General features: G+C 38.1%; 6 protein-coding genes and 2 long non-coding RNA genes across 8 annotated transcripts in view; 1 reads left to right on the forward strand and 7 right to left on the reverse strand.

Moving 5' to 3' along the window:
* Positions 1–3,146: 3,146 nt before the first annotated feature.
* Positions 3,147–5,282, reverse strand: LOC125478626 (L-type lectin-domain containing receptor kinase IX.1-like). Its single transcript, XM_048586990.1, has one exon. The coding sequence runs from the start codon at positions 5,280–5,282 to the stop codon at positions 3,162–3,164; it is 2,121 nt and encodes a 706-aa protein (XP_048442947.1). The 3' UTR covers positions 3,147–3,161.
* A 9,493-nt stretch (positions 5,283–14,775) lies between these two features.
* Positions 14,776–16,326, reverse strand: LOC103933343 (L-type lectin-domain containing receptor kinase IX.1-like). Its single transcript, XM_009343035.3, has one exon. It carries the CDS (start codon positions 16,324–16,326, stop codon positions 14,776–14,778), a length of 1,551 nt encoding a protein of 516 aa, XP_009341310.2.
* Positions 16,327–27,889: 11,563 nt separating this feature from the next.
* Positions 27,890–29,253, reverse strand: LOC103960017. Its single transcript, XR_007259418.1, has 4 exons — positions 29,146–29,253; positions 28,323–28,492; positions 28,046–28,107; positions 27,890–27,965 (listed from the first exon to the last, which is right to left on the reverse strand). It is a non-coding gene; the product is annotated as an uncharacterized LOC103960017 (long non-coding RNA).
* Positions 29,254–39,334: 10,081 nt separating this feature from the next.
* LOC103932717 (L-type lectin-domain containing receptor kinase IX.1-like) lies at positions 39,335–41,870 on the reverse strand. The gene has a single exon (XM_009342355.3). The coding sequence runs from the start codon at positions 41,598–41,600 to the stop codon at positions 39,489–39,491; it is 2,112 nt and encodes a 703-aa protein (XP_009340630.2). The 5' UTR covers positions 41,601–41,870; the 3' UTR covers positions 39,335–39,488.
* Positions 41,871–45,603: 3,733 nt separating this feature from the next.
* Positions 45,604–50,239, forward strand: LOC125478628. Its single transcript, XR_007259421.1, has 3 exons — positions 45,604–45,754; positions 49,067–49,158; positions 49,409–50,239. It is a non-coding gene; the product is annotated as an uncharacterized LOC125478628 (long non-coding RNA).
* Positions 50,240–52,194: 1,955 nt separating this feature from the next.
* On the reverse strand, positions 52,195–55,711 carry LOC125478477 (L-type lectin-domain containing receptor kinase IX.1-like). Its single transcript, XM_048586658.1, has 2 exons — positions 55,571–55,711; positions 52,195–54,564 (listed from the first exon to the last, which is right to left on the reverse strand). Exons 1-2 carry the CDS (start codon positions 55,709–55,711, stop codon positions 52,195–52,197), a joined length of 2,511 nt encoding a protein of 836 aa, XP_048442615.1.
* Positions 55,712–56,218: 507 nt separating this feature from the next.
* On the reverse strand, positions 56,219–59,093 carry LOC125478478 (L-type lectin-domain containing receptor kinase IX.1-like). The gene is made up of 2 exons (XM_048586659.1): positions 59,013–59,093; positions 56,219–58,729 (listed from the first exon to the last, which is right to left on the reverse strand). The coding sequence occupies exons 1-2, from the start codon at positions 59,091–59,093 to the stop codon at positions 56,219–56,221; spliced, it is 2,592 nt and encodes an 863-aa protein (XP_048442616.1).
* Positions 59,094–70,531: 11,438 nt separating this feature from the next.
* Positions 70,532–72,089, reverse strand: part of LOC103932707 (L-type lectin-domain containing receptor kinase IX.1-like) — a 2,249-nt gene continuing 691 nt past the window's right edge. Inside the window, 1 exon segment of the mRNA XM_018643809.2 lies at positions 70,532–72,089. This exon segment is cut by the window's right edge and continues 47 nt beyond it. Within this exon segment, the coding sequence (XP_018499325.2) occupies positions 70,613–72,089 (1,477 nt within the window). The 3' untranslated portion in view covers positions 70,532–70,612.

Here is a 72,089-nt window from a genome sequence, read left to right on the forward strand (position 1 = left end):
GATGCATTATTTGCATGTAACGAAATTTACATGTCTACACACGTTAAGCATGAAGATTACAGAAAACTCAAGAAGATGATACCAACTCCACTGGTAATGGAATATCACCACTCAACTCGAGCAGCAGGTCACCACATAATGTTGAAGACTTTTTAGAGAATCAAGAGAGGATTCTATTGGTTTAGCATGACGGCTAATATAAAGAACTTTGTGGTTGAATGCAATGTGTGTCAGTTAAACAAATATGAGACTATAGCCCTTCCTGGATTGCTGAAACAAATATGAACATAGTTAAGTATGGACTTTATTGTTTGATTGCCTCTATGTACGGAAAGTCAATCATCCACCATTATGAGTGATAGGGTCCCCATCTTTGTTAGTACCTTTTGGAAAGAGTTCTTCAAGCTACAAGTTTCAAAATTGTGCATGAGCTCAGTTCATCACCCTAAAGTGATGGAAAAACCGAAGTGGTGAACAAGTGCTTGGAAACCTATTTAAGGTGTTTTGATGGGTGCCAATCCAAAAAATGGGTGCAATGGTTAATTTCGGTTTAGTGGATCTACAATACTTCCTATCATACGTCATCAAAATTCACTCCAACTAAACAAATCTCTAATTAGCAAACTGAATGAAAAAAAAAAAAAAGCACAAACACAAATCCCTGCCATCTTCTCCGGGGAGACAAACTCGTCCATGTCTTCCTCCTAACCATCTCTTATGCATCCTCTTGCTACCTCCATCTCTATCTCTCTCTATCATTTTTTTTTTGCCTATGAACAAGGAGAGGCAAACTGCCTCAGATTTCGCGCTATCGCCGGAGAATTAAAATTATATTTCAATATTTTCACACGACTTTCCCTTGTGGATCAATTCTTTGGATTGTTTTTAGATTTATTTTTCTTTAAACAAGGTAATTAGTATTACGAATTTGTTTTTTCCAGACACATTGGAAAAATTGTATTTTTCGATTGCGGGAATTTCGTTGCTCTCATTCATTTTGAGAAGTGAATACAGTAGCTGACAAATTAGCCAATTTAGGGCTTCTCTCGTCTTCACTTGTTTGACATGCCGCTCATCTTGTAAAGATTCTTCCTCTTTTGCACTTAGGCCATCTCCAACTGAAACCGTCTCCAACCGAGGGCCAGGCCAAAGGGCTCGTGGGCCCCACTGGACAAAAAAGGGCCAAAGGGCCAACCGGCCTGCCCAAAGCAGCTAGCCAGTCGACCCTGGGCTGAGCTCTCATTCAAACCCCAATGGCTAGCTGACGTTAGTTATTGTTGGTTTTTGAATTTTTTTTTTTTGGGCCAAAATATTTTTAAAAATTTCTAAAAAATTCTCATTTTTTCTGATAAATACATAAGTCATTCCTACACCATTCCTCACAAATTTTTCACCATTCCTACACCATTTCAATTCTCATATTTTCTTACCTCTTCCAATAATATTTCCTTCAATTTTTTCAATAATTTTCAGCTGGCCTCATATGCAATGAAAGGTAGGATTGGACCCAAAAAGAAGATGAAGCTCTTTGCAGGACTTATAGATGGGTGTCAGAAGATAGTTTGAGGGGGAGTTCTCAAACAAGTGAAGATGTTTGAATTCATGTATCCAAAAAATACTTAGAGTTCTACGAAGGCACCGCTCCACCGAATACCCCAAACCACGAGAGTTGTTCTTCAAGATTGAAGAAACATCTTCAGTCAAGTTTGAACAAATGGCATCAAGCACTGTTAGCAGCCGCAAGTAGACATGAAAGCGGTGCTAATTACTACGACGAAATAAGTGTTTTCACAATTTATTTTAAATATTTAATTATATTATATTTGATTTCATAAATTAATTTCCTTTAATTTTTGTAATTATATTTTCTAGGTACGCCAAGCGGATGAATTGTATATGGAGGATAGCTTGAAACCCTTTCAGTATCAAACGATTTGAGTTTTTTTCCCCGAATAAGAGAGACAGGAGGAGGTACAGACGAGGACGACATAAGAGTAAACATGTTGTTTACCCTTTCATAGAGAATTGATTGGGTGAAACAATTTTATAAATCAAGGATTTAAGCTTATAACTCTATCTACCTTGAATTAATATGATAATTTTAATTAAAATGATCCTCACAGAACCTCTTATTTACGTTCTTAGATGAGCATTACTGAGGAGAGAAGACCACGATATCTTGAAGTTGACAAGGTGACTATATTAATATGTTGTACATTTCAGGTTTAATTTTTTATCTATATATTTATTGCTTTGTTTTGTTTGTGTGGTCAACGGCAGTGGCGGAGGGGCCAGTGCAGGCTGTCACGCCTACTCCATCGTCCTCTTCTTCTCCCATTTAATTGCTCAATTGAATTGATCTTTTCCTTCAACTTGGAGAAAGTCTGCAACTTGTTCCATTAAATGCCTCGAAGAGGAGGTTGAGACGAGGACAACTACTGGTACGAAGGCATTAAAATTGCCCCTTTTAATTAGCAGCCCCGACATTAATTTGGAAAGCTTAATCCTTATTTGAGAGCTTCTTTCATCTTAAACAAAAATATGATGCTAATGAAAAAGACTAGAGTCATTTCCTTTAATACTTAACTAAAACTCCAAAACTTCTTTTAGTTACAACAATATATTTGGCTTAGGGTTTAAGCGCATTTCACTTTGCACGCGAGGTTTTGAGTTTGAACCTACCTTCCCTCGGCATTGCTTGTATAAAAAAATATATATTTGAGAGTTTCTACATCACCATAAGGAAGCATATATCTGGATATCTGCTACTGATCGACGGGGCCAAAGTTAACGAATTAATAGCCCGGGCAAATTTATTTTGGAAAGAAAATTTGTACAATATGGAAAATGAATTGAATTCATTGGAGTGCTTGAAAAATGGAAATGGTCAGCAATTAGCATTCAGAAGTCAGAATTGAAAGTTGGGTTTTTCTGCTAATCTTTTTGTTCTAATTTTCTTTCTTTCTAGAATTTGATAAAGACCTCTTTAAATACTTTGAGTACAGAAACGGGTAGAGAACAGTCAGCTTGGAGAACAGAGTCGAGCTTGTCCACTCTGAACTTCTTGTTTTTCCAGTTCCAGTGCATATACAATATAATCAAACATATAAAAAAAAAAAATTACTAAATAAATTCTATATATGTAAAACAGAATCATTAAATTAAAATTTATTTTGTGTACTAATGTGTGCTGATAAAGAAGAATTTGATGCAGATGATTTAGTGAACAGTGGGGAATTCATGTTGTAACGATAACCTGAAGAATATGTTTCACCTCTTTCCAAATCTGTAGTATCAGTAGACGAAATTGACAATGTTAGCGGAGGTGAAAAGTAGCTAGCCACCGGCATCTTTGACGGCAGAGTAGGCAATGGGACTTCGAAATTAAGCATTTGAATTATTTGTCGTATCGAAGGCCTGATCGTGTAATCCGGATGAGCACACCACAAACCAACAATCAACAAACACTCCATTTGTTTCTCATCAAACTCTCCACACAATTTAGCGTCAGCCGCTTCAATGACTTTCCCTTCTCCATAAAGCGACCAAACCCACCCCACCATATTCATTTTACTCCTTCCCGACATGGGATCAATGGGTTTTCGCCCACAAGCTATCTCCAAAGCTACAACTCCAAAGCTGTAGACATCTGTTTCCTTGCTAGCCTGTCCTGTGGTAAGACATTCAGGAGCCATGTAGCCCATAGTTCCGGCCAAAACTGTTGTTTGTGATTGCTTTCCATGGTCCACAAGCCGAGCTAACCCGAAATCCCCAAGTTTTGCGTTGAAATTTGAGTCCAACATGATATTGCTGGATTTGATATCACTGTGCAGCACACATTGTTCCCATTCTTCGTGTAGATACAACAACCCGGATGCCAGGCCTTGAACAATTTTGTTTCTTGCCTCCCAAGCTAACAAGCTTTTCCCTTTGAACAAATGGGAATCTAAGCTGCCGTTGGACATGAACTCAGAGACAAGTAAGAGCTCTCTTTTTTCATGGCACCAACCAATGAGTTGCACCAGATTCCGATGCCTTAGCCGACTGATGATCATTACTTCTGCCGCATACTCCTTCATCCCCTGTCTAGACTTGCTTGACATCCTCTTAACAGCAACGTACGTGTTTAAGTCTTTTATGAAGCCTCTATAAACCCCACCAAATCCTCCCTCTCCAAGCTTCCCTCTTTCGTCAAAATTACTCGTGGATGCTGCCAATGTTCTGTACGAAAACTTCTTCGGGCCTGTCCCCTTTTGGAATTCCTTATCGATCCAGTCATTAACCATTCCATCTTCTGAACTACTTCCCCTCTTCTTCCAGATCAAAAACCAAACCAAACCCAACCCACCAACTAATAAAACAATCCCACCGGCACCCAACCCAAAAATTAGTCCTATATCGGTCCCATTTCCTAACTTGGGGTCAAAAATGGGGCTCGGCTCAGGAACCACCGAAGTGTTCTTCGTTGCATTCTCTTCATGCAGTTGAATTGAATTAAAACTCCATGATTTGATCTTGTCCACAGCAGTCAGAGAACCTGTTGCAGCGGAGAACCCAACAATGACCCAACCCTGGAGAATCTCATTCAAATCAACCCTGCAATCTATATGCTTCATCACTTGAACATCATTCACATAACTTGTGAAAACAATACCAACATGGTTTGATGCAGAATCATAACTAATGCCAACACTATTGACTTGTCCGTTTGTAATACTACCATTCCACGATTCGGTCATCTTAGACTTCACAGAGTTGATGTCTACACCGACGTGATCTCCGGCAGGATCTTCCACGGACGTCACTTCATTCCGGTAGATATCAAACTCCACCGCCCAAAAAGGATACTGACTTTTTGACACGTTGTGGGGAAGGTTGTCGACGGGGAGTCCTAGACTGCCGCCTCTGCCTATTGTGCGGTTGAGTGAGGACCCGTTTGGCGCCAAAAAGAAGGCTAGTCCGTCCGAGTAGGGTGTCTTGCCTTGGGAATCGATGACAAACGTGAAGTTTGTTGTGAAATCGGCAAGCTTTCCTGTGGCCTTGTCGCGGAGGAGGAAGGGTTGCCTGTAGGTGGCTCGACCGACACTTTGGTCATTTACGTCGTCAACAGCGCGTTTGGTGAGTTGAAGGAAGTTTTCATCAATGCGAGCATCTCCCTCAAGAGATAAGGTGTTGATGCCTTTTGGAAAGGTGGAGAAGTTGAAGGATAATGGAGATGCACAAGAAAATAATTGAGACAACAGAAGAAGGAAAAATTTGAGATGCCTTGGTGAGACAATCATTTCTAAGAAATTTTTTTTTTTTTTGGCAAGCTTTACAGATCAAATTGTGATCATCTAAAATACAGAAGCGAAAGTAGATCAGTTCGATTTTTGAAGGTACTTTTATCAGCAGCACTTTGCTTAACTGTTCAAATCGAGATACTTGTTTCGAGACAGACTTCATCAGAACGACCAAATTGACATTTTAGTTGGACTTGTTTCATAATTTACTTTGGGTAGATGCAGATGCCAGCCATCCTTGTGCATCTGTTCCTACTTATTCAAGAGGGCGGGACCGGTAAAGATCATAGGCGGGCGAGTCCTGTGGTGTGGGGACTGAGGACTAATAAGTTTTGTCTTGGATTCCTGGTGGATTAAGCGCCAAACTTGAACGACTTGATACATAAAAGAGTAGGTCAATAATCATATATCAAAGTCGCCATTTATCTGCTAGCTAGAATGATAATAAAGGCCACCATTTTGCAAGTGTTATCCAAAGAAACACTAGGATTTTAATACAATCATTGGTTATGCAATTAATAAACCGTTTCTAGCCAGTGAAAACTCTTGTAAACAGAAGTGCTTCCCAAACATGTCATTCCTTTACCCATCGAAAAATAATAGGACTTAAATGAGCGTTGGGTAGTCAGCCAGGAACACCTAAAAGGAAATCAAGAGTTGGAGAGAATTGAATTGAAGGTTTAAATGTGTGTATATTGTTTCTTTTCGCGTGGTTGACGAGCCAAAGTTATGGAATAGATGAGTTCAATTAGGGTTCGAAATAGAATGACAATTGATAACTCGACTCTTTAGAATGAATTCCATATTAATGGGAGGAGGAACCAATTGCAAGGAAGGACTTGTAAAATAAATTGGGCTACTCAGCATAATTACCTATTGGTTTTACTCAACTTTCTTCATTGACTGCCTGCCGAGGAAAATTTCGGGATTATGCAGAGGTGGCCACATAAATAGCTTTTCCAGTATTACTCTCATTGTTGTCTAGTTCTACTGCTGGTCCTGAAGAAGACCAAACTGAGTCTTTAGGCAACTCTTATAGCATTAGTTCTTCATAGTACATAGCATCTTGTTCAATAACTTCTTATAAGTTCCATCACTTTGGTAAGCGAACAAGTGTAATTTAATAAGTGTTATATACCCATTTAGAGATGTTTTTTTAAGTAAGGATGTCCTTAGAGCAATTCCACCCCTAAAAACTTTACGCCAGCATCCAGCTCATTTATCCACTCAGTGAACAGTGATAGACCCCAATTAACAGTAATAGGCCAAATGCATCTCCACCCATAACAAAAAATAGCCGAGTCCATTTTATTAAAATATGATTAAATAAAATGAATCTCCAATTGGACCTTTAAAATAATGATTTTAATAGGTTTTAAAAACCTATTTCCTTACCTAATCATTTGACCGATTCTCTCTCTTCTCTCTCTCTCTTTCTCTCTTCCAGCTATCTCTCTCTTTTCCAGCTCACTTCCGTGAGCTCTCCTTTTCCTTCCTCTTAAAAACCTTCAACAAATCAACATACAAAATATTATTTTTGTAATCCCATAAGCTCAAGGAACCCAATCATGGCCTTGTATGCAGCATCAGTGCATGGTGCGAGGTCCTACCATTGAAGCCGAGAGCTTGAGCTCTCCTCATATCTCTCTCCCTTTGTTCGCTTTTGTTGGTCCAAGGGTTTCGATGCTGCTAGATCTCTCTCAATGATTCGAATCCTTCTCCGGGTTCGAACGCTCTCTCTCTCTCTCTATCTCTCCCTCTCCCCATGGTGGACTCACACTTCACGACTGCATCACATCTATAGATCCAAGTCGTCGATTCCATCCCTGATGTCAGCATGGCGTCATACGGGGCCGGTCCAAAGGTCTGTCAATTTTGGGCTGGCCTAGAGCTTGGGCTGGGTGCCAGGCAATCTCGTGGGCTGGAGAGACTTCCCTAGGTGCCGGGCCATTTTTTTGGCTGTGTGCCGGCCTATCCCACCCCCGTTGGAAGTGCTCTTACTAAACTTCTTATTTTTGGTGTGCAAGTCAAGAATCGCATACGTTCAGTTCTCGTTTAATTTATAGGTTTTCTTCAAGAATTATCCATGTAAAAAACGGTTCAATTAGTAATTATTCAGCCAATTGATTATTCACCTATTCGTTTCAATTTTATCAAACGTTGGCTATTGAGGGTAAAATGCCCATAGATTAGTAGTGGCCTTAGGCCAGTTTTTTACTAGTGAAGTAAACAGTGTTTTTGTCTCATTTAAATTACCAAACAATTTCGAAAATCTATGGGGTCAATGTTGTACACATCAACATATAACGATCTAGATAGTGTCTTAGGCCTCCCATTGTCGACGGTCTAGTGGTGGCAATTTTGTGTACACAAGTCGAGTTACGGGCACGGTTAAGGCTAACATCGATACGATAGAATTATTAGGCGGGTGATTTATTTTTTCAAACCTAACACTGCTAGAAATTTTGCCAATGGGCACTGATTTAGCCTGATTGAGGTGTGGCTATTGATGACAATGGCCACAGAACCGCTGAGAGTACGCCATGGATTGGCCATAGAAACCCTCCAGCGATAATTGAAGGGTGTTGCTAGGAATATTGGTCACAGCTTAGCTTGTTATTGGGACAATTTTATATAGAGTCCCACTGATTTTCCTTCATGCAACTTTTTACCAATAACACGAATGATAATATATAAATATACACACACATCATTACTTTACTTTAGTCTAAAGAAGGCTTTTCAATTGCACTGTACAAATGAATAGTTTTTGGATCCGGATTTCACTTTATTTACGGACATGCCATTGCTCTAAGGATTTTGTATGGGCTTTGCGGGTTTGGGCTGTCACTGGGTTGGTGGGATTTGTTTGTGGTTGGGTTTTTCGGATGGATGGCCGACACGGGCAGGCCTAGCCTGCAACAATGCCAATGAGAAGAGAAGGGAGGTGTCATGTGATGCGAGGGAGAAGACAGAGAGAGGAGTCGTCCGATGGCAGAGAGAAGAGAGAGGGGTCGTGCGATGCCAGAGAGAAGAGAGACGAGGACTTCTGGAACGAAAAATTGGAGGAGAGAGGGAGGGGTAGGATGAGCAAAGCAATAGGTAGGGCTGCCTGGAATTTGGGTTTTGTTTTTTCCCAGTGAGCTCTGCTTAGAGAAACGGTGAGGCAGGAATGGACGCCTAAACCTAGGGTTGGTTTCAGATATTTGGTTCCAGCTGGAAGCTATCTCTGCAAGCATTGATGAGGATTTCTCCCAGCTAGCAGCTTGAATTCCTTTCAAAGCTAAGTGTCCCATTTGGACAGAATTTTCCCTTATTTCACTGTTTCTGGTTTGAACCTACTTAGAAACATGCTTTTTATCCTGCTTTGTTTTCTGTTTGGTTTTGGTTCGGTTCTTCAACGTTTAGTTGGGAGTGCAAGATTTCTTTTTAAATTACTAAATTGGGACAGAAAAACAGATATTTTGTGCTGCTTTCTTCATTGTCTCATAATACCACTTCCTTTTCATTTCTCTTTTTCTTCCTGCTGTGTTGGTCTTTCAGTGTTATAGCTTCTCTGCATAAATCAAATTGTATGCATTTTGCCCCTTTTTGTTCATTACCCTATTATTTGTTGTTGTGCTGACCCTGTGGATCAAATGCTCAGTTTTTATATCCCTCTAACATACATTATGCATCTGGTTTTTGTTCATTCACATACAATGTGCCGTGAATCGTTTGCTAACAAATCTGTTGGGATACGTTATTTTTGGTAGGAAATTATGGTTCCTGTTGTTAGAAATAGATATAATTTTTCTGTATGGTTTGATTATAGCTTATGTCTTTGAACAAGCATGCTTTTAAAGTTGCTGTAAAGTGTTTGTCATCCTAAACATGATCAGCAACTTTGGCTTTCAATGCGTTTTTCATGATGAAAACAACGAATATATTGATCTTCAAAACCACGGTTTAGGGTTGACTGTCATTCGATGTATAGAATTTTACCCCTTTTATTAGTTTTTTAATATTTCAGTCCTCTTTCAAAATACTAATCCCTAAACTTATTAAATTTATTGACCAGGTGATTTTTCACTTCTACCCGAAGTTCCTATTTCTCGGATTGGTGTTGTGTGTAGATTACTGGTGATCAGCTTGCTAAAGCATTGTATTTAGGTCAAGGTATTTGACATTCCTGTTTTAAACTTTTCAGTTCCTTTCTGTGATTTGAATTGGAACAAAATCAGTAAATAGAATAGACTGATTTACTATCTGTGATTTTCTGAAGAAAAAAAAAAAGTCATTTTTTAATTGAGCTCTGTTTTAACTTTTTTGTATTTGTGCCTGTGTGTGTGTTTATGTGTATATCTGTGCGTCTGTGTACATTCACTACCCGATTTCTTTGTTTATAATTTACGTATTCAGTTTCTATTTTTTGTGTCTCTTCGTTACTTTCTGCGATTTTCTTTTGAGAAAACCTAATTGCAGGTTCTTCTCTCTCTGTATTGAGTTATCAGTGGTGATGTATTGAGTTATCAGTAGTAATTATTTTTTGTCTTCTTGCCCATAAAAGATTACTGATAATATGTTTTTCTCTGTTATTTTTCCCTCCCAAAGAGAATCAGAGTTGGTAATGACAAGGGTATTTAGCATGCTATAGCTCAGTCTTAACATGTCGTTATACCATAGGTTGTTTCATATGATGTTGAATAGCTTCATGGATTGTTTCTTACGGGGCAGGCTGTGTATGTGTTCTTATTTAAGAAGAAAAAAAAAATTAATGAGAGGAGCCTCAATTGCAATGTTCTAAACTCCCTCTCTGCTTATTTTTCTATTTTCCGTACTTTGTATGTTTCTACTTAGATCGATGGGTTTAAACCCTTGAATTGAAATTTATTTGACAGACTTTAAAGTTTTTGCCTTCTTGGTGCTCTTTGATACTTATTTTCTTTTGTTTATCTGAATTAATGTTTTTCCTGCACTCTTAATCCTTGCAGTTCACATAGTCCTTATTGATCCTGCAATTGTTGTTCTTAACTCAGGAGAGAAATAACAAGTCCATCACGTATTAGAAAAATCAGCTTTGCCCAGTGATGGAAATCATTACAGGATTAAAAACTAGAATCCGACTTTGGAAGAACTTCCATTCTCTTCTAAAACAGCTTCCACCAACGAAAAATGTTCTTGCAGATGTTTAATTGCACGTAGTAATGGAAAAAGATAATAGGTCAGAAGTTAATAGTTTACACCCATTTTTCAAACACGGTGGTTGTTTGTTTTGAACCTACACCAGGTTCACCCTATATCAGCAGTTTCCCACTCACACCAGCATAAACATTGAGTTTGATAAAAAAAATATATTGGTAGATTTGTGTATGCCCCCTTGGGAACTAATTCTGTGTGGAATTTTGTTGTATGGGTTATGGAGTAAATACATGTTGCATGACATGACTTATTCGAGTTCATTAGAGGGTCGTGGCGATGCCCATGGAAAGACAAGCTCAGGTCCTTTCCATGTTCTTTTGTGATCTTTGTTTCACAGTTCAAACGGGGGAGGTTTTGCTTCTGTGATGATATTTGGGTTGGGATTCCTATTTTAGTGTCATTTTCTGCCATATGTATAGGATCTCTTTGCTACAATTAATCACCCCAAAAAGATTATTTGCATTTGATTGTTTGCATAAACTTATCTTATGAATAGTTGAGTGCTCTTTAATGTCAATACTAATTTGCCCATGACTATATCTTTAATAGGTTGGATTACCACAGACGCTACCCTTCCGTAATTGCCTTGATTTATGCATGATCGAACTAATTTACTCTAGAATAGATAATTTTTCTGGTCTTCTTACTATTGTTGCAATGTTTTTTCAACGTTACAATCTCTCTGCAAAAATGCATTCTATGTGTTTTGCCTGTTTTAGTTCATCTTTCTATTGTTTGTTGTTGTCATGGTCACCCTGTGAGTGGAATTCTCAATTATGTATTCCTGCAGACTACATGATACATCTATTTTTTTGTTCATTCAGAAATGATACCACATGCTTGAAATTTTTATGTCATCACTTTGTTGGTTATTTTGTGTGTTCTTTCTAATTACTTTGCTTTTGGTTATCGGTGTCTACATCATGGTTTTTGGTAGTGAAAAGCCAACTAAATTTGATGGTTCGTAGTCTTACAGAGGGCTTTTAAACATAAACCAGCTTTGAGAGTCATACTCACCCATTGTTGATTTTCCTTGCATGCAAATTTCCTGCCCAAAGTTTTTGAACCTATGTTCTCAAACGACTGCATCGGCATATCTTTCCAACTTCTTATGGTCTTTGGTGCTAGAACATCTTCTAACTTCATTCTAAAAAAAATTATTCATAAGTAAAGAAATGTAAAAGCTGTTAAGTAAACTGAATTCAAGTTTGCCTACAGCTTCTAATTGTGTCGTTTGAAAATCCTTAATTCTGTGTTGGATTTTAATATTGTACCCAGTCAATCTGAGGGAATCCATTTGATTTCTCAGAATTGTGTGAAAAAATAGGCAAATACATCTAGACCTTCAACCTGCTTATTTTAAAGTCTTTAACTTTTTTTTTATTGATCTTTGTTATTTTTTTTTTGGGGTATCTAATAGGCCACTTTTGGCACATCTCGGTTGTACTTCTTTTTCAAAAGCATGCCACATTTGAAACTTTGAATTTTTGAGTTTATACAAATCTATTTCTCATTAGTTAATGCTTAACATTTGCCCTTTTGTTTCGAGATTAGAATGAAATCATTCTTATTTTTCCCTGTATTTTAAAATGGGATTTGGAATATGGTTTGCATTTGGTTTGTGTGAGTCATGCTTTGCCTGAAGTTTTATATCCTTCTCAAATCTCTTTAAGCTCCTTGCTCTGTGTACATTTTGCTTGAAAGTTGTTTAGGATAGTTTTATATATTTTTTAAAGGGGATTTAAAATTTTACGTGCTATGCGTAAGGTGTTTCAACATGTTGTCCTATGCCTAAAGTGTCTTTGGCATTTGACGTGTGATGTTTACCTTTGTTGCATCTCACTTTATCTCTTCATTTACAATGCTATAACTTTTCGCCCGTAAAATGTTTTAATATAGTTATCTCGAATATCTTACCATCACCATTCTGCCACAGATTAAGTTCTTATCACGACCTCAATGCATTTTATGGGTGGGGATGAGCGGTACAAATTTTTGGTTTTAGTACGTTTTTGTGTTTGTTGGAACTTCTTGATTAATTTTTTTTAAATAATCTATCATCTGAAATGGAAAAATTGAATGCGAAAAAAGGTCATGGTGATAAGTGATATCTTCCCATTCTTAGCTGCTTCTCTTTTGTGAAATCTAACTCTGTCGTAGATTAAGTTCGTTATAATGTTCCAGCTTGAGTCCATTGCACTGTCACAGATTGAGTTACTTTTTCTGTGTCCATATGTTTGTGCTTTGAATTCTTACTCTAAATCTCATTAATTTTTTGCAGTTTGGATCAGACTTTCATCGGAAAATTGTGATCTCCTCTTCCTGCTACCTTTGATCTAGGGGTCCGGAGCAATTGCATTTGAATCAAAGTTTGGTATGTCGCCTAAACTTCGATGTGTTGTTTCACCATACTTTCCTTTCAAGCAACGCAAATTTATCATTTTTCAATCGATTGTTTGGTTTTCTCAGTTTATATCGTTTGTTTGCTCTGTGCTTTGTTTCTCGTTCTTGGTTGTCTCTGTAATCCTTTGATAGTTCATAAATTTACATGCTATTTGGATACTAGGAATATTCATGGAACTCAAACAAGATTGTTTTCATTGCTCGGCTCTGTAACATTTTTCACAGAGCTGTTGACAGGGAGGCACACACTGTTACCTACTCCAGGTGCTCGGTTGAGTAAGGACCCGTTTGGCGCTAAGAAGAAGACCAGCCCCTCGGCATAGGAGGGGGTGGTACTGTTTTTTGTGTTGATCATGAACGTGAAACTTGTGCTGAAATCAGCAAGTCTTCCTGTATCATTGTCCTAGAGGAGGAAGGGTTTGCCATACCTGGCACGGCCAAAACTTCCATTAACCGCAAGTGTTTCCCCTCCCTCTCTACCTTTGGTGAGGTGAATGAGTTGGTTGCGGATAACAGCATCTCCCTCGGTAACTAATTTTTTCAACACATCCGTACCGTTGGTGTGATCACCTTGTCGAAAGTGGGAAATTTCGACAAGCCGACAGCTTCCGGGACCAAGGAATTGGTGTTCTCCATTTCACCATGGCCTGAGGACCCAGTTTTTTCTTCAGGTCTGGTGGTAGAACTAGACGACACTGATAGTGATATTTCAGGAGCAGAGGTAGTCATTGGCGTCCTTGATGGGAGAATGAGCAACGAAAGTTCGGATTTGTAGTTAAGCACTTGAAACACTTGTATTGAAGGTCTGGATTTGTACTCTTGACAATCAACAAGCACTTCATTTGTTCATCATCAAAACTTCCACACAACTTCGGGTCAGCTGCTTTTATTGAGCTTCCTTTCCTGTGAATTAAGCTTTCCGTCTTTGATACATCCCTCTTATCATCAAGTGGTTGGTGCGACTTGCTCGGCAAGGGGTGAGTTCACCCATTGATCCTCTTGAATTACAAGTTTTTGCCTTTGAAAAGCGCTTTTTCTTTGCCAAAACCCTGCAAAATTCCCCTAGCCATAGACTTGCCACCTAATTTTGTCACGTCATAATAATTTTTAAATACTGGGCCCAGTCACTGTTCAAATAGGCAACGATTGAATAGGCATTGGACCGTTGGTGATTTTCTGAAGGAATTGGGCCGGTGCAAAGGCCCAAAGTTTATTTTCAATTCAGATGGCAGCCATTTTTGCTTTTGGTGGGAAAAAAAAACACTGGATACTCTATTGTCACCAATTCACCACGTGATAAACGAGCGGTCTCTAAAACAGGGAAGCAAATGATTGCAGAGTTGAAATTTCCAGTTAAAAATATATACACAAAGGTTGATTGGCGGGAGGACTTGGAGACCTGGTACTGACTGTAGTGAAAGTGTTCCGAAACCAGCACTTGGGGCCATCAACTTTCTCACTGCTAAATGGGGGTTGCAACGCTTAATCTGGTACTCTTCTTTACTTCTTGGAAACTGCTGTAGTTTCTTTTCGGTGCATTTTTCCTGAATTCTCCGGTCTTTTTAGAGTAATACTAGAAATACCAAATTTTGTAACGTGATTTTTTATGATTGAATTATTACTTAAGTGTTTTTTTATTTTTTTTTCAAGTATTACTTAAGTGTTGATTAACGTGTTTATTTTTTATCGGTGATTTTTCAATTTGATTTAAAAAGTTGGTCTCCCTCACATGTGGATTTAAATACTCTTAGTAAATTGAATTTTATCTTAACCATCATTCAATGCACTTTTATAAGGTCCAAAACTCTAAAATTTTCCTGAATTACAAAATGGTTCTCTTTATTTCAATGGTGAGTTTCTTGACAACTTACATTAGGAAAGTAATAGCCCAACCCTTTAAATTTCATCTCTACCCTGAATCCGAAGGGTCTAAGCTCTCAACAACACCTTCCGGGACCAACGAACTGGTGTTATCCATATCGCCATGGCCTGAGGACCCACTTTTTTCTTGAAAACTGGTGGTAGAACTAGACAACGCTGAGAGTGATATGTCAGGAGAGGTAGTCGTTGGCGTCCTTGATGAGAGTACTGCTGGGTCTAAGATCACAACGACACCTTCAGGGACCAAGGAAACCATGGCTTGAGGACCCTTTTTTTTATTCTCAATACGGGTGGTAGAAATAGACGACGCTGAGAGTGGTATGTCAGGTGAGGTAGTCATTGGCGTCCTTGACAGGGGTGTAGCAATATTCGACTCTGGGTGTAAGGCCACAGTGACAGGTTCCGAAGGGTCTAAGCTCTCAACGACACGTTCCGGAACCAAGGAATTGGTGTTATCCATATCTCCATGGCCTGAGGACCCACTGTTTTCTTGAAAACTGGTGGTAGAACTAGATGACGCTGAGAGTGATATGTCAGGAGGAGAGGTAGACATTGGCGTCCTTAATGGAGGAATGAGCAACGGAACTTCGACCTCGCAGTTAAGCACTTGGATCACTAGTTGCATTGAAGGTCTGTAACTGTAATCTGGATGAGCACACCACAGCCCGACAATCAACAAGCACTCCATTTGTTTTCCATCAAAACTTCCACACAACTTCGGGTCAGCTGCTTCGATGATCTTCCCTTTTCCATAAAGCTCCCAAACCCACTCAATTATATTGACTCGACCACTTGCCAACCTTGGTTCGATGGCCTTTCTCCCACAAGAAATCTCCAAAGCAACAACTCCGAAGCTGTAGACGTCAAATTCCTTGGTAACTGTCTGTGTGGCAGCATACTCTGGAGCTAATAACATAGTGTCCCAGTGCTTTTCACATGGATACCGAGCTAATCTAAAATCCCCAAGTTTGGTATTGAAATCCGAATCCAACATAATGTTGCTGGATGTGATCCCCCGATGGAGCACACATACTTCGCAATGTTCGTGTAAATAAAGCAACGCAGAAGCCAGGTCTTGAGCAATTTTGTATCTTACCTCCCAAACTAATGAGATCTGTGCTTTGAATAAATAATTGTTTAAGCTTCCGTTAGGCATGAACTCGTAGACAAGTAGGAGTTCTCCTTGTTGCTGGCACCAACCAAGAAGTTGCACCAGATTCCGATGTGCAAGTCGACTGATAATCGTTATTTGTGATGCATACTCTTTGAGCACCAGTTCAGATCTTGACATCTTCTTCACAGCAACATGTATGTTCCACTCTTTTATGCAGCCTTTGTAAAAGGCACCATATCTTCCAACTCCAAGCAATTCTCCATCAGAAAAGTTCCTCGTCGCCCCAGCCAACTCTTTATAACTAAATTTCTTCAGGGAGATCTTTTCACCCAGTTCATTAGGAATGGTAAGGTCTATATCAGCCTTTCCTCCTGTTGCTCTTTTCTTGCACGAGTTATACAAACCCAAACCTAAAATACAAGCCAAGATAAACCCACCAATAGCACTACTGAACTTAATATCCATTAAGACCACAAATCTGAACTTTTAAAATTTGATTTAACAGTTACAAACAGAGATTCATTTTAAAAATTATAATAACTTTAGCCGTTAAATCAAATTTCAAATGCCTGAATATGTGGTCTTGGCGGACTTGGTGGAAGGGATATGGAGAAGATCTATTTCCGTGTTTGTCTTCTAAAACATGAATGAGAATCCCCTCCGGATCCTCTTTGTGAGGATCTCGAGAATTCTCTAATCACATCCGTTCATTGTATATCGTACGGTCAATTTTTGTCAGATACTGTTTATATTTAATTTTAAATAAAAAGATTTACAATAATTTCTAACTGCACGATATACGATGAACGGATGTGATTAGAAGATCTACGAGATCCTCACAAAAATGATTCGGACAGGAACCTCATTCCTAAAACATAGCAAATATCGCCCAAAAGGGAAGTTAAATTTGTATTGAAATTGAAATAATTTGCCTGAAAGTCAATGAAAAGGAAGTTATGGTCAGAAAATGCCGCAATGAGGAGGAAGAAGAGGAGGGGCATGGAAAAAGGAAAATGTCTTCCCTTTGGAAGGTTTTTATTTTTATTTTTTGAACTGAAACTAGGATTAACCAGGGCACAACGGCCAGCAAGAACAAAGAAACAGAACAAACAACGACATCAAGGAATTACTAACAGATGCAGCCTCAAATGGCAGAAGCGTCATCCCACAAAACAGAACAAAAGCTACACAACCGGAAGTTTGAATGTTGTTTTTGTTGTTGGTCTAATTGTAAGAAGGAAACAAGAGACGGAGTCATACCAGACCACGGCAATGACTGTTAAAATTTTAACCCGAAGCCGGGCGGAGCCAACTTGATTTATGAACTAAACATGTAAGTTGTAACGCTTACGATGGGTCATCAATTTATTACACTTTTCGCAAGAGAATTTCATGTGAAAGGGTCAGATTGATCGACTCAATTTTTTTACTAAGAAAACTAGACTGTATGAGGGGTGATTTTGTTGAATTGGAAAATAAGATGCACCTAGGTTTTTTTTTTTTTTTTTTTTTTTTTTTTTTAGTACATCGATATTTTTATACTAAGGAGAGGGAGAGTTCGGCTAAGCCACATAATCAGCAGCCTAATTTGATATCAAATTCGCCATTCACGAGATTTGAACATAAGACCTCTTACTTCCAAGTGAAAAAGAATACTACTGGACATTAGTGGCCAAGATGCACCTAGTTAGTGTCAGAATATTTCATAATATTTTTTTAGGAGACTTTAGATGCGGTCCTTAGTTATGAATATTCTTTGATTCAAACCTTGTTGGTTTTTAATTTTTGATCGAGATCCCTGAAATTAATGTGATAATTTATTTCTATATACGTTACTATATTTTTTAAATTAAAAATTAAAAATTTTAGTTGTTTATATAAATGAGATTTTAAATAAAAAACCATAATTTGTGGGATTAAAAATATTAAAATATAAATATACTATTTTGTGTGTGTGTGTGTGTGTGTGTATGTGTATAAACATGGGTACGTTCATCAAAATTAACCAAAAAAATTATTGTATCAAAACATGGGTACATAATACATTCTTCAAAATCACCAAAAAAAAAAAAAAAAATTAGGCTTAATAACATTAGTAAATTTTTTCGATTAAACTTGACATGGATACATTTTAAAATCAAAGAAAAAAGAATTAATGTACCCATATAAGTTTAAAAATGGATTAGAAAAAAATTGAATAGATTTTATATATATAAAAAAAAAGGTACATTTTACATATAACAAATTGGTATATTTAAGTATGAGTACATTTTAAGATTAAAAAGTTTTACATGAATGGGTACATATAATTAGCATGGGTACATTTTGGAAAATAAAAAGTACAAATAAAAAAATATATGGGCACAAATACAAATAAACTTTAAAAAATATGGGCACAAAAAGAAATTAATATATGGGTACAAATTAAAACTGAAAAGAAAATTGATACAAATTAAAAAAGAATTACAAATTAAAAATGGGTACAAACTAAAACTAAAAATATATGATAAAAAATTTTAGTCATAAATATAAATATACTAATTGTAACATTTTTAACATTAAATGAATATATTTAGAAATAAAAAATATTTTATTATTGAAACAATTAATGATGTTATTAATACTCAAGGATCTTGATCAAAAATTGAAAATGAATGAGATTTTAATCAATAGAGTAGCAAAATAAAGGATGAGAACATAATTTCTCCTCTTTTTTTTTTTTTTTTAACAAACGATATTATCCATACAAAATAAGAGGGGTGGACTTAGCATCACAATGGGCTAACAATAATGTAGTTTAAATTCATCATTGGTGAGAATCACCTAAAACCTATCACTTACAAATTAGAAAAATATCATAGACCGTAGTACTAAGTAGCAGGATATTTCATAATATAAATTAATATGCTTGAATTGGTGTTGGGGAAGAAAAGAGAGAAGTAAATGGTGATTGAAAAGTAAAAGTGAATCGGTGGGATAATTTATGTCTCCAATACGGTTGCCATACAATTTGAATCCAAAAACTGAAACAGTTTTATAAGATTGAATGGCAGCCATGGTTTGGTTTACGTTGCAGCATCCACTGTTTGTATTTGTGTAGACTAACAACTCTTCATTGAAAAATTGAAGAGGGATGTCAACTTGTATAAATAGAGGTTGATTACTGCAGATCACTCTCCTCTTCGTATATTATTCACGCAAGGCCTGCATTAATGTCTTGTAATTTTATAATACCAGATCTGGAAACTAATAAACTGTAGTGTTAATTAGTTTCTAGAATCCTTGAGTTTTTTGTAAATCTTCTTTCGATGTTGGGTAGATCTTCGTAAGCGCAAGACGCGGACCAACAATAGCAAGTTGCTAGGTTCTATTATATTCACAAGGCTCTTTCACATATCACTCTTTACACACTAGATGCGGGGACAATAGTCTGAAAGATAACGTATTTATACACACCTTAAAGCAATCTCTCATGATATAGTATAACCCACACACTATAAATACTTCTCAACAGTTAAGGGATCACCTTCCCCTCGGAGAAAATCAGAAAATGAAAAAGGGGAACACGCACCTAACCTTCTTGAGAGAAAAAAAAAAGAGAGATAAAAGGAAAAAAGAAGGGTACATATATAGAACTATTTTCAGAGGTAATTAGGGCTAATTTTGAGTTTGTTAGATATATTTATTAATTTTATACACTTAGAAGTGAAAAATGAAAAAAAAAAAAAAAGAAAAATTTAGAGCTTGTTTGGTATCCTATTAAAAATGTCATCATTTCTCAAAACATTTCTTAAAAGCATCTCTTGAAAAAAAAAAAAAAAAACAACAACAAACTGTTGCAGTCCTATTAGATTAAGAATGTGATTGTGTAAATGCTAGTATATTTAGGGATATCTTTGAATATTCCCTTTAGTAGTTAATATCCTATTAGAATTGTAATCCTAAAAGGGTAAGGAATTAACCTTCCCTATTACTATAAATAAAGGCACAATGGGGTGGAATAGAACACACCTCACAATTACACATCTCTCTTTCACTTTACTATTGCCGCACCCCTCTCTCTATGGCCTCCATAATTGTTCAGTAAATTATGTTGTCCTCTATAATTGTTCAATAAATTATGTCTACAATACGTTATCAGACTATCAGTATGCTCTTGACGCTGCGCTAAAGAGAGTTTGATCTTCAATCAGGAGAGTATTACGTTTTAATCATTTTTTTTTATTATAATTAATTTATTATTTTATTAAATTGATCTACATGCTATTGATTCAATTTTAATTTTTCTTTGTTGAACGTGATACAACGCATTAGAAATGCAATTCCGGCTTTCCGAGATGGATTTTCTACAAATTCAAAGGCTTTTATTGTTTTCTGCCAATCAAGTACACTTAGAATAAAAGAAGATATTTGAAACGACCTTGAAGCATGAAAACATTCCCCATGATGCATGAACCTCCTATATTTATATTTTCCTTCCAATTATATATATTGTCTATATGTTCATATACTTTGTCAATGTATATACTTGTTCATGCAATACACAATTATGCTATGTGGAATTTGTGAGTCAAAGTATCAAAATTAATTTAGAAGCAATTAAGGGTTTTTAACCCTAGAGATTCGAAAAAAAAAAGAAGAAGGGAAAAATGGAATTTTTGCGGCACCACCGCCGCACTACCGTAGCACCACCATAGCATCACCACGATGGCCTGAAGCCTAGCCGTGTGGAGGAAACAGTGTCGTACAGACACTTGGACCATGCACACAACCATTTGGGCTTGTTGCCGTGTTGAAAACCAACCAAGCTCCGCCCTGGGTTAACCAACCACACAAGCCTGAAGCCCCGATTCACATCCTGAGCCCATAAACCGCAAGCTTTTGCTTGCTGGGCTTGAGAAAGCCCTAGCCTGTTGCTACCACAGCCAACCCTGCAGGTTGGGCTTGTCCCATGGCCCTAACTTCATTAGGCCTCACATGAGCTGACCCGCAAGCCAGCTTCAGCTGGGCTTCTTTTTCCCTCGGCCTGTGGCCTGTTGACACTTTTAGGCAGCTTTTGCATCCAACCCAAGCCCAAACCCTTTTAGGCTATGGTTTTCAAATCCAATGCTTTTTTTTGTTTTGGCATTTTAAATAATTTTAACCCAAATGTTATTATTATTTTTTGCTTCTACAATCAACCCTGTATGGTCCGATTTATTGAATTAATTAAAGTGACCAACAGACCATTAATCTGACAATTAATCCAAAATTATTGGCCTGAAGTCCACTTTTTGGCAATTAACTATTCAATAAATTATTTCTTTTCTTTGAACCGTTGACATCCTTTCGTAGTCCTAAAGCGCTCACACTTGAGTTCCCGAAGCAACTCAAATCCACTACACTTAAATCAGTATATTGCATTATGTGTTCTTGCAGGAACCTCTCTTTTATGAACTAAACGTTCATAAATTAAATTGAACATGTAGTTTCAAATTTAATGCCTTTGAAACCCGAAGTTTTCATAAAACAAATACACCCATGAAACCCGACGTTTTTCATGAAAACCATGTCTTAGAACTCGAATGTTCCAACTTTGATGCTTTTGGATGATTCATTCCCATAGCACCAAGCATAATCTTGTTCCCTCCAATTCAGTGGATTGTCGAACCATCACAAGTTCGATTTCCCTTATTTGGACGTTTCTAATAGAAACCACTTTATGTGGGGTACAAGATGTGAACCTTCACTTGACTATCAAGAAGCTGAGAAACCATTATAGCCAACAATTGTAAGAATCCTTATTGAACTCAACTAGTAGTGATAAAGGTGAGTCAGTAAGTGTTCCATTTCTCCCCTGCATCAATGAGGAGACACTACACCCTATGCTACTTGTTTAAATTATAAATCATGTTGAGTTTTGTATACGTGTAAAACCATTCCCTATAATTAAGGAGTTACATCCATTGTGTTTCAAACTGAAGCACGTACTTGATCTCACTCATCCACGATTGGAACTAAAATCAAAGGGGTCTGTAACCAACTCCCACGATAGATGCAAGTTGTGTAAACCTTGCTTTATAATTGGATTCCCTGCTCACAGAGAACTCTTTCTTCGTATTTTGGGACTATCACCATAAGAAAATACAGGTCTCCTAGTGAGTAGAATAATCATTTTTGAATCACAACCATGTCTACTGCAGGTTAGAACTCAATAATTTAATTGGATAGTGTTCTAGGGTTTGCTGTTAGTTTAAGTGTATATGTATATATATTCCAACAACAATGGCATGGAAGAGCTGAATAAGCCTCCACTATGATCTTCATTCGAAGACTTATGCTTGAAGCATTACAAACGGAAATACCTCCTTAACGAGGATTCCATGGCTCTTTAGCCCGCTCCTATAGATAATCTCATCATGAAAGACATTGCCTAAAGCACACCATGATTATGTCCATGAATGATTCAATTCTGAAGTTTATAAATTTGATCAAATTTTGACTAAAGAATAGTTTTCTCGTCCTTCCATGTTTCTAACTCACTCTTAAGGTAGCAATGTAGAAAGTGAAAGTTTACCAAATTCTTGGATCTAATTACTACCACAAACGTGAGAGAAAGGTATAGACTCAGTTTAGTTGAAGTCTACCGAACAGTATAGACTCAGCTTGGCTGAAGTCTACCGAATGGCTCAACCCAGTTCGGTCAAAGCCTACCGAATAGTGATGCCCTGCTTCAGTAGAGATGCACCAAAGGGCATGCTCTGCTTTGGTAGAGGTGCACCGAATGGTACTACTTTGCTTCCGTAGAAACCTACCAAACAGACCCCTCCAACTTCGGTTAGAGCCTACCGAACCCAATTCGAGGTCTGTATCTCTCATAATCCAATTTCGAGTTTGTTTTTACAACATATGGTACAATCAGGGCCTGCTAAGGTGCGGCATCACGCCCGAAGTGTGATCTTTGGCACCTAAGGCCTCAAACTTCAAGAATAAGGGATAGTATTCCCGAACCTTAATCCTGCAGAATACTTCCGTCTTGATGGATTAGATCATTGGTTATGCACCTGTTCGTGCCCCTACCAATGTCGTTGAGGAATACCATTCTCATAGTCAATATGTGAGACTAGTTTTGGTTCATCGGACACCTTTGGAATAGCAGAATTTTGACATGAATGGCGTTGTTAGCCAAATCCCCTTAGTAACTTTGGTTTACTTTATGAATATTTTTCCATGTTCTTGGATTTAAGTTTGGTGTTTGTTTTCCGTTACATCTTATTGATATTGTCCTCAAATACGAGTTAATTGAATCATGTTTCTTAAAACATGTGACCAAATTCAATTAAACACGTGATTAAGTACGAATGTGGGAAAGTTAGTTGTCTGCATGAATGTGATACCACGCACACTGACTTTATACCTAAATCATATCTCTAGCAATGACTTGAGGTCTATCCAACCTAATTAAGAGTATTGCCACGCTCCTCGTTGTATGAATGGTACTGAATTACCATTTAAGGGACCTTATATTCTCCCCGTCGTTGAGTTTTAAAGGATATTTGAGTTGATAATGATCAAGAATGAAACCATTGAAGAAAATAGAGCGATATATCTTTGCACCACCTCCAAAAATAAGCCTGAAACTTTGATTTAGGGTCAATGGGTTCTCTCCCAACTAGGAACACACCACATGTGGCTGGCCTAAAGCCTGGTTAGTGAGCAGTTTACTTGCCTTAGCACGACCTTTTGGGACACTTAGGTCGAACAATGATGCTACAATGCATCTCCTTACCCGATAAAAGGATCTTGTGCCTACAAACACACTTTGCCAAGCCTGCTCAATAGGGAAATTGATTTTCTAAATCATCCCTTGCAAAGATACAAAATCACCCTTTTTTTACAGTGGATTGAAGGGAATATATGTGGACTAATCCAACCAAAATGAGGACCATATAAATACTTATGGGTTTGGTTAATGAGTCGACAAACTGGTCACATGTTTGTCTACACACATTGCTGCTAAACCCCATGGCTGATTAAGGGTTCGCCACCCTACATATCCCATAAAGTCCAGGAAACTAAATAATGCTAGAGAGTTTATATCGATGGTTTTTTCGATAAAGTACTGCATGTCTTTTGGGTTTATAATTGAACATCGAATTCCCATGTTCACCCCAAATAGCCTCACCTAGTTATCATAAAGCGCAATTTAACTGATCACCCGGACCTTGGTAAACGTACCAAGTTTTCAGTTTCTGCCTAGGGCTATGCAATCTTGTACGCAGCTATGTTGGTTCGCCTTGAGGCCCATTGCCACCCAACCTATACGATGTTATAGTTGGTTACTGGGTACGAACCTGATGTTTTTCGTATTTATGCATTTAGGTGTGCATTCCATGTGCCAAGTTGCGCTACCTCAATGTACCAACATAGGTCTTCAAAGAAGGATATGAATCTTTGTTTAACATGATTCTCCTTCACACTATCTCTTAGAGCCTTTGCACGCGATCTCTTTACTGCTCATTTGCGGGTTGTCAATTCAATGAGACAGTCTTCCTGCTATTAGGAGGAGATAAGAATGTCAACATTCATGTAGAACGACGCAAATTTACGTGGATGTTGCCCATTATGTCTTATCTCGATCCCTATATTGCACAAGTGTAATAAGCAAGTGCGATGAATTCTAGCTTTCACAATGTTGCTCCAGATGCATTCCTCTAATCTAGCTAAAGTGATGAGATCATATACCAGCTACAAACATGCTTGCAAGGATAGACGTACTTAACGGATGTCGAGTCAACATCCTTGAAGGGTGTGCCACCCCTGTTAGATGGTTTGGACGCCCCTGTTAGATGGTCTGGTACACCGACAGATAGCTAATCAATTTGTCTTAGCTTGGAGCACGACAGATCACTCGGTTCATAGGATTCACTTCCCTAGAAGAGGAAGACATGACACAACAATGAATCCATACTAATCACTGTCTCAAATCATTTTTATCTCATGAGATTAATCCGGATTACTCCCGAAACTTGAAGTTCTTGGTCCAGTATACTAGTTTGGATGAGTTAATGGAATTGAAATGAGATTACCATCGATGATGTTTTAACTTATATAATAGCTACCAACATAAATGAAAAGCGACTATATCGAACTGTGTTCCATTGATTAAGTGACAACATAGAACTGATTAGACAACCGAAATTACAATCCAGGTTAAATTCCTTACCAAAGTGTGTTTTGGACCTATCGTTCATACATTGCCCAAGGTACCCCTATTGTGTTACAAGTAGGAAATGAAGCGTTATAAGATGAATGAAATAGGCATGGCATATAACGAATAAACGTTCTAAATGAATTTTTGGGAAAATATAAGTATATAGGTATATACGGAAAACCAAAAGCTCACTCACTGGTAAGTGGAAGGGTCGTAACCCCCCTGCCTCGAGTGACCACGCTCGTCCTCGGGATAGGATTCACCTATATGCGAAACAACTATAAAAACATTAATTTTAAAGCACATAACCAAACTTAAGAAATAACTTCTCATACAATGCTCAAATGGGGTGTATGAATACACCAACGTGATCTACTCAACCTCAGGAACATCCCCATATTTTTAAAATAATTTTTCACCGTCGCACGCGCCCCCACGCGTCGGCCATGCGCAGGCACGTGCTTGGCACGCTGACGGCGTCAGTTAATACCGTCAGGAATATTCCGTTAACTTTAACGGATTCCGTCAACGGCGTTAGGAATATTCCATCCAAACTGACAGAATATTCCGTCGTCTTCTCCGGCGAGACTCCGGTGCCGTCGCCGGCGCCGGAAAATCGGGAAATCTTTAAATCGTCCTATCTTCTTCGTTTTTCTACCAAATTTCACAAAATTAGTACCAAATTGAAGCTTACAACGAGAGGAACAAGATCATACCACTTTCAAGTGCTAAAATCCATGAAATCTCGCCTGGAAAATACCCCCAACTCCTGCCAACCTCGAAACTCGTGATCCCGACGTCCAAAACCTTCAAATGAACCACCCCGAGCCTCCTAAGGACCTCACCAAGCTCCCTACAAGCTTGAAATTCCCAAAAACATAAGAATTTACGTGTGCATGAACAGTACCAAAAATCGGGTATCCCGAGTTCGACGTGAAAACGAAGGTATCCTTACCTGGAATGGGTATGGTTAGACTCCAATGGACCTCACGAGCATGGATATGTACTTTGTTTCTTCGATCTGTGAAGATTTGATGTGTTTGTGTGTGTGTCCGTACGTTTGGATGGAAAATGGGAAGGGAAATGGCACGGGATGGGGAAAGGGTGAAGGTGTGTGTGTGTGGGGGAATGTGTGGTTCACCATCAGCCAACAACCAACCAAAAACAACCACACAACGTAAAGAAATCACACTAGGGGCAAAATCGTCTTTTCACACGTACGTTTTAAAATTTCCGGAACGAGTTGTCACATACACACTTTGTGTGTATGAACACATTTTTTTAGAAAATGAGAAGGAGAGAGGGAGAGAGAGAAAACGTGGGGGGAGTCGGAGGTTTTTATTTTTATTTTTTTGTTTTTTTAATATTGGAGGTATTTTAACATCACTTGTAAGTGAGGCTTCAATAAAAAACAATAAAATTTAGACCTTTGAAATTCCATTATTGCCCATCATTTTTTTTTTGTGATAGAAGACTAAGTAGTCTTTTCACCCTCTTTTGGTTGATAAAGAGAGTTTCATTAATTAACAGAGATTAGTAACTAGGACCGAATACTAATTTTTCTAAAAAATAATCACGTACTATAGATTGACGATTGGGTCTATGTTGGAAAATAGTTATTTACTAGAAATGGGTACCCGCGCGTTTCTGTGGGATTAGAAACTATAAGAAAAATTATGTCATAGACGATTAATATAATATTATTAACATTAAAATGTTAGAATATTTTAACAAACAAAAGATTTAATCGACACAATCCACACACAAACAATTGTAGAACTTTTGTGTCTACATAAAAAAAAAAATAAAAAAATAAAAAATAAAAAAAAATCAGTCTTTCACTGAAGCACCTATAGTTTCCCTTCATTATTCTTGATTGTCAAGAAAGCAACCTAGGCAAGGAAAAATATGACATATTAAAATGCATGCAATTAATTTATACAATTTATACTATAAAAATAAGAATAAAGTATGGTTACCTAGTCTTTTTTGGTGGAAAAGAATATGGTTTTATACCAGTTAGAAAGGATTTTTTTTCAGTGATTTAATAGTCACTTATTTAGATCAGTGCATTCTAATATTGTAAATGTAAATATTGAGATTTTATGTTATAGCTAAACAATCAATCTAAAAACCAAGTTAACACCCATAGAATTATCCCCTGCATTCTCAAGAGCACCTAATTCACTTCTTAATTCTACCTAACATGTATAACACTTCATCTGTAGCTTAAAACAATAGAACAATAATAAAAATGGTAGAAATCAGACATTAATTTTGAAAGGCTGAACAAATACAAATTAGAAAACATAACATTAAAGTAATTGGTAGATTGAAGACTAACCAGGTTGAGAGTGGAGCTTGATCTGTTCACTTTACAAAAAGTCATAGAAAGTACGACTCTAAACACTTGGGTTAGTCTATGAACAATGAGTGGGTAAGGAATACATTTGCCTATTTTCCAATCGAATAGATATTTATGAAAGTAAAAAGAGAATCAAGATGCCTATTCTAATACTCCAAAGCAGTAATTTGAGAATTTTCCACGACCTACACTAAAAGTAGGATAGCCAAGGAAAACATTAAGCAACAATTATCTTGGTTAACAAAGAAAAAGGAAAACTTGGACCTTTTCTCTATGTTCCATAAATTTGGAAAAGAAGCAGGTGCATCTGTTTGAACGATCACATGGCAACACAAAAGAATTACCGAAAACATAAGAAGATTCATGAGATAGCTCAATGCATGGCAACGACATAAATACAGATTTTTGGGAAACAATTGTCTAGTTACGGAGCAATCCCATTAACAACTCAGTGTGAAACGTGTGCAATAAAGTGATAAGGGATCTCCACCACTTGTGCCGGCAACGAAGGCCAGGGTCAATGAGATAATCAACAATCTTCCCACACTGTAAACGAATAAGTTAAAAAGAAGAATGCTTAGGAAATCATTTCTTAATAAATTAACCAAGAAAGAGAAGACTACTACCTTTCTTGGGTGTTATAGGCAGAAAATCCTTTTTCCTTCCATAACTATGGCTCTAGAATAATCTGAAGTTGCAAATACATAAATGAATATCTATTGTTCATGAATACATAACTATGGCTTTTATGAATATCTGAAGTTGCATATACATAAATGAATTAACCACTATTATGTATAGTTGCAAATACATAACTATGGCTCTAGAATAATCTGAAGTTGCAAATACATAAATACAACATAGCTTGAGACAATAGGAATTCATGCGTTTGGAAAAGTCTACCTGCGTGGTGGTGGAATGTGGGAGTAGGTCAGCAACACGATTGCTTCAGCCTGGACAATAGAAGGCAGGAAAGCATTGATAGAGCAGATGCTCTGAGAACAACTCAAGGATGAAAAGACCGATGCTCAACTAATCGAATTGTAGTTGTGTAATCGTCGCACAGATAAACCCTTCAATTCAGCAAGAATTTATATATTACAACTCAATTAAATACACGACCTTAATAAAATAAAAAAATCAGTGAATAAAAAACCAAAACAGTCAAAACTAAATAACCTGGGTAATCACTAAAATTAAAAGGCTTCATAAGCGATAAAGAAGGGAGAGGGGTACAGACCATGAAAAAATTTGGAATTACTGAAATTAAAACCCAAATTCCAGAAAGTCTAAATGTAAATTCACATAAATAGTTCAAACCAACTCCACATCATTCATGATAATTACTAAATAATCCAAGAAATTGAAATTGCTCACCTTGAATAAAAAGGCCAAAACATAAACCAATGAATAAAAAATTAATACAACTTCATACAGAGTAACAGTTAAAGATTTTGGAAGACCGCAAATATAATTCATTTAGCCATAAACAGTATGCAGAAGTGTGGAAAAAAAAACTTACATATGCACTAACACCACAATTCATGATCATTATCCAAAATCTCTAAAGTAAACATACGTTCAAATATACACCTCTTTATTTTTCATCTCTCTCCCTGTTCTTTGGTATCGTGATAAGGTTTATGATACGCAATGATTTTGCCAAAATGTAATAATAAAAAAATCATAGTAGAAGTTTAACATCAGAGAAGGAGTCGATGTCTACCTTTGATATGAAGATCCTACCATTCTTCTGCATACTTGATTCCTTTTAAGGCCACCTGTTGGGGAAAAAAAAAATAAACACAAAACTTGTAATACTATTTAAACAAAAAGAGATCAGAGAAAGCTTCAATTTCATGTAATTTATTTTGTTAACAATGCAATATTAGAACTCGCATTTGGTTCAAAGAAGTAAGGTAAATTGATAAAGCAAAAGGAAAATAAAAACAGAATCTATACCAACTGGTTTAAAAGCAGCAACAAGTATGGCAATGAAAAATTCATACTGTCCTGATATCTGTTCACTTCCTATTTTTTATCAGACCAGTTTCCATTCTGTAGCTCCTGAGTTTAATTTTTCTTTCGACTCGCTATGTAGATCTGTTCAACAACATTTTGTTTTTCCTAAATTTTTTTTCACAGAAATACAAACTTGTATGAGTGTTAAAAAACCTGCTTTGGTTATGCATATTAACAAACTGATAGAAAACTTGTTACATAATATATATATATATATATATATATATATATAGACACCTGCAGTATTAAAGCAAATGAGGGACAATTGATATCAGCAATAGTACCTGTCATCAACATGAACTTTTCATGCAAAGTAAGATTTAATTTCTTTAATTCTCATCATCTATGATATAAATGAATCTTACGAGAGAAAAGGCGTAGCTTGGGTATGAGTTCTATGTGTCGTCCTATATGCCCACAGTTATTCTTTTGTGCTAGTCTCTCTTTGTTCGGCCGATTACCTTCTTTAGGAGGTTGCATAGCATTTTGTTAAATGCTTCTACAAGACCGTTGGCTGGAGCATGATACATGGAACATTAGCTTGTCCATGAGTAAGTTGGAGAACTGTTTTTCGTTGTCAGTGATGACGTAGCAAGACACACCATAGCTGTGGATGATATGATACTTGATGAAACAGACGACAGTTTCCTTCTTGAGTTCCCTTAGGGGTACGACTTCAGCACACTTAGAGAAGTAGTCAGTCGCAGCTAAGGTGTAGGCTTTTCCTGCAGATGACCATGGTGTGATTGGTCCTATAACGTCTAATCCCCATGCATCAAATGGCCATGAAGCAACTGTAAGGTGTAATGGCTCAGGCGGTTGATGTATGAAGTTAGCGTGGATTCGGTGCCTTTTGCAGTTTCAACTCATGCAGGCAAGAAACATTTGTGCCTAGTGCAGTTTTAGCTGGTGTAGGTGATGAATGTTGCCTTCTCTTCAGGCGTTGTATTGCTTCGAGCCACGAAACTCTATGCAAGTGCAGAGTTGCCTTAATTTTTTAAAGACAACATTTGAGTTCCATCTCAAGTTTATGACCGCTTAAACGAAATCAGCTTCGATCATTTTGACAATCTTAGCTTCATCCAGGCTTGAAGTGCATTGACAACGGTTTCTTGCCCCCTATCCTTGAGTTGTGGTGGTGTAGCAGTGACGTCTTCTTTGGGGATTTCGTCTTCTTTGTCTTCTTTGATTGTGATATGGGACGTCTTGGACTTTCTCTTCAGTGTCGTCCTCTTAGACTTGTTGGCGTGAAGATTGGCCAGTGTAGATGATGGTGTGCCTTTTTACCTTCAGTTGTCCTTTTGTGTCAACTTCCAAGGTTACTTGGCCCTTCATCCTTGAAGGAATCGAGCTTTGAACATCGTCTTTTCCAGTTAGACGGTCGAGCTTTTCTTCCTTTGGCATTGTCTTCCTCTTCCTAGAAGGCTTCTTGGTTTCTTCAAGTCTTTCCAAGGCCGACTATCGTGGAGGAGAGTGAGCCGTGTTGCTTTGTTTCTTACGTTTTAACAACCATTCAAACACAGAGCTTTAGGGTGTTGGCGTGTTAAGCCGTTTGAAGACAGAAGTTCGATCTTGACCACCAATGCAATCAATTGCCGAAATTCTAGGTTTTGAACGATTCAACTTATTGAATACTGACGTTCGAGGGGCGGGTTTAGGCTCCTCTTAACTTTGTTCAACGCTCATGCTGATGTGTTGAGCGCTAGCATTTTTTGCTATGCTTGAAATCTTCACGGGTGTATTTGGTGTGAAACCAAGTCCAGCTTTGTTGTTGTCAACTTCGTAACCATGTTTCTTCAACTTCTTTTGAGTCTCGGTGAGGTCACGTTCTTTGTCGTTGACGATGTTTACATTTTTTTTTTCCAAGATTTGAAGATGAGGCAAAATCGTACCCAGCCTTTGACATGAGTTTGTAGGCGTTTGGGTCGAAATCTTCTTCGATCCTCTTGGTTGGAATAGAGCTTGGTTCCGCCCCCTTTGGCAGGGGTTTTACGAAACCTTGTGGTGGTTTTGAAACTTTAGCGTTGCCTAGCTGTGTCAGAGGTAAAACTGCATTTATCTTGAGTAACTTTATATCGTCCTTGTGCAGTTGTGTGTCGAATTTTCTTGTTCCATTTTTGAATGGGGATCGCCCATCTTTTCTTTTCGACATTGGGATGTATCGGAAGACTAGTGTGTTCGGTCTTTTTAAAGGCGTCACACTCTCTTTGGTTGTTGCGAGCTTAACAGGCTCATCATCGTTTTTTCTTGAGGATGGCACGGCTTCCCTTTCTTGCTTCTTGGGTATGGCTTACCACTCCTGCTTTTTAGGTGCTACTTTTCTTATGGATTTGATCTCTTTTGGAAGAGCTTTGGGCACCATGTCTTCATATATGTAGAACTTGGCGTTCGTGAAATATGATTTGGCTTCAATGAATGGCTTGGTGTCACCTTGTATCATCTTTACTCCTTCTTGGTAGAACTTTAAGCATTGGTGAAGGGTGGATGACACTACTCCATTTTTGTGGATCTAAGGTCTTTCTAAGAGTAAGTTGTAGGAAGTTCTTATCAATCACATGAAATCACGTGCTTGATTTGAGTTCGCCAATGGTCATCTCCACTCGGATCATGCCCATCGCTCTTTGTCATCCTTAGTTAAAACCATGGATTAGGAGACGGCTTCGAGATAGTTCATACACCTTGATGTCAATTGTAGTCATTATTAACTTTGGCATGATGTTTATGGCCAATTTATTATCCACAAGCATGCTATTGATTTTGTGCTACCTTATGTACCCAGAGACGAAGAGATGACGATTGTGAAGCTTTGAGCCCAACATCAAGTCTTCGTCGATGAAGTTGATTGTGTCACAGGCGGCATATTCATGTGGCTGAAGCTTCAAGCCTTCGTCCTTGCTTTCTTGCACTTTGTGATCGTCGGAATTCGCCAAGATGTTACTAGTGCTTTTTGCATCTCTTGGGGCAATCTTAGTGTTTCCTCGATGCTAAAGTGTGTTGGTAGGCTTTCATTGAGCGTGAGAGTTTTCTCTTCCTCGATGATGATAACTTTGCCTTTTGAGGCTTCTTCCATCTCTATTTCAACCATGTGTTAGGCAGCAGTAGTGCACTATTGGAAGAAGTCCTTGGGGAAGTACTCGTGCAAAGAGACGGGAATGCGTGGCTTCTGCTCTATAGGTTCCCCTGCATATGTTGGCTTGGTAGCTCTTATGTTCATTTTGGTCTTCCTATTGTTGTGGCGACGGTGCTTTCTCCCTTACTCCACCTTTACCATGCAGCTTGTGGTTTTGGCTTCCTTGTCTTTTTTTAGGTTACCAGTGTCCATTTTTCTTCATCGTCGGTAGGTGCATTTGGGCGTTTACCCTCAACGATGGTTGTGCAGAAGGTGCTGTGTAGCTTGAGCCTAAATGGGAGTGGTCATGCGTCACTTGGAGAGGCACGAGATCGAAGAACCCAAACACAATCGTAGTAGTGTGTGTTACGACCGTTTCTTCGAGGTTAAGTTTAATTTGCCATTTCGGTGCCAGGTTCATGATGAGCTCTTTGAGGACAAGGCATTTACCAATAAAATGACTCACAATATAATGGTATTTGTGGTACCTAGGATCGCTAACGCGATTCATCTCTTCAGGGCACTTGTACTTAGGTAACTCGATTACCTTCTTTTCCAGCAAGCCGTCTAGCATTGCAGCCACGTTAGAGTCCGAAAAAAGGTATGTCTTCTGCTCCATTTCCCTCAAGGTGTTTTTGTACCTGTCTTGGGTGCAAGAAGGCTTACCCCTCTTCATCTCCTTTGTTTTGTTTTTGGATGAGATCTTGACGAGCGTGGATAAAGTCTTGATGAGGGTTGTATGGAAGGCAAAAGCTTCCTTGGCAGGCTTTTTCCCAGCCTTGTCTACCTTTGGGGCAAACACCTTATCCTTGAAGTCAGTGATTGGCTCATTTTTCCCATCATTGGAGATACTCAGCTCCATATCATGGGATCGAGTTGCCAACTCCTCAAATGTTCTTGGTTTTATGCCTTGGATGATGTAATGTATCCCCCAATGCATACCTTGAACAAACATCTTAATGGCGGAGGTTTCAGAAAGCTAATCTTTGCAATCTAGACTTAATGAATGCCATTTATTGATGTAGTCAACGACAGGTTCATCCTTCCACTGTTTTGTACTTGCCAACTCAGCATGCTTAAGGTACGGCAAGTGTTGTAAAAACTGTTGAGGAATTCACTTTCAAGCTAGTCCTAACTATTGATAGACGTGGGCTCAAGGTTGGTGTACCAATCATAGACGTTACCTTTTAGCGAGCACATGAATTGCTTGACGAGGTAGTCTCCCTCTGTCCCAACATTGTTGCAGGTTTTGATAAAATGGGCAATATATTGTTTGGGATTGCCCTTTCCATTGAACTGCATGAATTTTGGCGGCTGATAACCCCTTAGCATCCTCAAGGCGTTAATCTTCTTAGAGCATAGCTTTGAGTACAACATGGAGTTATGTGAGCTTCCTTCGTACTATGCCTTGATCATGCTGGTGATCATCTTTTGCAGATATTGGATAGAGATAAATCTCATGAGTGTTGTAGCTTGGTCTACCTTGAGCTTTTCCTTGGCTTTCGCCGATAGCAGTTCCTCTTCCTCTTCGGTTTCCTTCTTTGGTTGATCAACTTTCAGGTTGTGGTCAGCTTTCTCGTTATGATGCGCCTCCAAACGGTTGACGAGTGTGGCAATTTGCAAGTCATTTTCCTCCACGATCCTTGTCAGCCTTGCAATTGCTTCATTCATTTAAGCATACCTTGAACAAACATCTTAATGACGGAGGTTTCAAAAGCTGATCTTTGCAATCTAGACTTAATGAATGCCATCTATTGATGTAGTCAACGACAGGTTCATCATTTCACTGTTTTGTACTTATCAACTTAGCATGCTTAAGGTACGGCAAGTGTTGTAAAAATTGTTGAGGAATTCATTTTCAAGCTAGTCCTAACTATTGATAGACGTGGGCTCAAGATCGGTGTACCAATCATAGACGTTACCTTTTAGCGAGCGCATGAATTGCTTGACAAGGTAGTCTCCCTCTGTCCCAACATTGTTGCAAGTTTCGATAAAATGGGCAATATATTGTTTAGGATTGCCCTTTCCATCGAACTGCATGAATTTTGGTGGCTGATAACCCATTAGCATCCTCAAGGCGTTAATCTTCTTAGAGCATAGCTTTAAGTACAACATGGAGTTATGTGAGCTTCATTCGTATTGTGCCTTGATCATGCTGGTGATCATATTTTGCAGCTATTAGATAGAGATAAATCTCATGAGTGTTGTAGCTCAGTCTACCTTGAGCTTTTCCTTGGCTTTCTCCAGTAGCGGCTCTTCTTCCTCTTCGGTTTCCTTCTTTGGTTAATCAACTTTCAGGTTGTGGTCAGCTTTCTTGTCATGATGTGCCTCCAAACGGTTGATGAATGTGGCAATTTGCAAGTCCTTTTCCTCCACGATCCTTGTCAACCTTGCAATTGCTTCATTCATTTGAGCTAACTGTTCCTCGATTAATGTCACACTAGTAGTCATGAATTGCATGGCTACAGGATATGAGCTGCTGCTTGAGTCGGCATCGGAGGTCAAAGACTCGGTTCTTCCTTTGGCCCCCTTAGCGAGGCTAAGGTGATCGTAGACTCGTGACTCGGGTGCTCTTGCTCATTTGGCAGGTTTGATGTAGAGGTGGAAGGCACGGCAAAGAGAGCTCTTGCCTTACTTCGGGTTGTGACACCCAAAGTGCCACCATTTGCAGCAAGGATGTTCTTATTCTTCGCGTTGATTGCGGGAACAACTTGATCCTTTCTTGATGCCATTTGCACTTCTTGCAAATTTGAAGACAGAGATGAGAGGCTGAGAGGTCTTACCGGGTATGCCAAATTTGTAAATACGAAAATTCTGTATCAAATGAAACGAGAACACGTGTACAAAGTAGATTTGTATTAATGAATTTGTAGGGTTACAATCTTTGTTTACAACTTTCCTCTGATTCAATCTTCAAATTTGATGTAGATACATAGGTTGTTGATCTAAGGTTTGCGATGACTTGATCTTGAAAGAACGATTGAACAATTGCTTCAAGTTTTGAGCTTAAAACAATGCGTGGATGATCTTTACTTTAGGTTTTGGGTTGCGGCAAAGGTAGCGTTGATGTAGGATTTCATTGATTCAAGAGTCTTAAAAACTTGATCTTGAATCGAACACTGTTACAAGTTTTAAGCTTGCAACAACATCTTGAAAGAATCGGCACAAGTGCTTGTTGATTCTGTAAGGGTGTGCTTCGGCTTTGGTCGAAAAAAAGTTTGGGCTTTGGTTGTGCGTTCTTCGAGGAGGGCTTTGGTAGCGTATTAGTCTTCAAAGATTTGACAGATGTTCTCCTTTTGTGAGAATTTCGGCCCTTTAATGTAGAAATTGTCAACCCCATTGTTGTCTTAGGACCTTGTATTTATAGAATTCTCAAAGCTTGCCTTTGGATGGATTTGGCTTTGATTTGTGTCTTAATTCATCCATGGGAAAATTTAGGCATGTTTTGTGTCTTAATTTCAGCCACTTTCTCTTGCTTGGCTGAAATCTATAGGGCTTGTTGCCTATTTTGTGAGCAATCTTCAATTCTTGCTTGTTTTATGAAGATGCTTTAGCTTTCTTTCCGGTTTTGGGAGCAATTTTGACCCCTTGCCGATTTTAAGGAGAGATTCCCCCCTCCTTCGCCGAATTTTGGGGAAGTTTTATTCTTCCTTTGCTTGATTTGTGCCACATGTGATTGATGACTTGCCCATTTGTGATGAGTCATATGCCACGTGGAGCTTTGTGATGCATCATTTGCATGTAACGAAATTTACATGTCTACACACGTTAGGCATGAAGATTACAGAAAACTCAAGAAGATGATACCAACTCCACTGGTAATGGAATATCACCACTTAACTCGAGTAACAGGTCACCACATAGTGTTGAAGACTTTTTAGAGAATCAAGAGATGATTTTATTGGTTTAGCATGCAGGCTAATATAAAGAACTTTGTGGTTGAATGCAATGTGTGTCAGTCAAACAAATATGAGACTATAGCCTTTCCTGGATTGCTAAAACTACTTCCTATTCCTGAACAAGTATGAACATAGATAAGTATGGACTTTATTTTTTGATTGCCTCTATGTACGGAAAGTCAATCATCCACCATTATGAGTGATAGGGTCCCCATCTTTGTTAGTACCTTTTGGAAAGAGTTCTTCAAGCTACAAGTTTCAAAACTGTGCATGAGCTTAGTTCATCACCCTAAAGTGATGGACAAACCGAAGTGGTGAACAAGTGCTTGGAAACCTATTTCAGGTGTTTTGATGGGTGCCAATCCAAAAAATGGGTGCAATGATTAATTTCGGTTTAGTGGAGCTATAATACTTCCTATCATACGTCATCCAAATTCACTCCAACTAAACAAATCTCTGATTAGCAAACTGAATGAAAAAAAAAAGCACAAACACAAATCCACGTCGTCTTCTCCGGGGAGACAAACTCGTCCATGTCATCCTCCTAACCATCTTTTATGCATCCCCTTGCTACCTCCATCTCTATCTCTCTCTGTCATTTTTTTTTTTTGGCCTATGAACAAGGAGAGGCAAATTGCCTCAGATTTGGCGTTATTGTCGAAGAATTAAAATTATATTTCAATATTTTCACACGACTTTCCCTTGTGGATCTATTCTTTGGATTGTTTTTAGATTTATTTTTCTTTAAACAAGGTAATTAGTATTATGAATTTGGTTTTTCCAGACACGTTGGAAAAATTGTATTTTTCGATTGCGGGTATTTTGTTGCTTTCATACATTTTGAGAAGTGAATACAGTAGCTGACAAATTAGCCAATTTAGGGCTTCTCTTGTCTTCACTTGTTTGGCATGCCGCTCATCTTGTAAAGATTCTTCCTCTTTTGCACGTAAGCCATCTCCAACTGAAAGGTTCAAAGGGCCAAAAATAGCCCAAAAATCATCTCCAACCGAGGGCCACGCCAAAGGGTTCGTGGGCCCCACTGGAGAAAAAAGGGCCAAAAGGCCAACCGGCCGGCCCAAAGCAGTTAGCTAGCCAACCTCGGGCCGAGCTCCCATTCAAACCCCAATGGCTAGTTGACGTCAGTTATTGTTAGTTTTTGAATTTTTTTTTTTTTTTTTGGGCCAAAATATTTTTAGAAATTTCTAAAAAATTCTCATTTTTTCCGATAAATACATAAGCCATTCCTACACCATTCCTCACAAAATTTTCACCATTTCAATTCTCACATTTTCTTAACTCTTCAAATAATATTTCCTTCAATTTTTTCAATAATTTTCAGTTGGCCTCATTTGCAATGAAAGGTAGGCTTGGACCCGAAAAGAAGATGAAGCTCTTTGCAGGACTTATAGATGGGTGTCAAAAGATAGTTTGAGGGGGAGTTCTCAAACAAGTGAAAGTGTTTGAATTCGTGTATCCAAAAAATACTTAGAGTTCTACGAAGGCACCGCTCCACCGAATACCACAAACCACGAGAGTTGTTCTTCAAGATGGAAGAAACATCTTCAGCCAAGTTTGAACAAATGGCATCAAGCACTGTTAGCATCCGCAAGTAGACATGAAAGCGACGCTAATTAGTACGACGAAATAAGTGTTTGCACAATTTATTTTAAATATTTAATTATATTACATTTAATTTCATAAATTAATTTCCTTTAATTTTTGTAATTATATTTTCTAGATACGCCAAGCGAATGAATTGTATATGGAGGGTACTTGAAACCCTTTCAGCATCAAACGATTTGAGTTTTTTTTCCCCGAAAAAGAGAGATAGGAGGAGGTATAGACGAGGACGACATAAGAGTAAACGTGTTGTTTACCCTTTCATAGAGAATTGATTGGGTGAAACAATTTTATAAATCAAAGATTTAAGCTTATAACTCTATCTACCTTGAATTAATATGACAATTTTAATTAAAATGATCCTCACAGGACCTCTTATTTACGTTCTTAGATAAGCATTACTGAGGAGAGAAGACCACGATATCTTGAAGTTGACAAGGTGACCATATTAATATGTTGTACATTTCAGATTTAATTTCTTATCTATATATTTATTGCTTCGTTTTGTTTGTGTGGTCAACGGCAGTGGCGGAGGGCCAGTGCAGGCTGTCGCGCCTACTCCATCGTCCCTCTCGCATTTAATTGCTCAATTGAATTGATCTTTTCTTTCAACTTGGAGAAAGTTTGCAACTTGTTCGATTAAATGCCTTGAAGAGGAGGTCGAGACGAGGACAACTACTGGTACGAAGGCATTAAAATTGCCCCTTTTAATTAGCAGCCCAAACATTAATTTTGAAAGCTTAATCCTTATTTGGGAGCTTCTTTCATCTTAAACAAAAATATTATGCTAATGAAAAAGACTAGAGTCATTTCCTTTAATACTTAACTAAAACTCCAAAACTTCTTTTAGTTACAACAATATATTTGGCTTAGGGTTTAAGTGCATTTCACTTTGCATGCGAGGTTTTGAGTTTGAACCTACCTTCCCTCAGCATTGCTTGTACAAAAAAAAATATATTTGAGAGTTTCTACATCACCGTAAGGAAGCATATTTCTGGATATCTGCTACTGGTTGACGGGGCCAAAGTTAACGAATTAATAAACCGGGCAAATGTATTTTGGAAAGAAAATTTGTACAATATGGAAAATGAATTGAATTCATTGGAGTGCTTGAAAAATGGAAATGGTCAGCAATTAGCATTCAGAAGTCAGAATTGAAAGTTGGGTTTTTCTGCTAATCTTTTTGTTCTAATTTTCTTTCTTTCTAGAATTTGATAAAGACCTCTTTAAATACTTTGAGTACAGAAACGGGTAGAACAGTCAGCTTGGAGAACAGAGTCGAGCTTGTCCACTCTGAAACTTCTTGTTTTTCCAGTTCCAGTGCATATACAATATAATCAAACATAAAAAAATAAAAAAAATAAAAAAAAATTACTAAACAAATTCTATATACGTAAAACAGAATCATTAAATTAAAATTTATTGTGTACCAAAGTGTGCTGATAGAGAAGAATTTGATGCAGATGATTTAGTGAACAGTGAGGAATTCGTGTTGTAACGATAACCTGAAGAATATGTTTCCCCTCTTTCCAAATCTGTAGTATCAGTAGACGAAATTGACAATGTTAGCGGAGGTGAAAAGTAGCCAACCACCGGCATCTTTGACGGGAGAGTAGGCAATGGGACTTCGAAATTAAGCACTTGAATTGTTTGTCGTATCGAAGGCCTGATCGTGTAATCCGGATGAGCACACCACAAACCAACAATCAACAAACACTCCATTTGTTTCTCATCAAACTCTCCACACAATTTAGGGTCAGCCGCTTCAATGACTTTCCCTTCTCCATAAAGCTCCCAAACCCACCCCACCATATTCATTTTACTCCTTCCCGACATGGGATCAATGGGTTTTCGCCCACAAGCTATCTCCAAAGCTACAACTCCAAAGCTGTAGACATCTGTTTCCTTGCTAGCCTTTCCTGTGGTAAGACATTCAGGAGCCATGTAACCCATAGTTCCGGCCAAAACTGTTGTTTGTGATTGCTTTCCATGGTCCACAAGCCGAGCTAACCCAAAATCCCCTAGTTTTGCGTTGAAATTTGAGTCCAACATGATATTGCTGGATTTGATATCCCTGTGCAGCACACATTGTTCCCATTCTTCGTGTAGATACAACAACCCGGATGCCAAACCTAGAACAATTTTGTTTCTTGCCTCCCAAGCTAACAAGCTTTTCCCTTTGAACAAATGGGAATCTAAGCTGCCGTTGGACATGAACTCAGAGACAAGTAAGAGCTCTCTATTTTCATGGCACCAACCAATGAGTTGCACCAGATTCCGATGCCTTAGCCGACTGATGATCCTTACTTCTGCTGCATACTCCGTCATCCCCTGTCTAGACTTGCTTGATATCCTCTTAACAGCAACGTACGTGTTTAAGTCTTTTATGAAGCCTCTATAAACCCCACCAAATCCTCCCTCTCCAAGCTTCTCTCTTTCGTCAAAATTACTCGTGGATGCTGCCAATGTTCTGTACGAAAACTTCTTCGGGCCTGTCCCCTTTTGGAATTCCTTATCGATCCAGTCATTAACCATTCCATCTTCTGAACTACTTCCCCTCTTCTTCCAGATCAAAAACCAAACCAAACCCAACCCACCAACTAAGAAAACAATCCCACCGGCACCCAACCCAAAAATTAGTCCTATATCGGTCCCATTTCCTAACTTGGGGTCAACAATGGGGCTCGGCTCAGGAACCACCGAAGTGTTCTTCGTTGCATTCTCTTCATGCAGTTGAATCGAATTAAAACTCCATGATTTGATCTTGTCCACAGCAGTCAGAGAACCTGTTGCAGCGGAGAACCCAACAATGACCCAACCCTGGAGAATCTCATTCAAATCAACCCTGCAATCGATATGCTTCATCACTTGAACATCATTCACATAACTTGTGAAAACAATACCAACATGGTTTGATGCAGAATCATAACTAATGCCAACACTATTGACTTGTCCGTTTGTAATACTACCATTCCACGATTCGGTCATCTTAGACTTCACAGAGTTGATGTCTACACCGACGTGATCTCCGGCAGGATCTTCCACGGACGTCACTTCATTCCGGTAGATATCAAACTCCACCGCCCAAAAAGGATACTGACTTTTTGACACGTTGTGGGGAAGGTTGTCGACGGGGAGTCCTAGACTGCCGCCTCTGCCTATTGTGCTGTTGAGTAAGGACCCGTTTGGTGCCAAAAAGAAGGCTAGTCCGTCCGCGTAGGGTGTCTTGCCTCGGGAATCGATGACAAACGTGAAGTTTGTTGTGAAATCGGCAAGCTTTCCTGTGGCCTTGTCGCGGAGGAGGAAGGGTTGGCTGTAGGTGGCTCGACCGACACTTTGTTCATGTACGTCGTCAACAGTGCTTTTGGTGAGTCGAAGGAATTTTCCATCAATGTAAGCATCTCCCTCGAGAGATAAGGTGTTGATGCCATTTGGAAAGGTGGAGAAGTTGAAGGATAATGGAGATGCACAAGAAAATAATTGAGACAACAGAAGAAGGAGAAATTTGAGATGCCTTGGTGAGACAATCATTTCTAACAATTTTTTTTTTTTTTTGGCAAGCTTTACAGATCAAATTGTGATCATCTAAAATACAGAAGCGAAAGTTGATCAGTTCAATTTTTGAAAGTACTTTTATCAGCAGCACTTTGCTTACCTGTTCAAATCGAGATACTCGTTTCTAGACGGACTTCATCAGAACGACCAAATTGACATTATAGTTGGACTTGTTTCATAATTTACTTTGGGTAGATGCAGATGCCAGCCATCCTTGTGCATCTGTTCCTACTTATTCAAGAGGGCGGGACCAGTAAAGATCATAGGTGGGCGAGTCCTGTGGTGTGGGGACCGAGGACTAATAAGTTTTGTCTTGGACTCCTGGTGGATTAAGCGCCAAACTTGAACGACTTGATATATAAAAGAGTAGGTCAATAATCATATGGCAATGTCGCCATTTATCTGCTAGCTAGAATGATAATAAAGGCCAAATGACATCTATAGTTCCTCTAGTTTCTCCAAGTTTCACTATTCATATATATAGCATACGGACCGGTCATGGCGCAACATAGCTCGATGCTTCTTTAGCAACCATTTTGCAAGTGTTATCCAAAGAAACACTAGGATTTTAATACAACCATTGGTTATGCAATTAATAAACCGTTTCTAGCCAGTGAAAACTCTTGTAAACAGAAGTGCTTCCCAAACATGTCATTCCTTTACCCATCGAAAAATAATAGGACTTAAATGAGCGTTGGGTAGTCAGCCAGGAACACCTAAAAGGAAATCAAGAGTTGGAGAGAGTTGAATTGAAGGTTTAAATGTGTGTATATTGTTTCTTTTCGCGTGGTTGACGAGCCAAAGTTATGGAATAGATGAGTTCAATTAGGGTTCGAAATAGAATGACAATTGATAACTCGACTCTTTAGAATGAATTCCATATTAATGGGAGGAGGAACCAATTGCAAGGACTTGTAAAATAAGTTGGGCTACTCAGCATAATTACCTATTGGTTTTACTCAACTTTCTTCATTGACTGACTGCCGAGGAAAAGTTCGGGATTATGCAGAGGTGGCCACATAAATAGCTTCTCCAGTATTACTCTCATTGTTGTCTAGTTCTACTGCTGGTCCTGAAGAAGACCAAACTGAGTCTTTAGGCGACTCTTATAGCATTAGTTCTTCATAGTACATTGCATCTTGTTGAATAACTTCTTATAAGTTCCATCACTTTGGTCAGCGAACAAGTGTAATTTAATAAGTGTTATATACTCATTTAGAGATGTTTTTTAAAGTAAGGATGTCCTTAGAGCAATTCCATCCCTAAAGATCTTGCGTCAGCACCCAGCCCATTTATCCACTTAGTGAACAGTGATAGACCCCAATAAACACTAATAGGCCAAATGCATCTCCACCCCTAACAAAAAATAGCATAATCCATTTTATTAAAATATGATTAAATAAAATGAATCTCCAATTGGACCTTTAAAATAATGATTTTAATAGGTTTTAAAAACCTATTTCCTTACCCAATCATTTGACCGGTTCTCTCTATTCTCTCTCTCTCTCTCTCTCTCTCTCTCTTTTCGAGCTCACTTCCGTGAGCTCTCCTTCTCCTTCCTCTTCAAAACCTTCAACAAATCAAACACAAAATATTATTTTTGTAATCCCTAAAGCTCAAGGAACCCAACCATGGCCTTGCATGCGGCATCAGTGCATGGTGTGAGGTCCTACCATTGAAGCCGAGAGCTTGAACTCTCCTTAGATCTCTCTCCCTTTGTTCGCTTTTGCGGGTCCAAGGGTTTGGTGTTGCTAGATCTCTCTCAGCGATTTGAATCCCTCTCCGGGTTCGAACGCACACACTCTCTTTCTCCCCCATGGTGGACTCACACTTCACGACTGCATCACAATCGTAGATCCAAGTCGCCGATTCCATCCCTAACGTCAGCATGGTGTCATACGGGTCGGTCCCAAGGTCTATCAATTTTGGGTTGGCCTGGAGACCAGCTTAGGCTGGGTGCCAAGCAATCCTATGGGCTGGAGAGACTTCCCTAGGTGCTGGGCCATTTTTTTTGTTGTGTGCCGGCTTATCCCACCCCAGTGGAAGTGCTCTTACTGAACTTCTTATTTTTGGTGTGCAAGTCAAGAATCGCGTACGTTCAGTTCTCGTTTAATTTATAGGTTTTCTTCAAGAATTATCCATGTAAAAAATGGTTCAATTAGTAATTATTCAGCCAATTGATTATTCGCCTGTTCGTTTCAATTTTATCTAACGTTGGCTATTGAGGGTAAAATGCCCATAGATTAGTAGAAGCCTTGGGCCAGTTTTTTACTGGTGAAGTAAACAGTGTTTTTGTCTCATTTTAAATTACCAAACAATTTCGAAAATCTATGGGGTCAATGTTGTACACATCAACATATAACGATCTAGATAATGTCTTAGGCCTCCCATTGTAGACAGTCTAGTGGTGGCAATTTTGTGTACACAAGTCGAGTTACGGGCACGGTTAAGGCTAACATCGATACGACAAAATTATTAGTCGGGTGATTTATTTTTTCAAACCTAACACTGCTAGAAATTTTGCCAATGGGCACTGAAGGGTGTTGCTAGGAGTATTGGTCACGGCTTAGCTTGTTATTGGGACAATTTTATATAGAGTCCTACTGATTTTCCTTCATGCATTTTAACTTTGTACCAATAACAGAATGATAATATATAAATATACACACACACATCATTACTTTAGTCTAAAGAAGGCTTTTCAATTGCACTGTACAAATGAATAGTTTTTGGATCCGAATTTCATTTTATTTACGGACATGCTATTGCTCTAAGGATTTTGTATGGGCTTTGCGGGTTTGGGCTGTCACTGGGTTGGTGGGTTTTGTTTGTGGTTGGGTTTTTCGGATGGATGGCCAACACAGGCAGGCCTAGCCTGCAACGATGCCAGTGAGAAGAGAGGGGAGGTGTCATGGGATGCGAGGGAGAAGACAGAGAGAGGAGTCGTCCGATGGCAGAGAGAAGAGAGAGGGGTCGTGCGATGCCAGAGAGAAGAGAGACGAGGACTTCTGGAACGAAAAATTGGAGGAGAGGGGGAGGGGTAGGATGAGCAAAGCAATAGGTAGGGCTGCCCGGAATTTGGGTTTTTTTTTTTTTTTTTTTTTTTCTCTCAGTGAGCTCTACTTAGAGAAACAGTGAGGCAGGAAGGGACGCCTAAACCTAGGGTTGGTTTCAGATATTTGGTTCCAGCTGGAAGCTATCTCTGCAAGCATTCATGAGTATTTCTCCCAGCTAGCAGCTTGAATTCCTTTCAAAGCTAAGTGTCCCATTTGGACAGAATTTTCCCTTATTTCACTGTTTCTGGTCTGAACCTACTCAGAAACATGCTTTTTTTCCTGCTTTGTTTTCTGTTTGGTTCTGGTTCGGTTCTTCAACTTTTAGTTGGGAGTGCAAGATTTCTTTTTAAATTACTAAATTGGGACAGAAAAACAGATATTTTGTGCTGCTTTCTTCACTGTCTCATAATACCACTTCCTTTTCATTTCTCTTTTTCTTCCTGTTGTGTTGGTCTTTCAGTGTTATAGCTTCTCTGCATAAATCAAATTGTATGCATTTTGCCCCTTTTTGATCATTACCCTATTATTTGTTGTTGTGCTGACCCTGTGAATCAAATGCTCAGTTTTTATATCCCTCTAACATACATTATGCATCTGGTTTTTGTTCATTCACATACGATGCGCTGTGAATCGTTTGCTAACAAATCTGTTGACATATGTTATTTTTGGTAGGAAATTATGGTTCCTGTTGGTAGAAATAGATTTAATTTTTCTGTTTGGTTTGATTATAGCTTATGTCTTTGAACAAGCATGCTTTTAAAGTTGCTGTAAAGTGTTTGTCATCCTAAACATGATCAACAACTTTGGCTTTCAATGCGTTTTTGATGATGAAAGCAACGAATGTATTGATCTTCAAAACCACGGTTTAGGGTTGACTGTCATTCGATGTATAGAATTTTATCCCTTTTATTAGTTTTTAATATTTCAATCCTCTTTCAGAATACTAATCCCTAAACTTATTAAATTTATTGACCAGGTGATTTTTCACTTCTACCCGAAGTTCGTATTTCTCGGATTGGTGTTGTGTGTAGATTACTGGTGGTCAGCTTGCTAAAGCATTGTATTTAGGTCAAGGTATTTGACATTCCTGTTTTAAACTTTTCAGTTCCTTTCTGTGATTTGAATTGGAACAAAATCAGTAAATAGAATAGACTGATTTACTATCTGTGATTTTCTGAAGAAAAAAAAAAAAAGTCATTTTTTAATTGAGCTATGTTTTAACTTTTTTGTATTTGTGCCTGTGTGTGTGTTTATGTGTATATCTGTGCGTCTGTGTACATGTATGTTTGTTTATAAATTACGTATTCAGTTTCTATTTTTTGTGTCTCTTCGTTTCTTTCTGCGATTTTCTTTTGATAAAACCTAATTGCAGGTTCTTCTCTCTCTGTATTGAGTTATCAGTGGTGATGTATTGAGTTATTAGTAGTGATTATTTTCTGTCTTCTTGCCCATAGAAGATTACTGATAAAATGTTTTTCTCTGTTATTTTTCCCTCCCAAAGAGAATCAGAGTTGGTAATGACAAGGGTATTTAGCATGCTATAGCTCAGTCTTAACATGTCGTTATACCATAGGTTGTTTCATATGATGTTGAATAGCTTCATGGATTGTTTCTTACGGGGCAGGCTGTGTGTGTGTTCTTAATTAAAAAAAAAAAAAAAAAAAATTAATGAGACAAGCCTCAATTGCAATGTTCTAAACTCCCTCTCTGCTTATTTTTCTATTTTCCATACTTTGTATGTTTCTACTTAGATCGATGGGTTTAAACCCTTGAATTGAAATTTATTTGACAGACTTTAAAGTTTTTGCCTTTTGGTGCTCTTTGATACTTATTGTCTTTTGTTTATCTGGATTAATGTTTTTCCTGCACTCTTAATCCTTGCAGTTCACATAGTCCTTATTGATCCTGTAATTGTTGTTCTTAACTCAGGAGAGAAATAACAAGTCCATCCCGTATTAGAAAAATCAGTTTTGCCCAGTGATGGAAATCATTACAGGATTAAAAACTAGAATCCGACTTTGGAAGAACTTCCATTCTCTTCTAAAACAGCTTCCACCAACGAAAAATGTTCTTGCAGATGTTTAACTGCACATAGTAATGGAAAAAGATAATAGGTCAGAAGTTAATAGCTTACACCCATTTTTCAAACACGGTGGTTGTTTGTTTTGAACCTACACCAGGTTCACCCTATATCAGCAGTTTCCCACTCACACCAGCATAAACATTGAGTTTGATAAAAAAAAAAATATATTGGTAGATTTGTGTATGCCCCCTTGGGAACTAATTCTGTGTGGAATTTTGTTGTATGGTTTATGGAGTAAATACATGTTGCATGACGTGACTTATTCGAGTTCATTAGAGGGTCGTGGTGATGCCCATGGAAAGACAAGCTCAGGTCCTTTCCATGTTCTTTTGTGATCTTTGCTTCACGGTTCAAACGGGGGAAGTTTTGCTTCTGTGATGATATTTGGGTTGGGATTCCTATTTTAGTGTCATTTTCTGCCATATGTATAGGATCTCTTTGCCACAATTAATCACCCCAAAAAAATTATTTGCATTTGATTGTTTGCATAAACTTATCTTATGAATAGTTGAGTGCTCTTTAATGTCAATACTAATTTGCCCATGACTATATCTTTAATAGGTTGGACTACCATAGACACTACCCTTCCCTAATTGCCTTGATTTATGCATGATGGAACTAATTTACTTTAGAATAGATATTTTTTCTGGTCTTCTTACTATTGTTGCAATGTTTTTTCAACGTTACAACCTCTCTGCAAAAATGCATTCTATGTGTTTTGCCTGTTTTAGTTCATCTTTCTATTGTTTGTTGTTGTCATGGTCACCCTGTGAGTGGAATTCTCAATTATCTATTCCTTCAGACTACATGATACATCTATTTTTTTGTTCATTCACAAATGATACCACATGCTTGAAATTTTTATGTCATCACTTTGTTGGTTATTTTGTGCGTTCTTTCTAATTACTTTGCTTTTGGTTATCGGTGTCTACATCATGGCTTTTTGTTAGTGAAAAGCCAACTAAATTTGATGGTTCGTAGTCTTACAGAGGGCTTTTAAACATAAACCAGCTTTGAGTCATACTCACCCATTGTTGATTTTCCTTGCATGCAAATTTCCTGCCCAAAGTTTTTGAAACTATGTTCTCAAACGACTGCATCGGCATATCTTTCCAACTTCTAATAGTCTTTGTTGCTAGAACATCTTCTAACTTCATTCTAAAAAAAATTATTCATAAGTAAAGAAATGTAAAAGCTGTTAAGTAAACTGAATTCAAGTTTGCCTACAGCTTCTAATTGTGTCGTTTGAAAATCCTTAATTCTGTGTTGGATTTTAATATTGTACCCAGTCAATCTGAGGAAATCCATTTGATTTCTAAGAATTGTGTGAAAAAATAGGCAAATACATCGAGACCTTCAACCTGCTTATTTTAGTCTTTTAACTTTTTTTTTTTATTGATCTTTGTTATTTTTTTTTGGGGTATCTAATAGGCCACTTTTGGCACATCTCGGTTGTACTTTTTTTATCCAAAGCATGCCACATTTGAAACTTTGAATTTTTGAGTTTATACATATCTATTTCTCATTAGTTAATGCTTAACATTTGCCCTTTTGTTTCGAGATTAGAATGAAATCATTCTTTTTTTTCCCTGTATTTTAAAATGGGATATGGTATTTGGAATATATGGTTTGCATTTGGTTTGTGTGAGTCATACTTTGCCTGAAGTTTTATATCCTTCTCAAATCTCTTTAAGCTCCTTGCTCTGTGTACAATTTGCTTGAAAGTTGTTTAGGATTGTTTTATATATTTTTTTAAAGGGGATTTAAAATTTTAAGTGTTGTGCGTAAAGTGTTTCAACATGTTGTCCTATGCCTGAAGTGTCTTTGACATTTGACGTGTGACGTTTACCTTTGTTGCATCTCACTTTATCTCTTCATTTACAATGCTATAACCTTTCGCCCGTAAAATGTTTTAATATAGTTATCTCGAATATCTTACCATCTCCATTCTGCCACAGATTAAGTTCATATCACGACCTCAATGCATTTTATGGGTGGGGATGAGCGGTACAAATTTTTGGTTTTAGTACGTTTTTGAGTTTGTTGGAATGTCTTGATTAACTTTTTTTAAATAATCTATCATCTGAAATGGAAAAGTTGAATGCGAAAAAAGGTCATGGTGATAAGTGATATCTTCCCATTCTTAGCTGCTTCTCTTTTGTGAAATCTAAATCTGTCGTAGATTAAGTTCGTTATAATGTTCCAGCTCGAGTCCATTGCACTGTCACAGATTGAGTTACTTTTCCTGTGTCCATATGTTTGTGCTTTGAATTCTTACTCTGAATCTCATTAATTTTTTACAGTTTGGATCAGACTTTCATTGGAACATTGTGATCTCCTCTTCCTGCTACCTTTGATCTAGGGGTCCGGAGCGATTGCACTTGAATCAAAGTTGGTATGTCGCCTTTGATGTGTTGTTTCACCATAGTTTTCCTTTCAAGCAACGCAAATTTATCATTTTCAAATCGATTGTTTGGTTTTCTCAGTTTATATCGTTTGTTTGCTCTGTGCTTTGTTTCTCATTCTTGGTTGTCTCTGTAATCCTTTGATAGTTCATAAATTTACATGCTATTTGGATACTAGGAATATTTATGAAACCTAAACAAGATTGTTTTCATTGCTCGGCTCTGTAACATTTTTCACAGAGCTGTTGACAGGGAGGCACATACTGTTACCTCCTCCAGGTGCTCGGTTGAGTAAGGACCCGTTTGGCGCTAAGAAGAAGGCCAGCCCCTCGGCATAGGAGGGGGTGGTACTGTTTTTTGTGTTGATCATGAACGTGAAACTTGTGCTGAAATCAGCGTGAAACTTGTGCTGAAATCAGCAAGTCTTCCTGTATCATTGTCCTGGAGGAGGAAGGGTTTGCCATACCTGACACAGCCAAAACTTCCATTAGCCACAAGTGTTTCCCCTCCATCTCTGCCTTTGGTGAGGTGAATGAGTTGGTTGCGGATAACAGCATCTCCCTCGGTAACTAATTTTTTCAACACATCCGTACTGTTGGTGTGATCACCTTGTTGAAAGTGGGAAATTTCATAATAAAGGAGCTGCAAAAGGGATTAACAGAAGCAGGAGAATAACAAAGAAGTGATGATCAAGCTTTGGTGAGAGGACTACCATGATAGCCGAGTTATTGGCAGCCATTTTTGCTTTTGGTGGTGGGAAAGAAAAACACTGGTGCTGACAGAGACGACAGAGACTTTCTTGTCACCAAGTCACCGTGTGACAAATGGGGGACCTCTAAAATAAAGAAGCAGATGATTGCAGGGTGAAATTTCCAGTTGAAAATGTGTAAACAAAGTTTGATTGGGAGGAGGACTTGGAGACCTGGTTGACTGAATCTAGTGAAATTGTTCCCAAACCAGCGCTTGGGGCCATCAACCTTGTCACTGCTGGTTGGCTTGCACACTTACAATCTGGCACTTTACTTTATTTCCAGAAGGGATATCGAACGCACGACCTCAAGTGCAGAAATAAATACTTAGTTGAATTATATATTAACCAACCATCAGTCAATGATGCAATGCACGACATTAAGTATAGTTTTTATATTAAATTTGATTGTTTTTGGCTTTTCATATTTCAAAGCTATGTTTTATTAGGTTCTAGGAACTATAATCGTTAGTAATAAGTATTTATCCTACCAATGTTTGTAATCTCTCTATTTAAAGGACTCCATATGTATTTTAGGAAGACTTGAATAAAATTAAAATATCATTTGCTTAGTGCAATCGAAGTAAGTTGTTTCTCCTTCTAAAATCAAGTGTGAGGCTTGATCGTGTGAGTGAATTCATGATTAGAGTCGTGAGTGATTCCGTTGCCCCTAGTAGAGTGATTCTTAGGTTCTATCCCCTTAGAGACGTGAGTGATTCTGTCCCCCTGGTTGAGCTATTCCTAGGTTACTACCCTTGTCTTTTCGAGACCCTTGGGAATCACTCAAAAAGACAAGGGGTAGTAACCATTTTGTAAGGTCCGAAACTTTATAATTTTCCTGAACTACGAAATGGTTCTCTTCATTTCAATGATGAGTTTCTTGAAAAGTACATTAGAGAAAGTTTATGGGTAAATTGTCTTGTATATTTGTACTCCTGTAAACAGAGAAAGTTATAGGCCAATCCTTTAAAGTTCATCTTTACCGAATCCAAAGGATCTAAGCTCTCACCGACGCCTTCCGGGACCAAGGAATTGGTGTTCTCCATGTCACCATGCCCTGAGGACCCAGTTTTTTCTTCAGGTCTGGTGGTAGAACTAGACGACACTGAGAGTGATATTTCAGGAGCAGAGGTAGTCATTGGCGTCCTTGATGGGAGAATGAGCAACGGAAGTTCGGATTTGTAGTTAAGCACTTGAAACACTTGTATTGAAGGTCTGGATTTGTACTCTTGACAATCAACAAGCACTTCATTTGTTCATCATCAAAACTTCCACACAACTTCGGGTCAGCTGCTTTTATTGAGCTTCCTTTCCTGTGAATTAAGCTTTCCGTCTTTGATGCATCCCTCTTATCATCAAGTGGTTGGTGCGACTTGCTCGGCAAGGGATGAGTTCACCCATTGATCCTCTTGAATTACAAGTTTTTGCCTTTGAAAAGCGCTTTTTCTTTGCCAAAACCCTGCAAAATTCCCCTACCCATAGACTTGCCACCTAATTTTGTCACGTCATAATAATTTTTAAATACTGGGCCCAGTCACTGTTCAAATAGGCAACGATTGAATAGGCATTGGACCGTTGGTGATTTTCTGAAGGAATTGGGCCGGTGCAAAGGCCCAAAGTTTATTATCAATTCAAATGGCAGCCATTTTTGCTTTTGGTGGGAAAGAAAAACACTGGATACTCCATTGTCACCGATTCACCACATGATAAACGAGCGGTCTCTAAAACAGGGAAGCAAATGATTGCAGAGTTGAAATTTCCAGTTAAAAATATATACACAAAGGTTGATTGGCGGGAGGACTTGGAGACCTGGTACTGACTGTAGTGAAGGTGTTCCGAAACCAGCACTTGGGGCCATCAACTTTCTCACTCCTAAATGGGGCTTGCAACGCTTAATCTGGTACTCTTCTTTACTTCTTGGAAACTGTTGTAGTTTCTTTTCGGTGCATTTTTCCTGAATTCTCCGGTCTTTTTAGAGTAATACTAGAGATATCAAATTTTTACATCAAATTTTGTAACGTGATTTTTTATGATTGAATTATTACTTAAATGTTTTTTTATTTTTTTTTTCAAATATTATTTAAAAGTGTTTATTTCTTATTGCTGATTTTTCAATTTAATAAATTGAATTTTATCTTAACCATCATTCAATGTACTTTTATAAGGTCCAAAACTCTAAAATTTTCCTGAATTACAAAATGTTTCTCTTTATTTCAATGGTGAGTTTCTTGACAACTTACATTAGGAAAGTAATAGCCCAACCCTTTAAATTTCATCTCTACCCTGAATCCGAAGGGTCTAAGCTCTCAACAACACCTTCCGGGACCAACGAACTGGTGTTATCCACATCGCCATGGCCTGAGGACCCACTTTTTTCTTGAAAACTGGTGGTAGAACTAGACAACGCTGAGAGTGATATGTCAGGAGAGGTAGTCGTTGGCGTCCTTGATGAGAGTACTGCGGGGTCTAAGATCACAACCACACCTTCAGGGACCATGGAAACCATGGCTTGAGGACCCTTATTTTTATTCTCAATACGGGTGGTAGAAATAGACGACGCTGAGAGTGGTATGTCAGGAGAGGTAGTCATTGGCGTCCTTGATAGGGGTGTAGCAATATTCGACTCTGGGTGTAAGACCACAGTGACAGGTTTCGAAGGGTCTAAGCTCTCAACGACACGTTCCTGAGCCAAGGAATTGGTGTTATCCATATCTCCATGGCCTGAGGACCCACTGTTTTCTTGAAAACTGGTGGTAGAACTAGACGACGCTGAGAGTGGTATGTCAGGACGAGAGGTAGACATTGGCGTCCTTAATGGGAGAATGAGCAACGGAACTTCGACTTCGCAGTTAAGCACTTGGATCACTAGTTGCATTGAAGGTTTGTAACTGTAATCTGGATAAGCACACCACAGCCCGACAATCAACAAGCACTCCATTTGTTTTCCATCAAAACTTCCACACAACTTCGGGTCAGCTGCTTCGATGATCTTCCCTTCTCCATAAAGCTCCGAAACCCACTCAATTATATTGACTCGACCACTTGCAAACCTTGGTTCGATGGCCTTTCTCCCACAGGAAATCTCCAAAGCAACAACTCCGAAGCTGTAGACGTCAAATTCCTTGGTAACTGTCTGTGTGGCAGCATACTCTGGAGCTAATAACATAGTGTCCCAGTGCTTTTCACATGGATACCGAGCTAATCTAAAATCCCCAAGTTTAGCATTGAAATCCGAATCCAACATAATGTTGCTGGATGTGATCCCCCGATGGAGCACACATACTTCGCAATGTTCGTGTAAATAAAGCAATGCAAAAGCCAGGTCTTGAGCAATTTTGTATCTTACCTCCCAAACTAATGAGATCTGTGCTTTGAATAAATAATTGTTTAAGCTTCCGTTAGGCATGAACTCATAGACAAGTAGGAGTTCTCCTTTTTGCTGGCACCAACCAAGAAGTTGCACCAGATTCCGATGTGCAAGTCGACTGATAATCGTTATTTGTGATGCATACTCTTTGAGCACCAGTTCAGATCTTGACATCTTTTTCACAGCAACATGTATGTTCCACTCTTTTATGCAGCCTTTGTAAAAGGCACCATATCTTCCAACTCCAAGCAATTCTCCATCAGAAAAGTTCCTCGTCGCCCTAGCCAACTCTTTATAACTAAATTTCTTCAGGGAGATCTTTTCACCCAATTCATTAGGAATGGTAAGGTCTATATCAGCCCTTCCTCCTGTTGTTTTTTTCTTGCACGAGTTATACAAACCCAAACCTAAAATACAAGCCAAGATAAACCCACCAATAGCACTACTGATCACGACTCCCATTCGTTTCTTCCGTCTTCTTGACTTGACATTATTAGTTCTAGGGCTTGGCTCAGGAACTAGAGATTCATCTTTTATCGTTTGGGCCGAAGGGACTAGAGATTGACCTTTCTTTTCTTGGCTGAAAAGAGCAAGGGATCCATCACCTACCAGTGAAGTAAAATTCCATGACATGATGTCAACCAGAGCGGGAGCAGTACCCGTTGAAGAAGAAAACCCAACAATTACCCAATCCGGCAAGTTTTTATTCAGATCAACCAAGGAACAGAGAGAAATAATCACTTGCTCTCGGGTATCATTGGCATAAGTGGTGAGGGAAACACTAAGATTTTTCGAACTCGAATTATAATCAATCCAAGCACGATTTTGTTCTCCTTCCACAATACCACTATTCCACGGCTTGGTAATATAATTCAAAGAGTCGATTTTTATCCCCACGCGACCGCAGTCTGGATCCTCCACCGTTGACCTTGAATTCCGGAAGGTAACAAACTCCACAGCCACAAACGGGTACTCATTGCTTGGCTCTGTAACATTTTCCACCGAGCTGTTGACTGGGAGGCCCATATTGCGACCTCCTCCAAGTGCTCGGTTGAGCAAGGATCCGTTTGGCGCTAAGAAGAAAGCAAGCCCCTGGTCATGTGAGGGGACAGTATTGTTTTTGCCATCAAATCTAAATGTGAAACTTGTGTCGAAAGATAAAGGAGCTGCCCAAGGGATTATCAGCAGCAAGATAATAACAAGGAAGTGATGGACAAGATTCATCGAGTCGAGTGCGATGATGGCAACCATTTTTGGTTTGGTGGGAGAGATAATGTTGCTCTATAAAAGAGCATACTGCGGAGCCATTTATGATAGGAAAAAAATGTAACGAAAGTGTTCCGAAACAGGGGAGACCAGAACTTTCAGACAATCTCCTTTGGAGATTGTAGTCGCTTTTACGATCTGGTCAATAAGCTTTTGTCAAGAACATTTTCCATGAAATTCCCTAGACCGTACCATCTTTCTTTTTCTTTTTCATTTATACAATCGATATGGGGGAGGGGTCATCGAAAATTACAAACTTATCTGGCGTGGACTGATGACTTGGCTTATCAAGGACAACCATTTTGCTATGTTTGTTCGAAGGAATCCTCTCCCATTTCTTCCATCAAGTCCATTTAGACCATAAATCTGGACTTTTAAAATTTGATTCAACAGTTACAAACAGAGATTCATTTTAAAAGTTATAATAATTTTAGCCGTTAAATCAAATTTCAAATGCCTGAATTTGTGGCATTGGCGGACTTGGTGGAAGGGATATGGAGAAGATCTATTTCCATGTTTGTCTTCTAAAACATGAATGAGAATCCCCTCCGGATCCTCTTTGTGCGGATCTCGAGAATTCTCTAATCACATCCATTCATTGTATATCGTACGGTCAATTTTCGTCAGATACTGTTTATATTTAATTTTAAATAAAAAGATTTACAATGATTTCTAGCCGCACGATATACGATGAACGGATGTAATTAGAACATCTACGAGATCCTCACAAAAATGATTCGGACAGGATCCTCATTCCTAAAACATAGCAAATATCGCCCAAAAGGGAAGTTAAATTTGTATTGAAATTGAAATAATTTGCCTGAAAGTCAATGAAAAGGAAGTTATGGTCAGAAAATGCCGTAATGAGGAGGAAGAAGAGGAGGGGCATGGAAAAAGGAAAATGTCTTCCCTTTGGAAGGATTTTTTTTTTTTTTTTTGAACCAGGGCACAACGGCCAGCAAGAACAAAGAAAGCCAAGACAAAGAAACAGAACAAACAACGACATCAAGGAATTACTAACAGATGCAGCCTCAAATGGCAGAAGCGTCATCCCACAAAACAGAACAAGAGCTACACAACCGGGGAAGTTTGAATGTTGTTTTTGTTGTTGGTCTAATTGTAAGAAGGAAACAAGAGACGGAGTCATACCAGACCACGGCATTGACTGTTAAAATTTTAACCCGAAGCCGGGCGGAGCCAACTTGATTTATAAACTAAACATATAAGTTGTAATGCTTACGATGGGTCATCAATTTATTACACTTTTCGCAAGAGAATTTCATGTGAAAGGGTCAGATTGATCGACTCAATTTTTTTACTAAGAAAACTCGACTGTATGAGGGGTGATTTTGTTGAATTGGAAAATAAGATGCACCTAGGTTTTTTTTTTTTTTTTTTTTAGTACATCGATATTTTTATACTAAGAAGAGGGAGAGTTCGGCTAAGCCATATAATCGGTAGCCTAATTTGATATCAAATTCGCCATTCACGAGATTTGAACCTAAGACCTCTTACTTCCAAGTGAAGAAGAATACTACTGGACATTACTGGCCAAGATGCACCTAGTTAGTGTCAGAATATTTCATAATATGTTTCTCTTTATTTCAATGGTGAGTTTCTTGACAACTTACATTAGGAAAGTAATAGGCCAACCCTTTAAATTTCATCTCTACCCTGAATCCGAAGGGTCTAAGCTCTCAACAACACATTCCGGGACCAACGAACTGGTGTTATCCATATCGCCATTGCCTGAGGACCCACTTTTTTCTTGAAAACTGGTGGTAGAACTAGACAACGCTGAGAGTGATATGTCAGGAGAGGTAGTCGTTGGCGACCTTGATGAGAGTACTGCTAGGTCTAAGATCACAATGACACCTTCAGGGACCAAGGAAACCATGGCTTGAGGACCCTTTTTTTTATTCTCAATACGGGTGGTAGAAATAGACGACGCTGAGAGTGGTATGTCAGGAGAGGTAGTCATTGGCGTCCTTGACAGGGGTGTAGCAATATTCGACTCTGGGTGTAAGGCCACAGTGACAGGTTCCGAAGGGTCTAAGCTCTCAACAACACGTTCCGGAACCAAGGAATTGGTGTTATCCATATCTCCATGGCCTGAGGACCCACTGTTTTCTTGAAAACTGGTGGTAGAACTAGATGACGCTGAGAGTGATATGTCAGGAATGAGCAACGGAACTTCGACCTCGCAATTAAGCACTTGGATCACTTGTCGCATTGAAGGTCTGAAACTGTAATATGGATGAGCACACCACAGCCCGACAATCAACAAGCACTCCATTTGTTTTCCATCAAAACTTCCACACAACTTCGGGTCAGCTGCTTCGATGATCTTCCCTTCTCCATAAAGCTCTGAAACCCACTCAATTATATTGACTCGACCACTTGCCAACCTTGGTTCGATGGCCTTTCTCCCACAGGAAATCTCCAAAGCAACAACTCCGAAGCTGTAGACGTCAAATTTCTTGGTAACTGTCCGTGTGGCAGCATACTCCAGAGCTAATAACATAGTGTCCCAGTACTTTTCACGTGGATACCGAGCTAATCTAAAATCCCCAAGTTTAGCATTGAAATCCGAATCCAACATAATGTTGCTGGATGTGATCCCCCGATGGAGCACACATACTTCGCCATGTTCGTGTAAATAAAGCAATGCAGAAGCCAGGTCTTGAGCAATTTTGTATCTTACCTCCCAAACTAATGAGATCTGTACTTTGAATAAATAATTGTTTAAGCTTCCGTTAGGCATGAACTCGTAGACAAGTAGGAGTTCTCCTTTTTGCTGGCACCAACCAAGAAGTTGCACTAGATTCCGATGTCTAAGTCGACTGATAATCGTTATTTGTGATGCATACTCTTTGAGCACCAGTTCAGATCTTGACATCTTCTTCACAGCAACATGTATGTTCCACTCTTTTATGCAGCCTTTGTAAAAGGCACCATATCTTCCAACTCCAAGCAATTCTCCATCAGAAAAGTTCCTCGTCGCCCCAGCCAACTCTTTATAACTAAATTTCTTCAGGGAGATCTTTTCACCCAATTCATTAGGAATGGTAAGGTCTATATCAGCCCTTCCTCCTGTTGCTCTTTTCTTGCACGAGTTATACAAACCCAAACCTAAAATACAAGCCAAGATAAACCCACCAATAGCACTACTGATCACGACTCCCATTCGTTTCTTCCGTCTTCTTGACTTGACATTATTAGTTCTAGGGCTTGGCTTAGGAACTAGAGATTGACCTTTCTTTTCTTGGCTGAAAAGAGCAAGGGATCCATCACCTACCAGTGAAGTAGAAGTAAAATCCCATGACATGATGTCAACCAGAGCGGGAGCAGTACCCATTGAAGAAGAAAACCCGACAATTACCCAATCCGGCGAGTATTTATTCAGATCAACCAAGGAACTGAGAGAAATAATCACTTGCTCTCGGGCATCATTGACATAAGTGGTGAGGGAAACACTAAGATTTTTCGAACTCGAATTATAACCAATCCAAGCACGATTATGTTCTCTTTCCATAATGCCACTATTCCACGGCTTGGTAATAATATTCGAAGAGTTGATTTTTATCCCCACGTGACCGCAGTATGGATCTTCCACCGTTGACCTTGAATTCCGGAAGGTAACAAACTCCACAGCCACAAACGGGTACTCATTGCTCGGCTCTGTAACATTTTCCATCGAGTTGTTGACTGGGAGGCCCATATTGCCACCTACTCCAAGTGCTCGGTTGAGTAAGGATCCGTTTGGCGCTAAGAAGAAAGCAAGCCCCTGGTCGTGTGGGGGGACAGTACTGTTTTTGCCATCAAATCTAAATGTGAAACTTGTGTTGAAATCGGCAAGTTTTCTGGTATCTTTGTCCCGAAGGAGGAAGGGTTCGCCGTAAGTCGCTCGGCCAACACTTCCATGAGTTGTTTCCCCACCCACGTAGTCTTTGGTGAGGTGAATGGATTGGTTGGCGATAACAGCATCTCCCTCGGTAATTAATAATCCAGTACCGTTGGTAAGATCATTTTGTTGGAAAGTGGGGAAATCGAAAGATAAAGGAGCTGCCCAAGGGATTATTAGAAGCAAGACAATAACAAGGAAGTGATGGACAAGATTCATCGAGTCGAGTGCGATGATGGCTGCCATTTTTGGTTTGGTGGGAGAGACAATGTTGCTCTAGAAAAGAGCAGACTGCGGAGCCATTTATGATAGGAAAAAAATGTAACGAAAGTGTTCCGAAACAGGGGAGACCAGAACTTTCAGACAATCTCCTTTGGACATGGCTCCGCGTGATGATATTTTTCTTGTACACAATTTAGTTTTTACGTCAATACAAAATTGTAAACTGAAAGCATTTATTGCAGTCGCTTTTACGGTCTGGTCAATAAGCTTTTGTCAAGAACATTTTCCATGAAATTCCCTAGACCCTACCATCTTTCTTTTTCATTTTCATTTATACAATCGATATGGGGGAGGGGTCATCGAAAATTACAAACTTATCTGGCGTGGACTGATGACTTGGCTTATCAAGGACAACCATTTTGCTATGTTTGTACGAAGGAATCCTCTCCCATTTCTTCCATCAAGTCCATTTAGACCATAAATCTGGACTTTTAAAATTTGATTCAACAGTTACAAACCGAGATTCATTTTAAAAGTTATAATAATTTTAGCCGTTAAATCAAATTTCAAATGCCTGAATTTGTGGCCTTGGCGGACTTGGTGGAAGGGATATGGAGAAGATCTATTTCCATGTTTGTCTTTTAAAACATGAATGAGAATCCCCTCTGGGTCCTCTTTGTGAGGATCTCGAGAATTCTCTAATCACATCCATTCATTGTATATCGTACGGTCAATTTTCGTCAGATACTGTTTATATTTAATTTTAAATAAAAAGATTTACAATGATTTGTAGCCGCACGATATACGATGAACGGATGTGATTAGAACATCTACGAGATCCTCACAAAAATGATTCGGACAGGATCCTCATTCCTAAAACATAGCAAATATCGCCCAAAAGGGAAGTTAAATTTGTATTGAAATTGAAATAATTTGCCTAAAAGTCAATGAAAAGGAAGTTATGGTTAGAAAATGCCGCAATGAGGAGGAAGAAGAGGAGGGGCATGGAAAAAGGAAAATGTCTTCCCTTTGGAAGGATTTTTTTTTTTTTTCTTGAACCAGGGCACAACGGCCAGCAAGAACAAAGAAAGCTAAGACAAAGAAACAGAACAAACAACGACATCAAGGAATTACTAACAGATGCAGCCTCAAATGGCAGAAGCGTTATCCCACAAAACAGAACAAAAGCTACACAACCGGGGAAGTTTGAATGTTGTTTTTGTTGTTGGTCTAATTGTAAGAAGGAAACAAGAGACGGAGTCATACCAGACCACGGCAATGACTGTTAAAATTTTAACCTGAAGCCGGCCGGAGCCAACTTGATTTATGAACTAAACATATAAGTTGTAACGCTTACGATGGGTCATCAATTTATTACACTTTTCGCAAGAGAATTTCATGTGAAAGGGTCAGATTGATCGACTCAATTTTTTTACTAAGAAAACTCGACTGTATGAGGGGTGATTTTGTTGAATTGGAAAATAAGATGCACCTAGGTTTTTTTTTTTTTTTTTTTTTTTCTGAGTACATCGATATTTTTATACTAAGAAGAGGGAGAGTTCGGCTAAGCCTCATAATCGGTAGCCTAATTTGATATCAAATTCGCCATTCACGAGATTTGAACCTAAGACCTCTTACTTCCAAGTGAAGAAGAATACTACTGGACATTAGTGGCCAGGATGCACCTAGTTAGTGTCAGAATATTTCATAATATTTTTTTGGGAGACTTTAGATGCGGTCCTTAGTTATGAATATTCTTTGATTCAAACCTTGTTGGTTTTTAATTTTTGATCGAGGTCCCTGAAATTAATGTGATAATTTATTTCTATGTACGTTACTATATTTTTTAAATTAAAAATTAAAAATTATAGTTGTTTATATAAATGAGATTTTAAATAAAAAACCATAAATTGTGGGATTAAAAATATTAAAATATAAATATACTATTTTGTGTGTGTGTATAAATATGGGTACGTTCATCAAAATTAACCAAAAAAATTATTGTATCAAAACATGGGTACATTCTTCAAAATCACAAAAAAATAAAATAAAATAAAATATTAGGCTTAATAACATTAGTAAATTTTTTTCAATTAAACTTGACATGGATACATTTTAAAATCAAAGAAAAAAGAATTAATGTACCCATATAAGTTTAAAAATGGATTAGAAAAAAATTGAATAGATTTTATATATAAAAAAAAGGTACATTTTACATATAACAAATTGGTATATTTAAGTATGAGTACATTTTAAGATTAAAAAGTTTTACATATATGAATGGGTACATATAATTAGCATGGGTACATTTTGGAAAATAAAAAGTACAAATAAAAAAAATATGGGCACAAATACAAATAAACTTTAAAAAATATGGGCACAAAAAGAAATTAATATATGGGTACAAATTAAAACTGAAAAGAAAATTGATACAAATTAAAAAAGAATTACAAATTAAAAATGGGTACAAACTAAAACTAAAAATATATGATAAAGTCATAAATATAAATATACTAATTGTAACATTTTTAACCTTAAATGAATATATTTAGAAATAAAAAAATATTTTATTATTGAAACAATTAATGATGTTATTAATACTCAACGACCTTGATCAAAAATTGAAAATGAATGAGATTTTAATCAATAGAGTAGCAAAATGAAGGATGAGAACCTACTTTCTCCTCTCTTTTTTTTTGAACAAACGATATTATCCACACAAAATGAGAGGGGTGAACTTAGCCTCACAATGGGCTAACAATAATGTAGTTCAAATTCATCATTGGTGAGAATCATCTAAAACCTATCACTTACAAATAAGAAAAATATCATAGACCGTAGTACTAAGTAGCAGGATATTTCATAATATAAATTAATATGCTTGAATTGGTGTTGGGGAAGAAAGGAGAGAAGTAAATGGTGATTGAAAAGTAAAAGTGAATCGGTGGGATAATTTATGTCTCCAATACGGTTGCCATACAATTTGAATCCAAAAACTGAAACAGTTTTATAAAATTGAATGGCAGCCATGGTTTGGTTTACGTTGCAGCATCCACTGTTTGTATTTGTGTAGACTAGCAACTCTTCATTGAAAAATTGAAGAGGGATGTCAACTTGTATAAATAGAGGTTGATTACTGCAGATCACTCTCCTCTTCGTATATTATTCACGCAAGGCCTGCATTAATGTCTTGTAATTTTATAATACCAGATCTGGAAACTAATAAACTGTAGTGTTAATTAGTTTCTAGAATCCTTGAGTTTCTTGTAAATCTTCTTTCGATGTTGGGTAGATCTTCGTAAGCGCAAGACGCAGACCAACAATAGCAAGTTGCTAGGTTCTATTATATTCACAAGGCTCTTTCACATATTACTCTTTACACACTAGATGCGGGGACAATAGTCTGAAAGATGACGTATTTATACACACCTTAAAGCAATCTCTCATGATGAAGTATAACCCACACACTATAAATACTTCTCAACAGTTAAGGGATCACCTTCCCCTCGGAGAAAATCAGAAAATGAAAAAAGGGGAACACGCACCTAACCTTCTTGAGAGAAAAAAAGAGAGATAAAAGGAAAAAAGAAAGATACATATATAGAACTATTTTTAGAGGTAATTAGGGCTAATTTTGAGTTTGTTAGATATATTTATTAATTTTATACACTTAGAAGTGAAAAATGAAAAAAAATAAATAAATTTAGAGCTTGTTTGGTATCCTATTAAAAATGTCATCATTTCTCAAAACATTTCTTAAAAACATCTCTTGAAAAAAAAAAAAAAAGAACAACAACAACAAACTGTTGCAGTCCTATTAGATTAAGAATGTGATTGTGTAAATGCTAGTGTATCTAGGGATATCTTTGAATATTCCTTTTAGTAGTTAATATCCTATTAGAGTTATAATCCTAAAGGGTAAGGAATTAACCTTCCCTATTACTATAAATAAAGGCACAATGGGATGGAATAGAACACACCTCACAATTACACATCTCTCTTTCTCTTTACTATTGCCGCAACCCTCTCTCTATGGCCTCTGTAATTGTTCAGTAAATTATGTTGTCCTCCATAATTGTTCAATAAATTATGTCTACAATACGTTATCAGACTATCAATACGCTCTTGATGCTGCGCTAAAGAGAGTTTGATCTTCAATCAGGAGAGTATTACGTTTTAATCATTTTTTTATTATGATTAATTTATTATTTTATTAAATTGATCTACATGCTATTGATTCAATTTTAATTTTTCTTTGTTGAACGTGATACAACGCATTAGAAATGCAAATCTGGCTTTCCGAGATGGATTTTCTACAAATTCAAAGGCTTTTGTTGTTTTCTGCCAATCAAGTACACTTAGAATAAAAGAAGATATTTGAAACGACCTTGAAGCATGAAAACATTCCCCATGATGCATGAACCTCCTATATTTATATTTTCCTTCCAATTATATATATTGTCTATATGTTCATATACTTTGTCAATGTATATACTTGTTCATGCAATACACAATTATGCTATGTGGAATTTGTGAGTCAAAGTATCGAAATTAATTTAGAAGCAATTAAGGGTTTTTAACCCCTAGAGATTCGAAAAAAAAGAAGAAGGGAAAAATGGAATTTTTGCGGCACCACCGCTGCACTACCGTAGCACCACCATGGTATCACCACGATGGCCTGAAGCCTAGCCGTGTGGAGGAAACAGTGTCGTACAGACAATTGGACCATGCGCACAACCATTTGGGCTTGTTGCTGTGTTGAAAACCAACCAAGCTCCGCCCTGGGTTAACCAACCCCACAAGCCTGAAGCCTCGATCCACGTCCTGAGCCCATAACCCGCAAGCTTTTGCTTGCTGGGCTTAAGAAAGCCCTAGCCTATTGCTACCATAGCCAACCCTGCAGGTTGGGCTTGTCTCATGGCCCTAACTTCATTAGGCCTCACATGAGTTGACCCGCAAGCTAGCTTCAGCTGGGCTTCTTTTTCCCTCGACCTGTGGCTTGTTGACATTTTTAGGCAGCTTTTGCATCCAACCCAAGCCCAAACCCTTTTAGGCTATGGTTTTCAAATGCAATGCTTTTTTTTTTTGTTTTGGCATTTTAAATAATTTTAAGCCAAATGTTATTATTATTTTTTACTTCTACAATCAACCCTGTATGGTCCGATTTATTGAATTAATTAAAGTGACCAACATACCATTAATCTGACAATTAATCAAAAATTATTGGCCTGAAGTCCACTTTTTGGCAATTAACTATTCAATAAATTATTTCTTTTCTTTGAACCTTTGACATCCTTTCGTAGTCCTAAAGCGCTCACACTTGAATTCCCGAAGCAACTCAAATCCACTACACTTAAATCAATATATTGCATTATGTGTTCTTGCAGGAACCTCTCTTTTATGACTAAATGTTCATAAATTAAATTGAACATGTAGTTTCAAATTTAATGCCTTTGAAACCCGAAGTTTTCATAAAACAAATACACCCATGAAAACCCGACGTTTCTCATGAAAACCATGTCTTAGAACTCGAATGTTCTGACTTTGATGCTTTTGGATGATTCATTCCCATAACACCAAGCATAATCGTGTTCCCTCCAATTCAGTGGATTGTCGAACCATCACAAGTTCGATTTCCCTTGTTTGGACGTTTCTAATAGAAACCACTTTATGTGGGGTACAAGATGTGAATCTCCACTTAACTATCAAGAAGCTGAGAAACCATTATAGCCAACAATTGTAAGAATCCTTATTGAACTCAACTAGTAGTGATAAAGGTGAGTCAGTAAGTGTTCCATTTCTCCCCTGCATCAATGAGGAGACACTACACCCTGTGCTACTTGTTTAAATTATAAATCATGTTGAGTTTTGTATACGTGTAAAACCATTCCCTATAATTAAGGAGTTACATCCATTGTGTTTCAAACTGAAGCACGTACTTGATCTCACTCATCCACGATTGGAACTGAAATCAAAGGGGTCTGTAACCAACTCCCACGATATATGCAAGTTGTGTAAAGCTTGCTTTCTAATTGGATTCCCTGCTCACAGAGAACTCTCTCTTCGTATTTTGGGACTATCACCATAAGAAAATACAGGTCTCTTAGTGAGTAGAATAATCATTTTTGAATCACAACCATGTCTACTGCAGGTTAGAACTCAATAATTTAATTGGATAGTGTTCTAGGGTTTACTGTTAGTTTAAGTGTATATGTATATATATTCCAACAACAATGGCATGGAAGAGCTGAATAAGCCTCCACCATGATCTTCATTCGAAGACTTATGCTTGAAGCATTACAAACGGAAATACCTCCTGAACGAGGATTCCATGGCTCTTTGGCCCGCTCCTATAGATAATCTAATCATGAAAGACATTGCCTAAAGCACACCATGATTATGTCCATGAATGATTCAATTCTGAAGTTTATAAATCCGATCAAATTTTGACTAGAAAATACTTTTCTCGTCCTTACATGTTTCTAACTCACTCTTGAGGTAGCAATGTAGAAAGCAAAAGTTTACCAAATTCTTGGATCTAATTACTACTACAAACGTGAGAGAAAGGTATAGACTCAGTTTAGCTGAAGTCTACCGAACAGTATAGACTCAGCTCGGCTGAAGTCTACCGAATGGCTCAACCTAGTTCGGTCAAAGCCTACCGAATGGTGATGCCCTGCTTCAGTAGAGATACACCAAAGGGCATGCTCTGCTTCGGTAGAGGTGCACCGAATGGTACTACTTTGCTTCGGTAGAAACCTACCGAACAGACCCCTCCAGCTTCGGTTAGAGCCTGCCGAACCCAATTCGAGGTTTGTCTCTTTCATAATCCAATTTCGAGTTTGTTTTTACAACATATGGTACAATCAGGGCCTGCTAAGGTGTGACATCACGCCCGAAGTGTGATCTTTGGCACCTAAGACCTCAAACTTCAAGAATAAGGGATAGTATTCCTGAACCTTAATCCTGCAGAATACTTCCGTCTTGATGGATTAGATCATTGGTTATGCACCTGTTCGTGCCCCTACCAATATCGTTGAGGAATACCATTCTCATAGTCAATATGTGAGACTAGTTTTGGTTCATCGGACACCTTTGGAAGAGCAGAATTTTGACATGAATGGCGTTGTTGGCCAAATCCCCTTAGTAACTTTGGTTTACTTTATGAATATTTTTCCATGTTCTTGGATTCAAGTTTGGTGTTTGTTTTCCGTTACATCTTATTGATATTATCCTCAAATACGAGTTAATTGAATCATGTTTCTTAAAACATGTGACATAATTCAATTAAACACGTGATTAGGTACGAATGTGGAAAGTTAGTTGTCTGCATGAATGTGATACCACGCACACTGACTTTATACCTAAATCATATCTCTAGCAATGACTTAAGGTCTATCCAACCTGATTAAGAGTATTGCCACGATCCTCGTTGTATGAATGGTACTGAATTACCATTTAAGGGACCTTATATTCTCCCCGTCGTTAAGTTTTAAAGGATATTCGAGTTGACAATGATCAAGAATGAAACCATTGAAGAAAATAAAGCGACATATCTTTGCACCACCTCCAAAAATAAGCCTGAAACTTTGATTTAGGGTCAATAGGGTTCTCTCCCAACTAGGAACACACCACATGTGGCTGGCCTAAAGCCTGGTTAGTAAGCAGTTTACTTGCCTTAGCACGACCTTTTGGGACACTTAGGTCGAACAATGATGCTACAATGCATCTCCTTACCCGATGAAAGGATCTTGTGCCTACAAGCACACTTTGCCAAGCCTGCTCAATAGGGAAATTGATTTTCTAAATCATCCCTTGCAAAGATACAAAATCACCCTTTTTTACAGTGGATTGAAGGGAATATATATGGACTAATCCAACCAAAATGAGGACCATATAAATACGTATGGGTTTGGTTAATGAGTCGACAAACTGGTCACATGTTTGTTTACACACATTGCTGCTAAACCCCATGGTTGATTAAGGGTTCGCCACCCTACATATCCCATAAAGTCCAGGAAACTAGATAATGCTAGAGAGTTTATATCGATGGTTTTTTCGATAAAGTATTGCATGTCTTTTGGGTTTATAATTGAACATCGAATTCCCATGTTCACCCCAAATAGCCTCGCCTAGTTATCATAAAGCGCAATTTAACTGATCACTCAGACCTTGGTAAACGTACCAAGTTTTCGGTTTCTGCCTAGGGCTATGCAATCTTGTACGTAGCTATGTTGGTTTGTCTTGAGGCCCATTGCCACCCAACCTATACGATGTTATAGTTGGTTACTGGGTACAAACCTGATGCTTTTTGTATTTATGCATTTAGGTGTGCATTCATGTGCCAAGTTGCGCTGCCTCAATGTACCAACATGGGTCCTCAAAGAAGGATGTGAATCTTTGTCGAACATGATTCTCCTTCACACTATCTCTTAGAGCCTTTGTACGCGATCTCTTTACTGCTCATTTGCGGATTGTCACTTCAATGAGACAGTTTTCCTGCTATTAGGAGGAGATAAGAATGTCAATATTCATGTAGAACGACGCAAATTTACGTGGATGTTGCCCATTATGTCTTATCTCGATCCCTATATTGCACAAGTGTAATAAGCAAGTGCGATGAATTCTAGCTTTCAGAATGTTGCTCCAGATGCATTCCTCTAATCTAGCTAAAGTGACGAGATCATATACCAGCTACAAACATGCTTGCAAGGATAGACGTACTTAACGGATGTCAAGTCAACATCCTTGAAGGGTGTGCCACCCCTGTTAGATGGTTTGGACGCCCCTGTTAGATGGTCTGGTACACCGGCAGATAGCTAATCAATTTGTCTTGGCCTGGAGCACGATAGATCACTCGGTTCATAGGATTCACTTCCCTAGAAGAGGAAGACATGACACAACAATGAATCCATACTAATCGCTGTCTCAAATCATTTCTATCTTATGAGATTAATCCGGATTACTCCCGAAACTTGAAGTTCTTGGTCCAGTATACTAGTTTGGATAAGTTAATGGAATTGAAATGAGATTACCGTTGATGATGTTTTAACTTATATAATAGCTACCAACATAAATGAAAAGCGACGATATCGAACTGTGTTCCATTGATTAAGTGACAACATAGAACTGATTAGACAACCGAAATTACAATCCAGGTTAAATTCCTTACCAAAGTGTGTTTTGGACCTATCGTTCCTACATTACCCAAGGTACCCCTATTGTGTTACAAGTAGGAAAGGAAGCGTTATAAGATGAATGAAATAGTGCGATATGATGCACACCTTACGACGCAAGGTTTCTCTCAAACGTCATGTGATTGATAGCAGCATTAGGAAATGTGGCTAGTGTTTCTCCATGTGGATAGTAATATGGAGGTTTACATGTAAGTTCCTGAAGAATTACATGGACTGATTCAAATAGTTCCAAACCACGGAACACCCTCTTAAATTGTTTGAGGCATTCACTTATGAATTGAAATAATCTGATGGATGTGGTATACCCGTCTAAGTGATTATTTGATCAGTCAGGATATGAATGAATGCCCTTGTGTGTTAAACTATGAAGTCTTACTCCAAATTGCTAGAGTTATAGTTTATGTCGTTGACATGAATCTCACTAAGACTCTGGAAGAGCTTGAGAAAACTGTCTCGCACCTGAAGATGGAATTTGAGATGAAGGATCTTAGAAAAACTCATTTATGCCTTGACCTGAGGTTGAAGCATTGTTCTTTGAATATTCCTTTAGTAGTTAATATCCTATTAGAGTTGTGATCCTAAAAGGATAAGGAACTAACCTTCCCTACTACTATAAATAAAGGCACAATGGGGTAGAATAGAACACACCTCACAATTACACATCTCTCTCTTTCTCTCTACTATTGCCGTACCCCTCTCTCTATGGCCTTCATAATTGTTCGGTAAATTATACCTACAACACAAACTTGTTTTGTATGAGATTTTAAATTGTTTTTAAATCTTAAAATTTAAACTGGACAAAGAGATCCAAAAGAAGGGCTGCAAGAGAGGGAGAAAGAGGAGAAATGAGAAAAGAAAGAAAGATAGGATGAAGAAGAAAGATGATAGGAGGAGATAAAGAGAAGAAGGAGATAGAAAGAAGAAAGGAGAAGAAGAGAGAAAGAAAAGAGATAAAGAGAAGGAGAGAGAAAGAAGAAGAAAAGAGAGATTCGGAGTGATAGGAGAGGGAAGAGCGAGAAAGAAAGGGGGATTGATTTTAAATTTAAAAACTTTAAGAACTCATTACTTAATATTATGACTTGGTGGTATTCCGTTTCACTTGTAAGTGAGAGGTCTTAAGTTCAATTCTCATGCAAATGCGAATTTGAACCTCATTATTGGGCTTATTGCTAACCCATTATGAGGCTAAGTCCACCCCACTCCCTTATTCTCTAAAAACACCAAAAATGAATTTTATTTTATTTTTTTTAACAAACGATAGTATTTAGTAAATACTCCTACCAATTTAGAGAATAAGCTATTTCTTTAAGTTAGTTTTTAGTTTATTTTTTTAATATAATCTTACCAAATAAGTTTTCAATGCCTAAAACTTGAAAAATATTTTTGAGTTTAAAAAGTTGAATTTAAATAGAGTACCAAACAAACCTTAATAATTTAGAACTTAGATTCAATTTTTCTTTTTCTGTTAGAGATAGATGTATTGCAGTGTAACTGGAATATATGCCCAGAAGGTTTATGAACACCATTCAGTCCAACATATCACAGATACAAAACCAGGCATACACTCAAAAGTAAAAAAAAGATCATCGTCATGTAAATGTATTATTTGTAGGAGTTTATGCCTAAAATTAAATATTTTATTTGGTATTTTAATTGACACAGTCAAGATCCAAACAGTTTACTTGTAGGCTACGGATTAATATATGTGATTAATTAGTAGTTTTTTTTTTTTTCTTGAGAAACTTACCGGTAGTTATTCAAATATAGCGCCATGTGAGATTGCACATTTTGCTACCTACAAAGCCACCTCTGATTGTTAAGCTACGGACAAATATATGATTAATTAGTAGTATTTTATTCTGGAGAAGCTTACTACTTGCAATGCTTAAGCACAAGTTGTATATATGGTTAAACAAATATTGATTGAATACTACAATTAGATTCCTCAACTTCCTCGTGGTGGTTGACAGGTTGTAGTGTCACTTTTAGTAAGTGGAATGGTTATAAAAAATAGCAATTTGTTTGATAAGTGGAATCGTTATAAAAAATAACAATTTGTGACAAACAGTGGAGCTTACCACTTGCACGACAATTATTTGAACAACTAGCTGCATTTTAAAAACAATGTCATGTTCTAATAATCCTGCCACTTTCACTAATTAATGAGGATTAGATCGGAGCATCTTTTTTTCTACAAAAGGAGAACTTAAAACACCTAACTCAAATATGAAATCCAAACATTTCTTTTACAGTAACTATCTATCACTTTGAACAACAAAAAATGAAATAAAACAAAATCTCCTCACCCTTATTCACATAACACATTTTTCCGACTTTTTTTTGTTTGTTTCTATCTTGATACAAGCGATCTTGAATTAGTAGAAATTAAACACAAAATCTTATAGTAGAGTACATGTTTTTAGGGTAACGTTAAGAAGACTAAATTAAATTTGTAAACTAAATGATATGGTTATGATGATTGAATTATTATTCACGTGCTTATTTTCTATTGATGTTTGCAAATTTAGTTTAGCATTACCCATGTTTTTATCCACTTGAACTACAAGTTCCTTATGCCTTCTCTTTTTTCAACTTCTCACACATACAATGTGTGGGGGATTTTATATGTACTAAACCAATACAAAAAACACGATAAATCTAAAAAGAATAGTGAACAGATATATGAAACCATATTTCACTAACCAAATTGATAAGAATTTGCAGAAGATACGATGTGCTATCATGAACCAGTTCTATAAGAAAACGCACTGCCAGATGACTGATGAGAAGTTTGCCCTTTTTCATAGCTAGTAGTAGTACTAGTATCACCATACAGAACTACTGGAGGAGCTAAATATGTGGCTACGGGCATGTTTGATGGGAGAATGGGCAACGGAACTTCGAAGTTAAGCACTTGAATCGCTTGTTGTATGGAAGGCCTAAAGTGATAGTCCGGATGAGCACACCACAACCCGACAATCAACAAACACTCCATCTCTTTTTCATCAAAATCTCCGTGCAGTTTCGGGTCTGCTGCTTCAATGACTTTCCCTTCTCCGTAAAGCTCCCAAACCCATTCCACCATTTCAACTTGGCTACTCTCTAAACTGAGATCGATGGGTTTTCTCCCGCATGCTATTTCCAAAGCAACAATTCCGAAGCTGTAGACATCTGATTCCTTGCTAGCCTTTCCTGTGATAACATATTCCAAAGCCATGTAGCCCCTTGTTCCAGCCACTATTGTTGTTTGTGATTGTTTTCCATGATCAACAAGTCGAGCTAGCCCAAAATCGCCAAGTTTAGCGTTGAAATTTGAATCCAACATAACATTGCTAGATTTGATATCCCTGTGTAGCACGCATTGCTCCCACTCTTGGTGTAGATAGAGCAACCCAGAGGCCAAGCCTTGAGCAATTTTGTATCTTAACCCCCAAAGTAATAAGCATTTTTCAGTGAAAAGATGAGAATCGAGGCTGCCATTGGGCATAAACTCATACACGAGTAGGAGTTTCTTTTTGTGGCACCAACCAATGAGTTGCACAAGATTTCGATGCCTAAGTTGACTAATGATCCTTACTTCAGATGCAAACTCCTTCAACCCTTGTTTAGATTTGCTTGATATCTTCTTAACAGCAACATATGACTTCAAGTCTTTTATATATCCTCGATAAACCCCACCAAATCCTCCCTCTCCAAGCTTTTCTACCCCTGCAAAATTACTTGTCGCAAAAGCCAACTCTTTGTATGAAAACATCCTCGGGCCGGTCCCTTTTCCAAATTCGCCATCAATCAACTCATGAATTGCAGGGTCTTCATTGGTATTAGTTTTTCCTCGTGCCTTTTTCTTCCGCAAGAGACACCAAACAAAACTTAATCCTAAAACAAACGCAATAAATCCACCGATGCCCAACCCAACAGCCAGTGCTATATTGTTACTTCCTGAGCTGGATCTTGGCGGAGGAACTAGTGTAGAATTGAAACTCCATGATTTGATCATGAATTGAGTAGTCCGAGCACCGGAGGCAGCGGAGAACCCAACAATGACCCAATCCGGTAGGTATTGTTCCAGATCAACTACGTAATCAAGATAAGTCGTCAACTGGCTACCATTTACATAACTAGTGAAAGCAACACTAAGATTTTTTGAGCCGGAATTATAACTAATCCAAGCACCATTTTGCTTCCCATCCAAAAGACTTCCATTCCAAGGCTTGGTG

The sequence above is a fragment of a genome, unplaced genomic scaffold, assembly GCF_019419815.1.
Source record: "Pyrus x bretschneideri cultivar Hongxiangsu unplaced genomic scaffold, Pyrus_bretschneideri_v1 Contig25, whole genome shotgun sequence".
Lineage (NCBI taxonomy): Eukaryota > Viridiplantae > Streptophyta > Magnoliopsida > Rosales > Rosaceae > Pyrus > Pyrus x bretschneideri.

Coding starts and splice junctions, on each gene's coding strand:
- LOC125478626 (XM_048586990.1), bottom strand. CDS start 5,282: ATGATTGTCTCACCAAGGCATCTCAAATTTTTCCTTCTTCTGTTGTCT.
- LOC103933343 (XM_009343035.3), bottom strand. CDS start 16,326: ATGGATATTAAGTTCAGTAGTGCTATTGGTGGGTTTATCTTGGCTTGT.
- LOC103932717 (XM_009342355.3), bottom strand. CDS start 41,600: ATGATTGTCTCACCAAGGCATCTCAAATTTCTCCTTCTTCTGTTGTCT.
- LOC125478477 (XM_048586658.1), bottom strand. CDS start 55,711: ATGCCGTGGTCTGGTATGACTCCGTCTCTTGTTTCCTTCTTACAATTA. Junction 54,565..55,570: donor TGCCATTTGAGGCTGCATCT/GTTAGTAATTCC, acceptor GCTCTTTTATAG/AGCAACATTATCTCTCCCAC.
- LOC125478478 (XM_048586659.1), bottom strand. CDS start 59,093: ATGGTTGTCCTTGATAAGCCAAGTCATCAGTCCACGCCAGATAAGTTT. Junction 58,730..59,012: donor ACCCCTCCCCCATATCGATT/GTATAAATGAAA, acceptor GCTCTTTTCTAG/AGCAACATTGTCTCTCCCAC.